Source organism: Scomber japonicus, chromosome 20 (genome assembly GCF_027409825.1).
Source record: "Scomber japonicus isolate fScoJap1 chromosome 20, fScoJap1.pri, whole genome shotgun sequence".
Lineage (NCBI taxonomy): Eukaryota > Metazoa > Chordata > Actinopteri > Scombriformes > Scombridae > Scomber > Scomber japonicus.
In genome coordinates, this window is record NC_070597.1 from 5,835,236 (window position 1) to 5,907,324 (window position 72,089).

Sequence of the window (72,089 nt, forward strand, 5' to 3'; positions counted from 1 at the left end):
TCCCTTCCTTCCTTGACTCGAGGACAACAGGAGGGTTAAATAGAATCTGAATGTAGTCAATACATAAAGCTCAGTCATACACCATAAAAATGAATATCTATGTTTCTATTCTCTCTGCCAGGTCATCATTGCCACTAACATTGCTGAGACATCTCTGACTATCGATGGCATCTACTACGTGGTGGATCCCGGCTTCGTTAAACAGATTGTCTATAATTCCAAATCTGGTATTGATCAGCTGGTGGTGACTCCCATATCACAGGTACGACATTTTAAAACATTGTTACCCTCCCTCCTTCTCTCTTTCTTTCATTCCTCTCTCTTTCCTCCTTTCCTGCTTTCCCCCTTTCTTTCTTCCTTCTGTCCTTCTTTCCTTCCCTCCTTCCTTCTCTCTTTCATTCCTCCCCCCTACCTTCCTCCCTTCCTTCTTTCCTCTGTCCTTCTTTCCTCCCTTCCTCTTTTCCTTTCCCCCTTCTCCCTCCCCCCCTTCCTTCTTTCCTTCCTTCCCTCCCTCCTTCCCTCCTTCTTTCCTCCATCCTTCCTTCCTTCCTTTCCTTCCTCCCTTCCTTCTTTCCATTCCTCCCTTCCTTCCTCCCTCCTTTCCTTCCCTCCTTCCTTCCTCCCTCCTTTTCTTCCTTCCTCCCTCCCACCTTCCTTCCTTCTTCCTCCCTTCCTTCCTTGACTGGAGGACAACAGGAGGGTTAAGAAATCAATCATTTTACAAGGGTCTTCTTATAACATATTTTTCCATTATATTCCTTTAAAAAACCTCCTCACTTTCTTCTCAGGCTCAGGCCAAGCAGAGGGCAGGTCGAGCCGGCAGGACGGGCCCGGGGAAGTGTTACAGACTCTACACAGAGAGAGCTTACAGAGACGAGATGCTCGTATCCAACGTGCCTGAGATCCAGAGAACCAACTTGGCGAGCACCGTGCTGTCTCTGAAGGTAATCTAGTAGTTTGACTCCTCCATAAATCACTCTCCATCTGTTGAACTGCTTTTGGGGCTTTTGATAAAACATGCAGTACAAACATAACTACAACAAAGTGGACTACATGAACCCTCTTTTTGGAAATCTATCACATTTTAATTGAAACACTCAAGAAAACAGTGCTTTTATTTTGCTCTCCTCACCTCCACCAGGCCATGGGCATCAATGACCTCCTGGCATTTGACTTCATGGACGCTCCTCCGATGGAGACTCTGATCACAGCCATGGAGCAGCTCTACACTCTGGGAGCTCTGGATGATGAAGGCTTACTCACACGGCTCGGTAGAAGGGTGAGGACTCGGAGATTAGGAAACTTCATGCTATCATTGCTTTCAGTCTAAAAGTCGTGCTTGAAATGACCCAATGTTTCCCTGTTTATGAAGTAGCTCTGCGTTGTGTTTCAATCTTCCCTTTTTTAATGTCTGTGTTTGATTAACATTGGCCTTTTATTGTTCAGATGGCTGAGTTCCCTCTGGAGCCCATGTTGTGTAAGATGTTGATCATGTCCGTCCATCTGGGCTGCAGTGAAGAGATGCTCACCATCGTGTCCATGCTGTCTGTTCAGAACATCTTCTACAGGCCGAAGGTATGTGGCTGTGTGTGTGTTGACTGCATTATAACGACGCACAGATGTCCATAAGCTCCCGTTTATAAAATCTGAATGACTTCTGTAACATGCATTTAAAATAACTTGATTCATAATCTGGTGATAAACAAGATTGTTGTCTTCTAAAAATCTTTGGTGGAAAACAGAGATCTCCAAGGCAACAACAGGATGAACCGTAACACCTTGGAGAAATAAAATGTTTCAGAACAAAAAAAACAAAAAAACAAAATTCAATCCTTTCCCTTTTTCAGGACAAACAGGCCCAAGCCGACCAGAGAAAGGCAAAGTTCTTCCAGCTCGAGGGAGACCATCTCACTCTGCTGGCCGTCTACAACTCCTGGAAGAACAACAAGTTCTCCAACCCCTGGTGTTTTGAGAACTTCATCCAGGCTCGCTCCTTAAAGAGAGCGCAGGACATCCGCAAACAGATGTTGAGCATCATGGACAGGTAGTCGACATATTGAATTCAACTGTGACTTGATTTTTATTTCCCTCCTGTGTGAAATTGCAAAAATGAAACTGTATACGACTGATAGAATAAACAAAGACCGTACTCGATTTTATTTAATGTAGAAAGCAGAAGGTTAGCAGTGTAAGTGATACATAGGAAATATATAGTAAAACATGAATCCAGGGCAGTTTATGGGGGAGGGGGAATCACACCTTTCGCCTCAATTAAACAACCTTTACACGATGTCGGGGTGCAGATAACTAATTTTCAATGCAACCCTCTTCTTCAGGCACAAGTTGGACGTGGTAACTTGCGGGAAAGCTTCGATGCGGGTCCAGAAAGCTATTTGCAGCGGTTTCTTCAGGAACGCTGCCAGGAAACACCCTCAGGATGGATACCGTACCTTGATCGACCAGCAGGTGGTGTACCTCCACCCCTCCAGCACGCTCTTTAACCGACAACCTGAATGGTGAGTCCTTAATGCAAACTGCAGGGCTGGTGTCAAGAATAAGACTCATGGCGTTCAGGTGCATTTTGGGATTGTTCCTTTAGGCCAGTGGTGTTAAATATATGGACCGTGGGCCAGAACCGGGCCGCCTCAGGGGTCCAATCCGGCCCTCTGGATAACTTTGCTAACGATCAAGTCTTTTACTCTGAAATTTGAGGACTTTTCCTAAAGTAGCCCATAATGAACAAAAATGAAAATACACTTTCATATAGGTGCTACACATTTTCGACTTTTTGTTAAATTCACAGTTAATAGTTTTATAAGATTGTAATGTTATTAATAGTTTTATAAGTAGTTATGAGGATCTCTTTTTATGGTTTCATAAAGTTCCTGTAATTTTCAGTTTCAATAAAATACATTAAAATAATTATTATATGTTATATTTTCATGTCTTAGGTAAACTAAAACATGATATTGTGCAAAACAATCTGAAAAAATATTGATTTAATATTGTTGGAACTGCTAATATTTCACATTAAATAGATTGTAGTCTTATAATAAAGATATTATATGCAGGTTATTATGTGTTTTACTGGTTCAACCCACTTGAGATCAAATGAGGCTTTTTGTGGCCCTTGAGCTAAAATGAGTTTGACATCCCTGCTTTTATCTGTCTTTGGCGTTATTATAACCAAATCATTGACTGTCACGATCCATATCCCACAATCAAGTAGGATCAATGCACTTCAAGTCGTTTCCTCTTCAAATATTGTGTTTTCCTGCAGGCTTGTGTACCACGAGTTGGTCCTCACCACTAAGGAGTACATGCGGGAGGTGACCACCATCGACCCTCGCTGGCTGGTGGAGTTCGCTCCGGCTTTCTACAGAGTGGGCGACCCGACGCGCCTCAGCCGGCAGAAGAGGATGCAGAAGCTGGAACCTCTCTACAACCGTTACGAGGAAGCCAACGCCTGGAGAATCTCTCGAGCGTTCAGGCGACGCTAAAGATCTTCCTGTGCCTCTCGTGCTTATTACCAGGCGGACTGTGTAGTATGATCTGTGTCAGCTAACGACTGAAAAACACAGCTAGGTTTCATATTTTCATCTTCTTTGTCAAAGTCAGACTTTTGACTGAACAAATGGTGATTAAACTTTAATTACTAAGTCTTAACTCAGTTCAGTTATCCTTAATGTTACAATGTCAGCTATATGTCATTGCCAATATAAAGTGCTGGTCAATGTGTCCCATATTAATTAATTATATAATTAATATGAAAATTAAAAATGCGTCACTACAAACAAACAATGGATGCACTCTTAATTCTACATTGTAGTGTTTTCATAGATTAATATGTAGTATTTGAGCTGTGTGTGTGTGTGTGTGTGTGTGTGTGTGTGTTTTAGGTCAAACAGCAGTTTCAATCTACATGTATTTTCTTGTTTTTAGAGTTTGATTATTGAGAAATGGATAAATATAAAGTTACTAGAAGAGCAGGTTAAACCGCTAAACACAGCACAAACACTGAGAGGGAGGGGGGAGGGGTGGGGAGGGGGGTGAAAGAAGGGGGAAACAGATATCTTGGCTCTGTCAAATGGTAACATAATCCAACCACTACTCCCTGCCCTTAAGCTCACTAATTAACATATTGTATCTGGTTTATTTAAACTGTAAAAAAAAAAACAAGTTGAAGAAAACCAGAGCTATGCTAGCTGTTTGTCCCTGTTTCCAGTCTTTGATCAAAGCTAACCGTATCAGCTGGTTGGAGACCCTCTCATCCAACTCCAAGCAAGAGAAAACAACTCATTTTATAGTCCGTTAAACAGCCTCCGCATATGAATTGTGTAATAATAAGTTTTGTGAACCACATCGGTTACATCAGGGGTGTCAAACATGCGGCCCGTGGGCCAGAACCGGCCCGCCGAGGCATGTGATCCGGCCCATTTTGCTTCCTGTGTTCTTTTACTTTCTTCCATCTGTCCTTCCTACCTTCCTTTTATCCTTCCTTTCTTCCTTCCTCCCTTTCTTCCTTACATCTGTCCTTCCTCCCTTTCTTCCTTCCATCTGTCCTTCCTCCCTTTCTTCCTTCTGTCCTTCCTCCCTTCTGTCCTTCTATCTGTCCTTCCTTCCTCCCTTCCTTCCTTCCTTCCTTCCTTCCTTCCTTCCATCTGTCCTTCCTCCCTTTCTTCCTTCTGTCCTTCTATCTGTCCTTCCTTCCTCCCTTCCTCCCTTTCTTCCTTCCATCTGTCCTTCCTCCCTTTCTTCCTTCCATCTGTCCTTCCTCCCTTTCTTCCTTCTGTCCTTCCTTGCATCTGTCCTTCCTTCCTCCCTTCCTTCCTTCCATCTGTCCTTCCTCCCTTACTTCCTTCTGTCCTTCCTCCCTTCATTCCTTTCATCTATCCTTCCTCCCTTTCTTCCTTCCATCTGTCCTTCCTCTCTTTCTTCCTTCTGTCCTTCCTTGCATCTGTCCTTCCTCCCTTCCTTCCTTCCTCCCTTCCTTTCTTCCATCTGTCCTTCCTCCCTTACTTCCTTCTGTCCTTCCTCCCTTCCTTCCATCTGTCCTTCCTCCCTTCCTTTTATCCTTCCTTTCTTCCTTCCTCCCTTTCTTCCTTCCATCTGTCCTTCCTCCCTTTCTTCCTTCTGTCCTTCCTTGCATCTGTCCTTCCTCCCTTCCTTCCTTCCATCTGTCCTTCCTACCTTTCTTCCCTCCTTCCTTCCTTTCTTTCTTTCCATCTTTTTAATGATCCGGCCCACATGAGATGAAATTGGTCTGTATGTGACCCTTGAATGAAAATGAGTTTGACACCCCTGGGTTACATAAAGGAAGTTAAAACATAACTGTAAAATATCAACTAGAAAGAATAGTCTGGACTTCATGTTGGGTATTATTATGGGTATTTATTAAGCAATCTCTTCAACCACAGTCATGTTTATGGATTGAGTAGGCCTCAGATGTGAGAGGAATGCAGCTCTTAAAAACAAAACAAAAAAAACAAAAAATCCCTAATGAGATTAATTTAAAACAAAACAAAAAAAAACACCATAGCCTTATATACAAGTGGATGGGGCGGGCATGTGCAAGAGGTGCATGGGGACTCGGGGGAGTGTGTATGATGATGGGTTGGTATAACAGGAAGATTTCTGAAGGTGGGGAAGGGGTTAGGTAAGTAAGAGAGAGAAGGGGGGCTGGCTTTTTTTTAGTACATGTAGCCTTTGGAGTAGGGCTGGGGGCCCATGTTTTGGGGGGTTTGATCTGTGGTGTAGGGCACTCCCTCATCCAGGTGGGACAGGGGCACCGTGTCCTCCTCGTTGACGTAGCGCTCAAACTCGGCTTTCAGGCTGGGCCGCTGATTGTCGGGGAAGGCCAGGGAGATGAGGGCCTCGGGCTCACACACAAACTTGTAAACGTAGCGCTCCCCTGCCACCTGTCGAGAGAAGAAGAAGAAGAAGAAGAAGAAGAGGGGTGAGTCATATGGGTCAGTGGGGTTGTTTTGTCAAATTTAAAAGGGTTAAAAAGTGAAAATAAACTTATGTATAACTTTCACACATTCTTTTTTTGTGGACCCAGCATCAAATGTCTGCTTTTAATCCATTTTGAGAGAATATTATATTAGAGGATTATGGTAAAAATGTCTAAGTGGTGTAACCATAAAAACTTTGTACCAAATAATTCAACTTATTTAAACACTACATTCTCAATAAAACAGCATATCAACTAGTTTGGCATGATCTTACATTATAACTTTTATATTAAATAAAGCTAATGGAATACTATTGTTCTAAATATTACATTTAATCTGGGTAACCATGGAGACCAGGAAACACTTATATCATTTTAAATGAAGTAATTATTAGTATAAGTCCACTTAAATACACTGTAGGTGATAAAATATTTAATATTTATCATTATTTTGTGGTTACACCATTTGACATTTTCAGGAGCATTCAGTCTTACTTTTTAAATATATTTTTGAACTGCTAATCCTGCCATCCCTTATTTGTCAGACTCTTATAAGAATGGATATTTTCTTAGGGCCTGATGAACTACCAAGTTAATTCAACATAGCCTGGATATTTGTTCGTTAGCTGGCTTTATTGAACCTGAAACATCGGCCGTCCAGATAATCAGTATTATGAAGCTCAGTCATGTCTGGGTTTTCCTATCCAGCTACGAGCGACATCATCATAACCATGAATGGATAGCAAAAATGATATTAAACTAAAATGAAATGTAAAAAGAAAAAGATGTAGAAACACTAGAAATAATATATTAATATTAAAAGCAGACTTGGGCTTTGAATGTTTTGCTATTTAGTTGGATGATGAAGAAACCATCACAATATTGTCACATAAAAATACTTAATAGTAAGTACATTTATAATCATGGGGGCCAATTAACAGCATGTGGATTTTTTTTTTAAATAAAATGCAATTTTTTATTTTCATTTTCAATTATCACACAGTAGTCTCATGTTATTCTGAGCTGCAGTGATGTAAAAATCATCCACACTGTCAGCCGTCATAATAAACTTTGCATAATTAAGATGCAGCTGAACTCATCATTATATTATGTTAAGTTTATTGCTCTTTTTGTAATTGAGGATTTTTTCCAGTGATCTGATGAGCCAGAAGTCTGAAGTCAACTTCCTCCAGACTGTGCAGCATAAGTTGCTATGGTAACGCACCACAGATAAGAAGTCTAACCTAACCCCAAACCCTTCCTCATAGTGCTAGCTCCAGGTGTGCAGACTTGTCAGTTGTTTATTTAGGTCATACAGGTGCACAGATCTTCCTGTCTGTCTCTGCCTGGCCCCTCGTCTTCCTCGTCTTTATCTGTCCACCCAATCAGAGACATCATGTGCTTTCTCCCTGTCTAGATCTCATCCAGTAAACGATCAAATCTGCATCACAAAAATGCAGTGACCCAATTATCATGTGACGTATGAGACTCAGCTGTGATTGGTAGGGATTTAGTAGGATTGAGTAGCCATTAGCCATTAGAGACAAATATGCAACTCCAGCCATTGCAACCTAGTTTAGCTCATTCTGCTCTACTGACTATGTGCCACAGATACATAGTTGTTTTTTTTATTACATATCCTGATGGTGATTATAGGAGTATAAATAATATCAGCTTATATAAATCACTGACATATACAACATCCTGACACCTGGTGATGAAAGGTTTAGGTTGAAGGAGAATAAAATGTGAACCAGTTTCTAAAAAAAAGAACCTTTTAACCCTCATGTCGTCCTCCCGGGTCAAATTAACCCCATCTCTTTTGACTGTTCCTTCCTTCCTCCCTTCCTTCTCTCCTAAATTCCTTCCTCTTTTCGTCCTTACACCTTTCCTTCCTTCCTTCCTTCCTCCTTCCCTCCCTCCTTACTCCTTTCCTTTCCTTCCTTCCTTCCATCCTTCTTCTCTCCTTCCTTCCTCCCTCCCTCCTTTCCTTCCTTCCTTCCTTTCTTTCTTCCTCTTTTCGTCCTTACTCCTTTCCTTCCTTCCTTCCTTCCTTCCTTCCTTCTTCTTTTCCTCCTTCCCTCCCTCCTTACTCCTTTCCTTTCCTTCCTTTCCTTCCTTCCTTCCTTCCGTCCTCTTTTCCTCCTTACTCATTTCCTTCCTTCCTTCTGTCCTTCCTTGACCTGAGGACAACAGGAGGGTTAAGTTGATGGCTTTATTAATACTTTATATTTAATCAAATGATGCTTTATAGGTCAGTTATAAGATCTGTTTGGGTTGCCAGTCTGATGTTTATCCTCCTCGAGCATAGTTTAGTTTGTCTTTTCATCTTGCTCTTTGATTCATCATGGCCACTCCTTCAAAGTTTGCCCATTTATTCATTCTGGGAAATAGCTGCAGTGCATCTGGAATACAGTCTTTATATATTAACAACATACTTAACAACAACACTTCTTATTATGAAAGCTCTAATGTAGCATGCTAGAGGAAGATAAACATCCCATCCCCAAAAAGTTGTTCTTATTAATGGCTTTCAACTGATCTGTAAAGCCATTAGTTATAACCTGTAAATCTTTTATAAAGGGTGGTGCTATAAAGTGATGTTGAAAATATATTGAAGGAAACTTTAGGAAAACATTTTTACGTTTAACCCTCGTCTCGTCCTCCCGCCGGGTCAAATTGACCCCATCCTCTTTCTTTCCTTCCTTCCTTCCCTCCCTCTTTCTTTGCTCCCTCCTCCTTCCATCCTTGCTTCCTTCCCTCCTTACTCCTTTCCTTCCTCCCTCCCTGCTTACTCCTTTCCTTTCCTTCCTTCCTTCCTTCCTCCTTTCCTTCCTCCCTCCCTTATCTCCTAAATTCCTTCCTCTTTTCATCCTTACTCCTTTCTTTCTTTCCTTCCTTCCTTCCTTCCTTCCTTCCTTCCTTCCTTTCTTCCTTCCTCTTTTCCTCCTTACTCCTTTCCTTCCTTCCTCCTATCCTTCCTTGACCTGAGGACAACAGGAGGGTTAAAAAGGATTGTAATGTCTGGATTGTAGTAGGTGATGTTTTGTACCTTCTGCATGATTCCCTTCTCGTAATAATAGCGCAGAGAGCGACTGAGCTTGTCGTAGTTCATGGCTGGACGGTTCTTCTGCATGCCCCACAGCCTGGCGACCTGCGGAGAGAGGGAGAACGAGGAGAGGCAGAGGAAGAGGAGAAGACAGAAGGAGAAAAAAAAGGAAGAGAAAAAAAAGGAAATGTCTGTGGTTACATGTCTGATATAGTTCAGTTTCCTTGAGGTTCATTCAAAGGTGAGTTGGTACTTGCATGCTCTTACAGGGCTTATAAGACTATAGCCTTCCTCATATGACACGTCAACAGATGAGAATCGTTTGTGTCAGCGCTTTTTGTGTGTGTGTGTGTGTGTGTTTTTTTTCTTCCCTCTTCCTAGAGTTCATATTCCAAAAATCATAATCAGACACAGTTGGGGTTATTTTGTAACGCTTTGACCACTAGGGGTCCTCGGTGACAAGTCGAAAGTCCTCTCTCTGCTCTTTAACTCAGCAGCCTTAACATGCCAAGACCAGAGCCAGTCCCCACATGTGGATTCACTTCCTTTTTATGTAACCCATTACCACTTGAATGCAACCAGAGTCCCACAGTGTTCGCAGTGAAATAGGAGTCATGGCTGCTTGTCAGAGGAAGGCCATGAAATACAGTCCCAACCCAAAATTGAACTCCCAGCTGATGAGGGGAACACTAACTCTGATAGAAAATTAGTGTCTCGCAAAACCTCACGCAGGCAAATGGGAAGTGGGAAGTAAATCAAATCATTTGGCAACTTTGAATGAACATTATGTTGACAAACATCATCTCGGATATTGAGGAAACCGTAAAGCTGGGAGGGGAACGATGGAGGGGAGGGGAGGGAGGGAGGGAGGGAAGGGAGACGCTGAGATTCATGACTCAGGAAGAGACAGGTTGTATCCCACAGTGGCCATCTACCCAGCAGTCCCGTTTGATCTCTGAGTGTGCTCTCAGCCCTAATTGCTCTTGTAAAACTCTTACCTCATTCATTTTTAATGTACAGTAAAAAGATAATGGAAAACACAGTGCAGGCCTAACCCGTATTAGGACTCACCTAAATGGACGCTTGTCTGATGCGTCCAATCAAGCTGCAGTCTTAAACATCGCAGAAAACGTCTGGACTACAGAAATGTGAGGAGGTGAGAGAGAGAACGAGGGGCGTGTGTGTGTGTGTGTGTGTTTGTGTGTGTGTGTGTGTGTGTGTGTGTGTGTGTGTGTGTGTTGGGAGGATTCTGCGATAGCACTCGTCCTTCATTTATCAATCCACTGTTGCATGTGTTGAATAATGAATGCAGGGAGACTAATGGAGGATGGATCACAAAATAGACCTATAAGGGGAAAGTGGCCAAATCTCACTTCTAATCACTCTAATCTATGTAGCGCCTGAAACCCCCCCCCCCCCCCCGCTAACATGAATTCATTCCGAGAATAACTTCTGTGCTGTCCTTATCAGATTTATATTAACATGGTGATCTCTATCAACACTTTGCTATCAGTGGAGAAGGCCATACAGTCATATGAGTTATAAATAACGTTGGTATAGCCCTTTAATCTAAACATTTAAAGTGATATTACTGAAAGAGGTCCATTTGTTTTACTGTAAACTCCATTTTTCTTCCTTTTTTGGTGTAATGCAACAAGACACCATCTTAAATAGAGCTGCAGTTAATGATTATTTTCATTATTAATTATTCTGTGTACTTTCTTGATTAACTCATATGTGGTTTGGTTTGTAAAATGTTCAAAAATGGTGAAAAAAATCAACCACTCTTTGCCAAAATCCAAGATGATGTCATCAAATGTCCACAACCCAAAATTATTCAATTCAAAATAGAAAATATTCACATTTGAGGAGTCATAGAAATCAGAGAATTTGGGTATTTTTTCTTTAAAAATGAGCCAAAACTATGAATCGATTATCAGAATAGTTTGTCAATCATTACTGTATTAATCAACTCATTTTTAGCAGCTCTTATTATTAACTCTGACCACAATGCATATGTGGTGTAAGATGACAGTCAGAAAGTCAAAATTTCTCAACTCACAAATGCAAATTAAGTATTTGGTCAAGGAATTATGTTCTAAGTTGTTCATTTCTTATCTTAAAATGTGTTTTTGTGATTTAAAAGTATATTCACAAATCATAAAGAGAGGTACTGTACGGTATTTTATAATGACTTTGGCCTATTACACTAGTTTTGAGGCTCCAGTAAATAATAATTGTGTTTTATCCTGTGCTCAGTTAACCCTTCAGTCTATCTACAGTGAAAAATCTGCTGTTAACAGACATAATACTGCATAAAATAAAATGACTCTTTAAAGTATCATAATTAAACAAGTCATTTCTGTAGTAAGGCATCTCTACATCTGTTATAAGGAGACTTGAATGAGTTGTTCCCTCTACTAAAGAAGAGGAAAAAACAAACACTTATTGATTAGAAGTAAGCTAGTCTCAGATGTAACGTACCTCTTCGGGTTCGATGAGTTTGAATTCCATGCCACGGCCGGTCCAGGCGATGAAGTGGGCATTGCCCGGGTCGTCCAGCAGGGCCACCAGGAACTGCCAGAGCTGCAAAGAGCCACGGCGCTGGTAAGGTGTGCCCTCGCGAAAAACACCACCCCCTTCCTGTTTCACCTCACCTGGAAGAGGAGCAAAGAAACATAAGGTCAGTGTGTTCATCTTTATTTACATACGTGGGGTTTTTTGTGTGTATTACAATAAGGTCAAAGGTCACTGATTCAAACATATATTGTACATTTGCTTCCCCCCCCCCCTACTAACTAAGCTGGTGACATTTGATCCATTTTTCCAACCATGCGTAAAGATTTAATCAATAAATTAAAGGTCTAATGGTTTTTATATTGCACGTACAAACAAGGAAAGTTTGACTAATAACAGCCGGGGCAAGCACATCAGCAAGTCACCTTATCTTGATGTTTCATGTTTGCATACTGACGTAAACCGAATCAAACGCCTATTAACGACAGCTTATCAAATCCACCGCTTAAAAAAGAAACCGTGCTGAGCTGAGACAGAAATAGGAACTTTAGACTACGGGTCTGTTGGAAACCTCATACTTTCCTACTACTCGTACTAACTCTGACGTCATTTGAAGTATGTAGTGTGTTTCAACTGCGTAGTATGTGATTTAGAGTATGTGAGAAGTTCCTGGATGGTTTACTAGATTCTCCAGAAATGCAGAGTATGCATCAAGAGCTGACTACTCACACTCAGATTACCCAAGATGCAACACAACTTCTGATAAAAACCCAAAATACAAACGTCACAGATCAACACCTCAGTGGTTTCAAGTTAGCTACAGCGAGGGCTTTCAAAATAAAAGCACCAATTCTATCGTTATGTTTTACCTAATAATAAAAGGTAACGGGTGTTTTATTTTATGAAAATGACAGGAAGTGCGTTACAAATAAAAAAAATGAAATCAGCTTCAGCCTGATGATTTCAGCTCGGGTAGGAACCAAATGCATTGTGGGTTATCGTGTAGTTTACTACAGTGTAAACGGTCTGCTTACTATCTGGTCGTGTAGTGTGTAGTATGGAAGTATGTAGTATGAGGTTTTGAACACAGCCACAGATGTAAAAAAGAGAGGTAATCTAAAGCATGCATAGATATCAAACTAAAGAAATAAATAAAAAAAGCCTACTGATAATTGGTGAGGCAATATAGGTAAGTGGATTCGTGTTTGACTGTGGTTGTTTACCGGTTATTGGATATGTCGTACACAAGTGTGGGAACACGAGAAGGTCAGCTAAGTTACTGGTTTTGTGTCTTGGAGGATTTGCACACTTCACCGGTTCAACCAGTGCTGACACCCTAAGGCTCTCCACTCAATCTCCTTTAGCGTCAATCACCAACACCCAACAACACCATGGGAAACTGTTTCTGTCTGTTCTCACCGTGACAGAGGAGCCCCCGCATCGTGTGCACGGGAGAAACCGAATCCACTATGTAAGACTTTGAGTACACAAAAGACTCATGTACCTCTTACACAAGGAACTCTGACGTCTCGTATATAAGATGAGATGATAGTCAGGTATCGAGATTGAAGTGCGTGGTTGGCTAGTGTTTCTCTCTCTTTGCTCGCTGCTATTTAACTAACACCTATACGACTGGTGTGTGTGTGTGTGTGTGTGTGTGTGTGTGTGTGTGTGTGTGTGTGTGTGTGTGTGTGTGTGTGTGTGTGTGTGTGTGTGTGTGTGTGTGTGTGTGTGTGTGTGTGTGTGTGTGTGTGTGTGAGAGAATGATTACAGGTACTCACCCTCGAACTTTTCGGGAACCACGCGGGAGTCATTTTCAAACAGATAGCCTGAGAAACAAAGAGGGAGACTGTGTTAGAGTTTTAAGGGGTCTTGATCTCAGAGCACTAAGGTTGTTCATTTTGGGATCTGTGCCAAGCTTTTGAATGCCATCCCCCAAAAAAACAAAAAAACACAAGGATCCACTCACGCATGAATAATGTTAAGCTAATAAGTGTGTACTCGTCTTTTACAAAAGCTAGACTAGAACACTTCACTTCAACAAGGGAGAGGATTTCATAGAGGAGACATCTGAAAGGGACTTGGATCTTTGCTCCCAATTTCAGGGCCTGTTAGCTTATTTATAACATCCTTTTAGCCCCTTTTTAAGAGTCATTCTGGGGCTCCTATGCTGAGTGTAATTAGTGAATGAATATTACAATTAGCCCAAATGGTTTAACAAACAATGGAAGTGAATGGGGAGGATTGTTGTTCATTTCTGCTGGGGGAAAACCGTGTGCTTTTTTCCAGGAGTAATGTTTATTCAGGGATTCTTGAGGCAGGGGTGAGGCGAGAGTCTCTGCCAATGGAAACATAGACACAACGCTGGTTAGCCAATGGAAACACGGACACTCTACGCCGGTTAGCCAATGACCGCAGAGCTCCAGCCAGTAAATGCTCAACGTAGATAAAGCAGTGGAGAAGGAGAAGATTGGGTGCATGCATGTGCAGTACACTGACATTAGTGTGAGTCGTTCTACTGGATTACAGCTTCTAAGATTTTCACAATTCCCAAAACTAATAATGCAAAACTGATTACCTTCATTGCTATGCTGGGGGTTTGGGTAGCCCTCGTTGTGGTGGTACATAGAAGGACATCCAGGCACATCTGCAACAGAAAGACAAATAGTTGATGGTTAAAATATGTGTTTAGTCCATCTGTATACTCATTGTCTGCAGAAATAGCTTCCTAATTTACCCAAGAACACAAACAGAGCCCAAATGATGCCCAAAATATGTCAACCATCAATTTAAATGGCAGAATGGATAATGGCTTAACTTTTAAAGAAGAGTCACTTTGGTGTGAATCTGATCAGTGTGAGTGAGCTCAAACTTATTGCTTACTAAGCCAAAAAATCAGCTCCGAAAAAAAGTGACTGTATTATATGGATATTTTGTATGAACACCCCCTCGGACATTGCAAGGACAAACGCTGCATTTATCATATCACTTCTCTTGTCTCTGGTGGTATTTTTAGGCCATGAGCAAGCACCTTCACCAGCCTTGTGGTACAGTATACAGTGTCTGCACTTTGTCTGGGCACATCATTGACTGACTCAAATAACTGCATTCACTGAAATAGATTTATATATTCCTCCTCATAAACCTTGGAGCAAAAAAAAAAAAAAAAAAAAAATTCTCTGCAAGTCGGGACACTTGTAAAGAGCATTTAACGTCTTGTAATGAACTCTGCAATCAAAGGGGTGTTGCTAAGGGTTTTGTGTTCCGTTTCCTGTGACTGCTCTGTTCACCTTTGTGTGTGTTGTTTGTGTCTTTTCTTCGGCTGTCTGTACAAACACAAAAGGTGTTGTATATGTGTTTGTTTGGTCTGTTATAATAGTGTCTGTCACCCACACGAACGAGACAAGTGAGAGCATAAAAACTAAAAAAGGTGCAGCTCTCTCTCTCTCTCTCTCTCGCCTCTCTCGCCTCTGGCTCTGGCCGTGACTCACTCCCAGGGAATGCAGCTGCAGCACTGTGACTGTGATAAGATGCCATTGGGGAAAATCAAACCCTCCATTCTGGGGCAGGAGCACTCGATCATACTGTAAATAATACGTCTGCCTGCAATGGCAAGCTCCCACCCGGGAGTGATGGGTAGATTGGGTGTGAGTGCACCGGGGTTAATTGTTGTACTGAGTGGCATGACCATTTGTGTCTTTCATGCAAAACAATAGCAGTGATTAAGCGGTGGAATGACAATTTGTATGTGAAACCTGGAGTCTCGTTCTCAAGCCTGCTTTTAAAATGAGATCGTAGACTTGTGGCATTTGCAGCCATTGTTCACATTGTACATATTTAAAGAAAACACTGGTGTTGTTTTCTTTTGCTTGTCATTTATTTCAATGCACCTCTTTTTATAGGCTCCGTTACCATTGTCCCTTGACATGACTGTGATCTTCCTATTCTGGACAGGATTTTTCTTTCAGTTACATAACAAAAAATTAACAGCAAATAAAAAACTCTTACTCAACTTCATAAACTGTATTACAGTAATACCGCTGATTTATAATGTGCTTGTATGTGTTTGTGTGTGTACATGTATATAAAAATACATATAAACACATATATTATGTTTTAATTACATTTTTTTTTTAGTATTATTGTCTATTGTTCTTAGTTGTTTTTAAGCCTGATCAGCACTTTGGTCATCTGCAATTGTTTTAAATGTGCTATATAAATAAAATGAATTTCCTTTAACACAAAATACTCAATTTAAGAAACAATATTTTCATTAACAGACACAATTTAATCTGGTATCTCCTGACTAATCCCATTAAACATTTACATTTACAATATCTGTTTCATACACACATTTCTCTGCACTGGTCATTGAGTAGCTCTGCACAAACACCCCCCCCCCCCCCACCGCCCCATCCTCCAGATTCAGCTGGTTAGACTAAAGCATCCAGACTTCACCCTGCACTACCTGTATTGTATAACTGTCTAGCTGTGCGACAAAAAAGTACGATAATCTTTGATCTTTTATTTGCGCTCGGCCTCTGCAGTTGGTCAAACTCATATCTGAGACACTTCTAAGGAAACTCCACCAATTTCAACTCCCTGCACCTCCCAGCAGTTATCCACAGAAAAACATCCTTTTGTACTTTTTCTCTTTCTCTCTCAAGGCTGTGCTATTGCTTTGCTATCCGGTGCAAGTGTAAAAACATGGTGAGTGAAAAGAAATAGGTTGCTTTTATTATGCATAAGAAAGTATGCTGGTTTCAGCGCTAGGAGGCTTTCTTTATAGTCATCCACAGTGCATGTATGACCTGCGGGGATCTAAACAAAAAAGCTTTTCTACTTTCAATCCTATAGCAGCTTTAACACAAGTGAATGAGGACACAGTGTATGTGAAGTGTTATATTTCTCACTCCTTGTTTTTAAATTCAGAGAGAGGCAAGTAGAAGAGCTGGTTTCTATGTTCTCCACTGTACTGGTGGGGCTTGTTGTTAAAGAGCCTGAGCTGGCCACCCCACCCCACCCCGTACCCCCCATCACCCCCCCACTCCTACCACTCCCTCCCCTCACCCAAAGCACAGCCAGTGAGAGGTTCGGGTTACTGCGGCCACGCTCATTTTTCCATTATGAGTTCATCTGCCTGCAGAAAAAGGAAGCCGCTGGTGCAACCTGAAACCCCGGAGCACTCCACCAGGGACTCTAGTCTTTCCAGTGCCCTCCATTTTCTCAATGAAATTCCTCTGCCTCTCTCTCGCTCTCTCTCTCTCTGCCTCTCCCTCTCTCTCTCTCTCTCTCTCTCTCACTGAGCGGTGTAGGGAGGGAGGGTAAAGAAGGAGGGAGGAGTGTAGCTGCAGCAGAAAAAAAAACAACTTTTTTTTTCTTTTCTTTGCAAAGTGTCAGAGAGTTGAAAGGAGGAGTTTTGGAGGAGGCAGGGAGGGAGTTGGGTAGGAGTCTAGATACAGTGAAGAAGTTTGTTTGCCTTTTGGACATTTTGTTCTTGAGTTAGCTATGCACACTGGGGAGGGTTTGCCTTCAAAGGGACTTTTTCTTGAGGCGGATTAAAATGTCAAATAACCCTTGAGTAATTGTAGTGTAAATTCCCAGGTACATACTGTATTAGTCACACTCTATTCAATGCTATTATTACATTTTTATGAAAGTTAATGTTCAATTGTACATATTTCTCTGTCCTTTTCATTCAATTACAATTCAAAAGATACCATGAAGTCTACTTAGTTGTACAATTAAATCTTCAGTAACCTTGATAATTCATTTAATATCCTCCTATAGTGCTGAAACATAGTGCAGCAGCATATTTCACTCACTTTATATAAAAACTATATTCTAATTCAGAAGTCATGACAAAACTGCCTTTATCTGCATCACCATTTTTGTCAATAGCTGCTCTGTATCACTCACCAGGTTCGTAGGTGTAGTCTGTGGGCTCCTGCTTGACCATCATGTGGGCCGGTGGGAACCTGTGTTGGTGCGGGTGTGAATGTGGATGTGGATGTGGGTGTGGGTGAGGGTGAGGGTGGGAGTGAGGTCCGTGCACGTGCCCTTGTCCCTGTCCGGTCCCGTGCGCGGGCCCTGCCATGTGAGCCGCCCGCTCATACAACGGGTCCAGGTATTCTTGCTTAAAGCTCTGCTGCAAATAGGGCATGCAGGGGTCAGAGTGCTGCCTGTGATAACCCCCAGCACCGCCACCACCACCACTGCCGCCACCTCCGCCCCCAGGCCCTCCACCCCCGCCTCCACCGGCTCCACTGCTGCCATGTCCCGCAGGGGCAGATGGCATGCGTTGAAAGGCTTGTCCTGGTGGGGGAAACTGGGGGCACATGGGGTCTCCTGAAGGGCCCTGATACCTGGAACTGAGAAATATGATAGAGCAGCTTATTTCAGGATCTCATACTCAATGCAATATGCACCTAATAATAATATTCTTATATTTATAATGTTTTTAATGGTTATAAAATATCTGCTTTTCAGGATCACTGTTGAATTATTTCCACATTTGTGAAATATCATGCATGTGTGGTCATATCAAAACTTTTGTGGTGTGTCACCTTGCGTTGATGGGGTAACTGTTGCTAGGCAGTGGCTGGGAGGTGGCAGCAGGGTTCATGTAGCCAGCATCGGGCCGTCCGGCAGTGGCAGGTTTTGGGGAGTAATGCTGCTGCATGGGAGACATGGGTGTCCCTGGGCATGAGCTCTTGGCTCCTCCTGCAGCCCTTTTTTGCTCATAGGCACTGAAAAAAAACCCATGAACACACTCTTGAGGACACGCATCCATGTATAAAAACACATTACAACATAGCTGAGCTGGGGAGGAGCGCTAGTTTTACTACCTTTTTTCCAGTCAATACAACAAACAGAGCTAATGGGAGTTTTTTGTGCAAAGGGTTTAGTGGTCAATATGTGGTTAGTGCTAGCAGTGCTGACTTATGCATGACAGCTGACCACTGCTGGGGTTTTCATCATGTTATTACTACCATTGGACAATGATAGCTGTTGTTACTGAGAGAAGCAAAAATAAAGACAACACTGTCTCTTCTACTCCGCCCTTTTGTAATGTTGGATGTCAGTAAATATGCAGAGACAATAAATCAGTTTATGTATCATTGCTTTAATTGAATTTGAACAATGATCTGAATAAGAAGCCTACAGGAATTAGGAGGAGGAAATGCTCTTCTTTGCTCTTATCTAGAAATTTAAAAATGAGAGACTTTATATGAGGAAACACTGTGATTGGTAAAGTCTTATTCTCAATTTCCATCCATTTGTTTCCATCCCTCTGAAACTTGCTGATGTGTGGAGTAACCAGACACCAAAACTATCTCTATGGGCTAGATACCACTAAGGGTAGGTGAGATAATGTTTTTATTTGAGAAAACTGATTCTTTAATCCATAAAACACATAAAAACAATGAGGTTAAGAGACTGTGAGACAGGTCAGATCACTTTTTAGGAGTAAATTGTGAAGATACCTGGCATAAAGGCACTGCTCTCCACTTGGGTAGCTGAAGGTCTGCTTGTGGCTACAGGACTGGCTGGGGTCGGAGCCCGGGCTTTGCGGTTCCTTCTTGATAGTGACTGGAGGGCTGTGAAATGCCACCGCTACAACAAGACAGTAAACAGAAAACAGAGATAAGAGTTGGCACACATAAACACAACTGAACTTTGTATATTCTCTTCTCTCATTCAGCCCTGCCCCGATACTACTGTTGTTAACCTCAAAGGCAAATGCAAATACTTCTGTCTGCACAGGAATCTCTTTTACGTGCCAGCCAAAATGCTTAAGTGACTGTCAACTGCAAAACACAGGGCAGCAGACAGACACGTATAAACACACACTTGAAGACACATTGAGAAATTCATACACACAAAAAAACACACACGCTCACACACGACTACATTCCAGCAGTCATTTAGAAGCCCAAAGTGTCCTCGCCCACTTTTCTTCACTCTTCCAGACACAACAGCAGCCAAAACTTCCTCTGTCAAAGTCAAGCTTAAAGCTAAACAACTCTACGGGCCAGAGAGATGTCTTAGGACTGATGAAAGCAAATGTCACACCTCTGTTAGAACAGCATATACACTGAATCTGTGTCTCAGCATTCTTTCCTATTGGTATCCAGATGTTAGCCGCGGCTTGTACTTTGTTTTTTTGCTTTTGAGTGAAGCTGATGAAATAAAAAGGTGGTGTGTGTAAGGGTGTGTGTGTGATAACCTGATAATGCCAGCCTTTCCAACCAACCCCAAAATATTTAGCTACTTTATGCCATTTGAGGTTTCCCCACAGGCATCCACTCGATCTCTTAACACACCAAACTGTCTATCAAGCTGGACTGCTGGAGGGGACCTTTGCCTTGACGGCCACAGAAACCACCCAAAGTGGAGCTTCAAACTGTGCCGAGGGCTTGTGTTTATTATGTGAGGGGAGGTTTTCACCCGGAGAACTGTACAGGATGTTTTTCTGGTCCCGACAGGGTAAACAGCAGCAGCTGTGCACTTCCAGCTGGGGAGGCCTGTATTTATGTGTGCGCATGTGTGCATGAGTGCGAGAGCATGCACTCGTGTGTGCGTAATTGTAATCTTGGCGAATCTGCATCTATGTGCGTGCTTGTGAACATGTGTCTGTGTATGCCTGAAAGTGTGTGTGTCTCTGTGTGTCTGCAGTGGGTGTGGAGCTGACGGAGCAGGCCACACTGAAAGCTCAGCCCAGGTAATTACATGCTGTCGTCCATTCACAAAAAAGGAGGAGAAAAGATGTCTGACTGACTCTATAAGGCCAGAAACGACTCCCCCACCGAGGCAGTGGATAGAAAGTGAAAAAATGAAGGAGTGAAATAAAAGCCTTGAGAATCTGCTGCTGCTCTGTCACTCAGGATTTCCTCTGGGTTTGGGGTTGTTGGTCGGACAAAACAAGCAAATTTAAGACATTGCTTCTGGGAAATTGTGGTAATTGTGACAAGCACTTTTCTGATATTTCATAGACTCAATATTATATGTGAGGGAAATAATCATACAGTTTCAATTTCAAATAGAAATCTTAATATGTATTGGCAATAGATCCCCAATCATTGGTGGGTCGTCATTCATGAAAATCTATGTAGTTTTGTGTGATTGTGGCATTGTACCAAAAATGAAAGTGACATCTTCCAATGATTCATACTAGTTTAAACTCGTTGGCCTTCAACTGAGAGTGGGAACATGCATAGTGAAGTGAAAAAAAGGATAATCTAACAATGAAACAGTGCTGCTCATCATAACAACCGTCCTATTTTTGGTCTGTACTCACTCTCCCATGGCACCCAGGCAGGTGAGGAAGTGTTGGCTTTAGCAAAGGATCAACAGGATTAGCGAGCATTTACCCAGATTTCCCAGACAGACACGATGGGATTCCTGCCTCCTCTAAGTCGCCGACAGCTCGTCTGCTAGTACACAGAGGGTGGCACATGACTGCCGCTCTAATAATACTAGTGTATTTGTCTATTGACATTCCCCCCTTTCTCGGCCATGGCCATGAACTGCAAACAATCCTCAGAGAGTGTACACAAGTCCACTCACAATGGAGCCAAGTAGAGCCACTAATGCGATTGGCAGGAATATTGCCCTTGATGTGGCTGTCGGTTTATGAGGATGTTCAATTTCAAACAGACCGGCCTGGGAATGGCGTCAGCTGTAGTATGTGTGTGTGTGTGTGTGTGCGTAAGAGCTTTTTTTTTGTGTGTGTGAACTCTCTGGCATATTAATTAATCCAGTAAATGAGCATCTGACAGCTTTCTGTGTTTGTGTAGCTGCCTGTGATTGTGATTGCTATTTGTTGCCTTGCGCACGTTTCCAATTAGACCGAGCCGATTGATGTTCCGGTTAACACATTCACTAACAGGGAATATACTAATTTATAAACCCTATGGATCAAACCAAGCAGAAAATAGAAAACATAATACATTTTATTTAAGACTCCGAGAACAGTGCCAGGCTTTGATGCCAATTTGACATAGTGGCCAACCTATGTAACTACAACATCGCCCAAAAAAGACTCTTTCTCATAGACTTACATTGTGAAAGAGACGTCTGTAAACCAGTGAATACATTTCTTAGAAACAACCCCTGCAAAATGACCAAGCATAATTGAATCCATTTGGTCCGATCACATTCAGAAAGTGTAGAAGACCCACACGATTTAATTGTTTTAACTGGAAGTTAACACTCTGGGTCCATACAGCATGCGCAGTAGGCTATGTTATCATAGTGGCTTTATTGGCTTCATGGCTTCACTGAGCAAATTTCATGGGAATGAACGGCTGCCCTGCCTCCAACGCTGCATCCAGTTCTCTTTAAACAGCCATGATTTGATCCTGATTGGAACATGTGCAAAGCAGTAATTTCGTCACAGTTTTTGTAACTAATAAAATTTAAACAAAACTAATCATCTAGATCCATCACCTCTGTTAGGCTTGGGCTAAATTGCTAATGTCAGCATGCTAATATGTTCACAATGACAATGCGAACATGCTGAAGTAGTATATAATGTAACTATAATGTACTATAAGGTAACTGATCACAAACCATTGGGTAAATTACAACCTTCACCTGAAATCACCAAACTTTTTACAATTCATCCTAAGGGCAACACTAATGTTTGGACCCAATTTCATGGTAATCTGTCTAACCATTGTTGGGACATTTCACACAAAATCAGACTATGTCATCCCAATGGTGGCGCTAAATGAAAAGTCAGAGGATCACCAAAGATATTAGGATTCATTCTCTGTGGACCATGAACGTCTGTACAAAATTTCATAGCGATCCATCCATCCAATGGTTGCTGAGATATTTTGAGTCTGGACGGAAGTTGTGGACGGAAAAATTGCCATCTTCAGAGCCACGCCATAAGCTTGAGAAGCTAAAAACATAATTCTGGAATAAATCCAACACCCAATTCCAAGAATAGTCCTTAAATTAAAACAAACTCTGGTCTCCACCAACTACTACTGTAAATCTTCCTGTCCAAATGATGTCAAATTTGTACCTAAAGTTTATAAAGGTAGTGGCAGTCTTGTAAACGGATCCAGGGAGAATGATGTTCTTCTCATTCCCCTCTCTTCCTGCTTTTATTTGGGGCAGTGTGACCTCCTCTCACTGCTTTGTTAAATGTTACATCACCCTCTCGCAGAGATCCTCATATTTCAGAGTTTCTTTTCTGCAAGAGGGAAGTTGGGGGGGTGGGGGGGAGGAGGGGTCGGTTCATGAACTTGGGTACATACCGTGAAGTCCTGAAAGGTGTTTAGAACTGCAAAGACAGATACAGTACACAATAGTGGTTGCCTTTTAAAGCGGAGAATTTTTGAGATAACGCAGAAGTGTGTAGAGCAAAGTATATGTATATATGAATATCTGTGCCAGCACGCGCCTGTGGACGGAGTGTATGCGTTATCTCCTTCAGCGCTGGGCGGACTGTGGCACATTCCCAGAACCCCCTAACCTGATAAGGTCAAAGGATTCTCCCTCACTTCCCTATTTGTCTTATCTCCTCCTTCCTTATTTTGTTGTATTCTTGTACCCGTCTCCCATTCACACCCTAGTCTAAGCGCTAACGTATCGAGATGACCCCCAGCTAAAGGCAGGGTGGAGACGGACTTTTACATATGTAAATGTTGGCTCTTAGAGGGGGAGGATGCAGGGTGAAAGGTGATGGTCATGGTTGAGTGCTTTAGGAAGTAGAGGGATCATTACATAGGGGGGGTCCCATTGAGCAGACACTCACCACAAACAAATCGCAAGAGCAGGGATGGCACCCCCACACACACATTCACACACATTCACACACACACACACCACACTCTTCTCTACACAATGGGCCCCTTAGCTCAGCCGTATAGGAACACGTTGGGAAACACTATTGGATTCCTGTGGGATTCCTAAAAAAACACAAATACTGACAGATACCTTGAGCAAACAGATGTAGTTTGCACATGTATAAAGATGGTTTATTAGACTATAGTATTATGATCTTGATAAATCATATTTAAATCCTACATTTTGTAGCCTTTAAGCAACTAAAATAAAAGAGAGGAAGCCAGGAGATAAAACTTAAGTGTATAGTAATGAAAACGTTTTAATATCACTATTGAATGAGTTGTGTCAGGCGGGTTGACAAGACCTCGCTATGAACTCCCCCATCTTACTTTAGACACTGTATCTCCTACCATTAAAGGCCCTGGTGTAGGGAAATCCAATCTGAAGTCAGGAGTGGATCTGGAGAGTCTTACATTGAATGTTTATGTGCGACTTGGCCAAGTCTTAAGCCTCTGGAAGTCTGCAGCACACGACAGCCTCGCTCACAATAACTCATTGGACATCAGCCCCAGTGTCAAACAGGGTGACTGGATCTTGCTAAACCGAGGAACATGTGAGCGTAACATAAATACACACTTAATAGGTCCAATCATACAAATAAGATTCAAGTCTTTCGCTTAACTCCATCTCGGGGATATCTGGAGATCTGGTTCATATCTCCCATGATATGTATTGTACATTTTGCGGTGTGAGCGGCACGTGGCCCCTGGTATACTGTCCAGACACTCTGAAAGCAAGCTGGAAAATGCGTGATAGGCTACACCTGGCTCTCCCCACTCTTGGGCAAATGATCCCTTATGTGTTGATGGATCAATAAAAACACTGATGCCAATTATGCCACAATGGTTTTAAAGCCTAAAAAGGAAGTTATTGATTCACACGGGTTGCAAATGACATGAGTGGCTTTGCTGAATTCATGACTCCATTGTGGTGAGAGGGAGGCGTAATAGAGAAAAGCGAAGAGTGTAATTTAAAAATATTTGACTGTCAACACATGCATTTTAAGTTAGATGTAACCTATACTTTAATGGTCATTTTAAAGTCGTGCACGCAATGTTTTGCTTTCTCGGATCGAGTTTGGGTGCAGTCGTTTTTGAGCTTTTTTATGTGAACTATATATGAAAACGAAAAGCTGAGCACAGAGTGAAGTTAAGAAAAATGTTGAAAGGTTTATGATACAGTAGTAGTAGTTGTATAATGCCTTAATTTTGTACCTTTTTATGCTGATTTAAAAACATTGGCATATATAGTCCACACATAATACCCAAAAATTGTAGACAGTATTCAGGGAATGTAATGAGGATATGCAGCATCTAAATCGTGTTTTTGCAGTCTTGTTGTCCTTTTAAACTGATTTGTTACCTGACACTACACCAAAAATGAGCATGATTACTACTCTGTTAAGCTTCTGTGATCTAGCTAACAAAAACTTGATTATTAGTTTAAAAAAAAATCCTACTATGAGATTGGTGAATCAAAATTTTGACTATAAGAATCAACTAGTGAGAAACCAGTTAATATATCAACTTTTAGCTAAGGCTAAGCTAAGGCTAGCCACCAGCTAGTTTAATCTTTCAGCTGTTGCTATGATGTAAAGTGCAGTAAGTGTGATGAAAGTTTCTATAAATGAGACTGCCAAGACTGAGCGAATAAAGCTGCCCCCTTCATCTAATATTTTAGCTGATTTGTTGCCTGAAACTACACCAAATTGTCAGAGTCGAAGCCTAAAATGAGCATGATTACTACTCTGTGAAGCGTCTGTGATCTAGCTAACAAAAAACATAATTATTAGTTAAAAAAAAAAATCCTACTACAATGTTGGTGAATCAAAATTAGAATTTTTTGACTATAGGAAACGACTAGTAAGAAACTAGTTAGCTAAGGCTAGCGATTGCAATCTCACCAGCTAGTTTAGTCTTTCAGCTGTTGCTATGATGTAAAGTGCAGTAAGCGTGATGGAAGTTTCTATAAATGAGATTGCCAAGACTGAGCGAATAAAGCTGCCTCCTTCATCTAATAATTTAGCTTGTAGGGTTAGAGTTGGGTTAGGGTTAGGGTAAGGGCTAGGGCTAGGGTTAGGGCTAGGGCTAGGGCTAGGGCTAGGGTTAGGGTAAGGGCTAGGGCTAGGGCTAGGGTTAGGGTTAGGGTTAGGGCTAGGGTTAGGGTTATATATAAACATAATTCTTTACCAGTAAACAAAGTACCCATTACATCATTTTTAAAGACATTACAAAACAAATGTTAAAAATGCTGACTCTGGTCCTTACTCTTCATGACCAAATATGTTTTTGCTGTATTTTGGCTTGGTAGGTTATAGTTCAATGGAAAAAAATCTGCGCAAGAGAGTGAGAGAAATAGAGAGTAAGAGAGGGAAGGGAAATGAGGCGATACAATACAATCCAGACCGTTACGACTGCACAGTCTATCCAGTCATTCCACTGGTGCATGGAAACATGTGCTGGACATGTGTGTGCACTTCTCAGGTCACTGCACAATCAGGAAGACAGAGACACAGAGAGAGAGAGAGAGAAAAGAGAAGAGAAGAACAGCCTGGCCAACACAACAAACTCATCCTTGTGTCTGAGAGCCAAAAGGCCCAAGAGTGGCTTCAGTATCTGTCTGCTTAGGGAGCTCAGGAGTGTTGGATCCATTAGTGTCCGCTCTATCTGATTTACATGTTGTCCTCTCTCATCTGATAATGCTTCAGGATCCTTGAATATTTAAAGCATGGTTTTCAGATACCTGCCAAACAAGCCTAACGAGATTGATTGAAAGTTCAGTGGTATCTGGGAGACAGATGATTGGTTCAGACAGCAATAGGCACCCTCCTGACAAATGATTTTTTTTTCTCCGTTGGCCGTTAAAACGTTTAATGTTGTGTTGGCTAACAGGATGTCGATCTGACTGACACCCATCATGAGAAAGGCAGTAGCAACAGTACATTTCTGCAAACATCAAACTTTCACTTCCCCTTTGTCAACTGGAAATAGATTGCAGTGTTTGTCTGAAGGAGTGGGAATGTACTTGTCAGAACATGTGGTCTCTTTTTCTCAGAAAGCTCCCTGAACTGTTGGCCTTGCATCTTCTCAATGAACTGGATATCAATCAGCATTATGGGAGATCAGTCATGGACAAAGAGTCTAGTATCCTAGATTACCCTTGCACTTGTTAACAGTGTAGTGAATAATTGCTTTTTTCTTGTTAGTCAGAGGAGACAGCTTCAGTAAGGGTGTGATTGACGGGAACAAGAAATTCTGGCTTTGAGGGTAGGAAAGAAAAATCCTCCTGGTACAAGTAGGAGTTTACAGTATATTTATAGAGTCCTGACACTGTATAAGGGAAAGAAACACTCCAAATTTAATAAACCTAATATTTTCCACGACCTCCGGGATCACAAATTTATCGGTGAATGTTCTGACATCTCACGTTTTCCCTGTTGTCCACTTCACTTTCAATTGTGCCGCGTTGGCTTTTTATAAATGGCCATTGACCAGTCATAAATCTCACTGCCCCATTGCTGTTTAGTGGACCCGATACAATACATCCCTGTCCCAGGACATGTGCGGGGAGAGGGACATCCCGTCACAGGCGAGGGGTGGATATAATTAATCTGGCACAATATTGACTCCTCACTCTCAATCCCTCAGCCCCCAATATAGCTGTCCCCTCTTAATGTTTAATGTAGCGATCGATCCTCCCCCCACACTGTTACTGAAATGATATAATGAGCTCCCGCTGCTCACCAGGGTATCGTGGACGTGAGGGAGGAGAGGGAGGGGAGGGAGGGGGTCGGGGGGGTGCATGTGCAGTGTTTCATTTGTTTGTTCGTGTATATATTGGATGGCATGACTGAACGTGCGTTTTTTCGAGCAGGCGCTCCTGAGGGCGAAATTTGCCTTATCAGACTAAGATAACACACGGAAAGGCCGGGACACCTTGCTTGGACTTATCAGTGCACATGCCACATCCACAGTTCTTCCTGCTCTTCTCGCAACCCCCCCCCCCCATCTCCGCCCTCTCCCTCCACTCCCTCCCTTTAACCCTTTCTCAATGTCTTGATCGAGATCTCGACCGTAATGCTTCATGGCACGTTTGACCCCCTCTTACCCCTCTCCTTCCCCTCTCTGCCTTCATGCTGATTTATCTGTGCTTTATCTTTATCAAGTCATCTATCAACCCTCTCCATCTCCTCCCTACTCCTCTCCTGGATAAGCGAGGATCGATACGACCGCACGCTTGCTCTACACACCTACTGGACTGTGTCAGCAGGTTACTAAAGGTCCACTCCTGCAGCCACCTCCTCCACTCACATGTGTGACGTTTGTGTATCGATGTGTGTGTGTGTGTGTGTGTGTGTGTGTGTGTGTGTTTGACTGTAAGGCATATAGAAGTGGACACCAGAGTGAGATCCATGTATAAATGCTGGCCAAAAAAGGACAGCAAAAACTGTTTTTAAAGGATAATTCAACTTACAATTTGGGTTTAATTGTCATAGTTTTGTCATATCTGTTAGGTCTGATATTATTATGTGCACTATTTTAATAGCTGAGATCTGGGAAGAGGGTGACAAAGTCAGAGGGGTCAAGAAACACAAGGGGTTAGATGATCATAGGGGTTTAAGTTTGATGTATTCTAGTTACAAATAGCAAGTAACAGAAATGTGTATAGCTGTTGAGAAAGGCCCAAAATCTGCAGACATAAAGAAAGATGACACATGATGAATTGTACAGTTGAGGAAAATGACGCACACTTTCAGAAAGTTCATTGAAGGCATTAATGGAATTAAGAAGGAAGTTGTGTCAAAAACGAAAATAAGTCTAAATTCTGATAATCGTTATTTGATGGTTGCTTCTTGGGAAGGTCTAGAGAGAGGAGAGGGGGTTTCACACACTGTCTGACAATCCAACAAGTACTTTGAGGTACTTTAAGATGAGCTAAACCACTTTATTTGGAAAGTAAGCATACCGAGAATACCACCCAAAGGAAAAGTTGCTCATTTCACAGAAAAATGCATATGATTAGTCATGGGTCTGTTTTACGTCTATTCACAATCTCATTATTACAAATAAGGGGAAGGAAATGCCCAAATTGTTTTAAACTGGGATTATCCTTTTAAACAGGCAAGATGTCCAAACTGGACATCATCACTGCCATGTGTGCACAGTTGATGCACACACACACACACACAAACACACACACACACAAACACACACACACACACACACACTCCCTGTATCTTCCTATTGGTGATTACTTCAAGTTCAACTACTGTTATTTTTACGGCTTTGCCCCTTCTCTTTCTCAGCATCTGTTCCCCTCTTTGGTCTGTGCTCAATTTCGAAAAGAGAAAACATTCCAGCTACAGAAAGCAGAGACGTCCTGCTGGAGTAAACACACACACACACACACACACACACACACACACACACACACGCACACACACAAACCTAGAGGCACACACGCTCATATGTAATAGAAATATACAAGCATGCACATGAATATCACAGGGATGCACTAGCACACAAACACACAAACACACACACACACACACACTCTCTCTCTCTCTTTTCCTCACATGCACTTCCCCTCACTCTCCTGTAATAAAACACACACTGCCGTCCATTCACAAAGCTATGCTGCTGACACTCGGGCTGCGCTGCCTGGCTCAAATCCCCTGGCCCCCTGGATTTGACAGGGCTGTTCTGAATCAACACGTAAAAGTACAGCTTTTACTTCCCCACTGGAAGCTGTTTAACGCCTATTACGCTACATGCTTGGCCTTCACAAACCCCTTTTTATTGGATACGATTAAGTAAGAGGCCTAATTAATGTCTAAAGAATCCTATCCTAAAAACAAATTGAAGCTCTCTAAAAAACTAAATCTGGTGGTTCTCAAAGATGTGATTGCAATTACACCAAATAAAAAAGGAGGTGCAGATTGAAAGCATGATCTTTAAAAGTCTTCAGATGAAAACGCAGACAGAGAAATAGAGAAGCATCTCTCTCTTAGGTGTTGTTCCTGGTGGAATAACATCCCCCAATGTCATGAATGAAGGTTCACTCCCCTTAACTCAATGTGCTGCCTCAGCCGCTCTTTCACAACCAGCCCATTCATAAAACCTGCAGGGCTGAAGTTTGTATGTGTGTAAAATGTGATGTGCGTGTATAGCAGGCCAAGTGTGTTTATACGTGCGCATAAGTAAGTGGATGAGAGGCCCCGTCGAAAGAAATCATCTGTTCACTTAAGAAGAAATCAGCTATTTTACTCATGAGCAGAAATCCACGTGAGGAGCACAGATAAACAAAACACCAGCAACAAACAGTCATTGAGGAAGCTTGGCCTCCCCAGAGCGAGCAAGCCAGAGCGGTATTCGTGCATATCTGGCAGGCACCTGGCTGTTTTTGCGCACTTTGTTGCATAGCAGCTGTATTTTGGAAAAGTGGAGAACACAGGGCTGCATGTTTCTCTTTTGGGGAGAGAGGGAGAGCAAACGGAGGGAGGGGCTCGATTCACCCATCGCCCCATACTCCAAATAGGGCCTGATTGGGCCAGTTCTGATCCAGAAAAACAACCCAAACAAGAGGAAGGCTGTGAATTCATGACAAAGCAGAACACACAGAGCCAGAGAGACACACTGCTGGGAGGATTTGGTTAGAGCTGGGTTACTGGAACTTTTTCTTTCTCGTCTTTGTACTCCCTTTCTTTGCCTATTTCTGTCTTTCTGTGCTTAATTATATCTTCTTGTCCTGCTATGATCTCTATCATATTGGAGAGTAGAGATTAGTCAAAAAATATTGATAATTGATTCATTTCTCAAGACATTTTTGATAAAGCCCAAATATTACCTATTTCCAGCCTCTCAATTGTGAGGATTGGCTTCTTATGTGATGATAAATTAGAAAATCCTGATGTTTTGATGGTTGCTGAGCAATCTTAAGAAATAATCTTGACCTTTAGTAAATTTAATGTCTTTATAATTCAGTGTTTTTTGCAATTTTCTGACATTTTATGGGCCGAATGATTCATCAAAATACTGACGCTAAGCAAAATGTCGTAAACAAATCACAAACAGACCTAATAACAAACCAAAAAAATCGAATCAACAACAAAAAAAAAAAAAAAAAAGAGGACGCGGATTATGAAGGAGCTCAGTGCAGTTTCATCATCATGATTTCTCCTCTACTTCCTCTTTCATCCTCCTCACTTGCTCTAATCTTGCTAAACTCATTGTCCGAGAAGCACTGTAACGGCATTCTATACCCGCAACTTCCTATATAATTACTGCAAGGCACAAAACTAAACAATCGTCCCACACAGCTCTGAAATCGCTGGATTAGTTCACATCTTGGAACACTCAAAGTGTGTGTGCGTGTGTGTGTGTGTGTGTGTGTGTGGAGAGAGAGAGAGAGAGAGAGAGAGAGAGAGAGGTAGAGAGAAAAGGGAAAGGGGAGGGCAGAGGAGGTGGGGATGAGGGGGAGGTGAGGGGTCCAGATTTTTAAATTCAACTTAGTTTGTACAGACACAGGAAGGGAAGGAGGAGTTTGGAGTATCCACTTGAAGAGGCGGGGGGCGTCAGAGAGGGGGGGGGGGGGGTCTGTAGTACTGTAGGGCTTTTTTATGAATGAAGACCGAAGGAGAGAGCAGCGGAGGACTGAGAGGGAGAGAGAGAGAAAGAGAGAGAGAAAGAGAGAGAGAGAGCAAGAGAGAGGGGGGAGGGAGAGGCACACTTCCTCTTACGCACGCAGGAAGAAAATTTATGAATGGGTCACATCTCTCGAGCTGCTCCAAGTGTAAACAACATACTTGGACAAAGAAGAACGAGCTCTCAGCGCAGGCAATGCCTCGGCGAACGTTCAGACTGTGGCCTTTTAGCGTGTCTGATACACACACACACACACACGCACAAAAGAAAGTAAAGTAGTGACATGTTCAAACTATTTAAGTTTAATTAAGTATATGCACTTTAGATTTGATTGACACCTCCATGTGTTTCTTCCCCGCAGGCAGAAAACAGACAAAAGGAATCTGTCTGACAGTCTAGCGTCGGGACGAGAACAAACCCTGAAGGTTCTGTCAGCGCCAAAAAAAAAAACGAACATTAATCCTCCTCTCCTCTTGATGAGCCTGAGATTAAAATCACATCCTTCTTTTAAGACTTTAGTTTCCATGCAGGTCCAATCACATTACTTCAATGGAAAAAATATGGTACGCTGTTATCACCAATGGCTCAATTACCTTTAAATACACACACAGGCAGGTCAGCAAGTACATAAAAGTTGCATGTTTGCATAACCTTCCCTCAATGGCAGCCTGCAGACAGAGCACGCTTGTTAGCTGTGAACTAAAGGAGAATGAACCAGATGAGATAGATTTACCAGATGTGCAGGTATTGCACAATCCCTCCGTTGCCCCCCTCCACCCCCCTCCCTCTTCCTTAATCTAGCATTCCAGCATGTCCAAATGTTTTTGCCTCTCTTCTTTTTTTCTGTTTCACTGGCTCCCTCCTTCTGTCTCTCCCCTCTCTCTCTCTCCCTCTCTCTCTCTCTCTCCTTCAACACCACACCCATGCAGGTAACAACCTGACTCAGTAAACAACAATGTTTAATTTTACCATGGCTCCTTTTTCAATGGAAGTATCAATTATATTCCCGGTGACCTGGGATTAGGGCTTTGCTTTATGTTTTTTTTATATGCGCTTGAGTTTCCAAAACAGGTGAGTCACCTGTTTTTAAAAGCGCACCAGACACTGTGAGTGTGTCTCAGTTAACTATCGGAAGAGACAAGCCTTTTTTATGAAGAGCTGTTTTTAATATACCACATACAGGAACTGGGATTTAAAGTCACTTGTCAGCTTCAGTTTTCCATCAATCAAAGCTCAATAGAGATGCTCTAACTGGACTCTGGCTATTGACTGTGACCAGCAGGGACACTGTCTGTCAACGCCGGAGTGTCTCTGCTGTGTATAAATGAGCTGCCCGTCAAACCGAAGCCCCCGTGACCCTGCAAATCATACCCGGGTCAACCGTTAGCAGTGGCCTGACAGCTGATTGGCTGACAGGCCAGGGGGTTAAGTAGACATGACCTCAGTGTGCCCCTGGGTTCATCTGTGCTTCCTCTGCCTGCATTGTTGGCCAACAGACAGCGACAATATTGCACAGGGCATGTGTCACAGAGGGGCTGACCAGTCGTGACTTGGAGCTGGTTTAATCACATGATGTTTACATACAAAAGGAGCATGAGGTTTGAATTGGAGGAAGTGCCTTTGACTGGGACTGAAAGCTGTCAGTTTTACTTGGGTGATGAGATTATTGTTGAGTTATTTTAAGATCTCTTTAAGTTGCTAAGCATTTCATTGTCATTGCCAAAGATGGAAAGGCCCGCAGTGTTATGAATGGAACTGAAAAAAAAACTGTTTGTAGAGCAACACGTACCCCCACCTAGATCCTGATTTGCCATTGTTAGCACACACAACAAGAAAGGGAAACTCATTCAAATAGCCGCTCAGTTGTGCAGCCCAGGAATTTGCTTTCCCATTTTACACCTTCCGATATGCACAAAAGGCCATCTTTGTACCTGGGCCCTGAATAATTTTTTACTGGTTTCCTGGGCCGTTCCCATTCAGCTTTTCAAAGGCATGCAAATGGATGACGGCAGCACATACTGCCGGCATCCAAATTCACTTCATGATGACTGGCTCATTAGGCCCTCTGTTTCTGCATAGCTTTGTCTGCCAAAGAGATTACTGTAACATCAGCGAGTTACAGTATCCCCACCTAAGCCTCTGGCGGTTTCACAGCCCAAATTTGACCGCTGGTTTCACTTTCTCATAGGCATGCATACTTTAGCTGGAATTACACGATCAAGCCAAATGACCAAATCTGAAAGACGGGGTGAGGCTGTCTGTGCACAGCTCTGTATATTGTAGGAATCTTTGTGTGATTCAATAAACAGCAATAATAATATTAAAAAAAAGATCTGATCACATTCAAAGGACAAAGAAATTGAATGTACTCACAGTTCTCAGAGTGGAAATCAGGAACAAACTGTTCATCACTGTCAGGAACCTGAGCTGAAATGGGAAGAGAAAAAGAAGATCCAAAATTTTTACATTATGTTTAAATTATTATTATTATTATTATTATTATCATATTTTTAGATGACATCTGACCTCTCCCTGTATCTCCTTTCCTCCTCCTCCTCCTCCTCTCTCTCTTTTATTCTTCCCTGAAATCTGAGTCACAGCCACGCTGGGCTTCATTCAAGCGACCTTCATTTTTACAGTTTTTTTGCAGCGTGCCAGTACTTTGTTTATTCATAGATCAATACGCCAGAGTCACCAACACGGAGCTGCTGACTAGTATCATGTCCAGATGTGTTTCATGTAGATTTTATGATCAGCTTAGAGATTTTAGCCAATTTAAAACAGACATATAGACTGACAACAACCATGAAACTGACATCCAGTCTTTGTGTTGGGAGATTATTATGTATTAAACTCAAACTTAGGATTTGATTAAATAAATAAACACATCATACAACAGATTAAACAATGAAGTTTTGAAATACACATTTTGAAAACTCATCCCATTATTAAGAAATGTTACCTAATCCTTCTTCTTCATAAACCCCCCCCCCCCCCCCAAAAAAAAACAAAACAGCACAGAGCCCAAAGTTGACATCTAATCAGTTGAAAGGAAGTCATTTCCCCTCCACATTCATTTATACTACACAGTAATGTCATGACACGCAACTCTTTTCTTTTCTATGTAAAACTAGTCACACATCTCATATGCCAATAGTCACATTTACAGGAATACCAATAGCTCCTGTCTATTTCCATTGTCCAAATCCAGACAGACTAAACAGGCTGTTCCGGCTAAACAAGTGAGGAAATCTGTCAAAGTGCTGTGACAAACCAGCCACTCAGATGCAACTTATCTCTGTCCCAAAGCGCGGGGACTTTGTCTCACAATCTAGAAGTAGTCTGGATTTCATCTGCTGTGCAGCTGAGGAATCGTTCTTATAGTCACAAAAAAAAAAAGCAAGAAGTGGAGATAAAACAAGGGAACTGCATTAAATACAAGGGAAGTGATGAAATGCAGTGCTGAATGAACACAGCTACACTAAGATCTGATCACACTGCTTTTCCTTTTAAGTAGTAGAAACAGTTCATATATCAATATATCAGTTGGTTATAATACTGTGATGCATTAATGTAAGTGGCTCTGAGACTATATTCAGCCAGCTTGCACTGATTTGTAAAAAAATAAAAAAATAAATAAAAGAGCAAGTCATTACAGTGATATAGTGTATGTGCAATATCTTTATATCTGATCTTAAATGACTTGCAGTGGTGTACAATATCAGAACGTATCAGTGGTCTTGATTATACCCTCCCTCATAATGAAACTCATCCAGGATCTCTGTGAATAAGCACAGTCAGTAATGCAGGGCCCAGGTGCAGCAGAGCTAGACAGACACTATTGTATGGCTCCCTCCTTTTTTTTTTTTTTTTTTTTTTTTTGGGGGAATCCAAACCCATTCACAATTGTGCTTTTGGGAGCTTTGGATTTGAAGTCACACAAACAGGTTAGAAAAGCCCAAGTGATTTGACTGCCAACACCCCCCCCCCCACCACCAACACCACCACCACCACTATAAGGGTGAGGAGGTCAAATTCACCCACTGAGCCATAAGCGCTCTGGCATTTTGTTTGCTACTTTTGAATTAATGACCTAACCCTAAAACGTAGAGCAGAAACAGGGCAAGTTTTCTGGGGTTTTTAAAGTGTTTCCATTGCCCAGGAACCTGCACTTACGTCATGGTACAAGCTAACTGGTAAGGAAAAGTTGATGGCTATCATTAAATAACATGAACCCAATCAGGGGCGTAATGGGCTACAAAAATCAAAATGGCACCATGTTGTAGATCCTTGAGCAACTTAATACAGAAACTAAAAAAGGAGACATTTTTTATTTCACTATTAGAACTTCCTCATTAAATTATTTTTATATTTCTCAGACACAATGTCACCATGAGTCTACACCGAGGCCTCCGTTTTTTTTTTTTTTAGTCTTTCTCTCCCAAGAACTTAAATCCAACCCAGCGTTCTACCCAAATGACCCCTCCTCTCCTCATCCACGGAGGTTTCCAGACAATGATGCGCACATCACAGAAGCCAAAACAAGGGCGCAGCAGTGAGAGACGGGGGACAAAAAGAGGAAATAAGAAATTCAAATCTACTTTCTTGTCGTCACACTCCTCCTTCCTGTGCAGAGGAAACCGGATGATGGCATTTTGGAGCATGTTCAGATAAATGACATCGATTTCTTATATAAGGCAGCATCCTGTGGGTTACTATACCATAATAATATTACCCCCCTTTTAAAATTTTCTTGTCTTTTTACCCTCAGGGGGAGTTGGAGGAGGGGTAGGGGGGGGTAAATAAAGCTGCTGATGAGACAGAGCAGGGGCCAATATTTATGCGCACTTTCCTGTGTGTGTGTATGTGTGTGTGTGTGTGTGTGTGTGTGTGTGTATGAGCGCTCGCCTGCGTATCTGATTTGTTTCCAGGAACACCTCGTCTGGGGTTTTGAGATGCAAGTCAGCACAAGAAGGAAAGTGTGTTTATACGAGCACAGACGCATGTTCTCCCCCTGATGCTTCCAGGCACCTTGAATGACTTTTTTTTTTTTTTCTCTCAGTGGGAGATCCTGGGAGGAGCTAAGCAACAGCCTCAGTCATATAAACCTAAAGGCCAATGAGACAAGATGTGACAAGCTCCTGAACTCTTGCCATTCAGTTCTTCACCTTTTTTTTTTTTTTTTGCTTCCGCTCTCCTTTGGCTTTAAAAAAAAAAAAAAAAAAAAAAAAAAAACTTCCCTCAAGCTACCCGGCTTTTACAATCTTGGTGAATCCCTCACAACTACAATCAGTCATGATAAGGTCTTTAATTAATGCAACAGGAAAGGAGAGGTCTTAGCTGGGGAAGCTGAAAACAAGCCAGTACTTAGGGTTAAATAACACTTTGATACAGTTACACTTCCATCTTTCTCTCCTGTTTTTCTTTTTTTTTTATTGCTTTCTTCACTCTCTGACACTCAACAATAAGCTGCCACCCAATTTGTTAATACATCATATAATATAATATAATGTCCTACCATAAAGACTCAGCTCATTCTCATTTACCTGACAGTGAAATTGAAATCAAGCCATACTAGATTTGACTTTGTGTTTCATATAATTGAGATATCCAGCTCTGAGGTTTCTTTCTCTCACCCCCCAATACAAAAAGAAGTTGACTAGATTTATGCTTCTGTTGCTTACAATGAGTGGAAAATACTTTTTCTTTTTAATTAAAGAGTAACAACTACTTCCCAGAAATAGTGCCCTCATTGCTCTAAAGTTTCCACAGAAGTCACTGTCATCACTTTTCATACAAGATTACAGTTCCAATAAAAAGAAAAACTCATCACGGTGACTTCTGAGGATTATTCAGAGTAACCATGACGATATTTATGAACAGATGTGTTACTTTTAATCTTTTAAAAATGTTGTTTTCACAGTTTTGAGCATGACAAATACAATTCAATCCACCTCTGAGGGAAATCTAACAGCTGATATCTCTAATCTCTAGTCTGGGCAAGTAAAACCAAAACTAACTGAACGACTAGGTGAGAAATAGATTTTTTTTTTTTTGGGTGGCCTTTACAGCTAAATCTGTGAATACAAATAGGCTCCAACTTTGAAGCGACACCCATTGTTGCAGTTTTATTAGCGCTGGCTCTCTCTCTCGTCTTTGTCTGCTTTGAGACAGTGGTGTGAAGCGAACTTGCTGTTTTTTTTTAACGCTGCATAAGAAAAGGTGAGAAACTTAAAGTAGATGCAGCATTGTTTGTTATAAACAGTAGCTGACCCGAAGGAGGAGTGGGCTTTACTCAACTCACTGCAACCGCCTCACTTCCCCCTATTGCTGTTCTGTTGTACACTGCGTATGACTCAATGTCAATATTGGGACTTGCTGTACTGTTTTAAGGTGACATTAGCAATTTCTCAGACTTAGAAATCTTGTGAAATTCATTTAAAACACACAACAGAGCACCAACCAAGCACTAGTAGTCACTTCATGAGAAAAGCATCTATATAAAAAATACAATTACATCTCTGCCATAACTTAAAACTTAGAAGATTCCCTCCAGATATCTTATAAGACGTATAAAAAGTGAAGCAATACTTTTTCTCCCTTATTAAAAAAAGTATTTTAAAACCAGCTGGACACAATATATCTCCTTTTTTCAGTGTCTGTGCCCTGAAAGCTTCAACTTCCCACATCACACACGTCTAATCTACACAACTGGCTTCCAAAATAGCTGCAATGTCTCAAAAATCATGCTTGTACATGTACGCTTTAAACTGAGATTTAAAAAAAAAAGAGGTGAGCACAACCTAACTTCACCCCTTCAGCTAAAGGAACATGAAAACAGCCTTTTAGTGTCCGACTCCAACATCCAAGAGAAGTTTTAAAAAATAAAAAAAACACATTTTAAACATGGAGGGGGACTTTAACTTTTTTTTTTTTTTTTTGATTTATGAGGCTGATTTGGTTCACATCAGAATAAAAATGTCAAATAAGTGGTGCTTCCCTTCAAACCTCCACATCAAAGCACATCAAAGCAACTAACACAACAAATTCACACCTCGGGGTGCAGCTCTCTCTCTCTCTCTCTCTCTCTCTCTCTCTCTCTCTCTCTCTCTGTCTCTCTATCTCTCTCTCTTTTTTTTTTAACTTGCAGCTTTAAGCACAGACAGTCACTATCCTGCTGCAACTGTTCTGCTCCAGGTTACCACCAAACAACCATATAATGACTCATGGCTCGTGTTGTTCTCCCTCTTCTTGACATACAGTATAATTACTTGATTAGAGTGCACGTCATCATTGCACTTATTAAGTCTTCTTAGCTGACAATTGCCTCTGACCGGGGCCTCATTTCATGGCTATGAGTGACACAAGCCAAATACTGTGTTTGTTTGCATTGGCTGCTGGTTGGCACGCATGCTACATGCCAACATGGCCAAAATAGGACATGCTCAAAGCTAATAATGTCCCGTCTGTGTTCTCTCCCTGGACTTCTTTTTCTTTTTTTTTTTGGTATGGTTTATGAGCATGTGTGTTGCATCAGAAAAGTTTGGGCTCCCCAGTGAGTCTCTTTACAGCAGCTAAGGAGGTCATCTTTTTTTCACCAGTCACCTTTTTTCACCGTAGCCAAAGTTTTATGACAGCACTTTAAAACAACAACAGCAACAACAACAGCAAGAAAAAAGCACATACACTCGATAGATGATGGAAAGCAAGTACATAGAACACATTATTGTATATATTAGGTTTCTGTGCTCTCCTATCATTCCACATAGACACATCAGGAAGCCTCATGATTGTCACAAATGGGGAAATCATTGCAGAAAAGCATTAAAATAAAAAAATAAAAAAGGCAAGTCTCACCTTCTGTGAGCCATGTCTCCTGGAGTTGGCTTAAATCCTGGAAGAGGTCTAAAAAAGAAAGATAGATAGAAAAGAAGAAATCAACACACTGCAGAATGACAAGCTGACATATACTCACTAATGCATCTGTTATCTTATGGTATGTTAATAATGTAGTAACTTCACATTCAGCCCCTCAGACTGACATTTCATTTCTTTGGGGTTGATAAAACCATGATGTAAACATGCTTTATGCAAAAAAAGACACTAAAGGCCAAAAATTGACAACTTCCACTACTTTACCTTCAGATTCCTGAGGGGGTAATTCTGTGTCCATGTATTTCCTTTTCGCTGCCATCAACAGTCTATTTAGGGGCCCATTTCCTTGCGACTTCTGCAAAAAAAAAAAAAAAGCCCATAGATGTTAAGAGAGAAGAAGTGAGAAACAGACTTCAACAAGGCATTTCCAGCACATAAGTGTCAAAATGAGCTAATGCCATGATTAAAATGTGGTCAGAAAAACAAGGTTGGACACGTTTGTTCAATAAATAAATAAATAAAGATAAGATAATAAGCAATAATAATAATAATAATGATTTGTCATAATTGAAATGAAAGCCTACTGCAGCTGGGTGAACACCAAGCTCCTTAGAAAACAACACATTTCTCAGTTGTGGAGGCAAATCTTGGAAAAACAAACGCGCTGTTTGCGTCTGACGAAAGTGACCATTTGGCACAACACACACACACACACACACTGACACTCTCTTCAGCCAAAAAGAAACCCGCTGACAAACATAGTTCAAATGCAACACTTGCTATATCTTTTATTTTATAAAGTCATAGTTTTAAGCGGGGGGTGAGAAGTAGTTTTCAATCGCACACAAACACACACACACACACACATAAATACACGCATACACACAGTCGCTTCAGCCAAAACTCGTGCAGACGCGAGACGACACAGAGAGAGAGAGAGAGAGCGAGCGAGCGATAAAGCCCAGTAGCGGAGTCATTAAAAAAAAAAAAGACAAGGCACAAAAAAAAAGAAGCAACGAAGTAACAGTAACAGTAAGAGTTCATCCATACGTACATTTGCTAAAGTGTAAGGCACTTGCTGGTCCAAATATCCATCCATCTTATAATCCATCCGTTAACCGTTTGTGGTCATTTAGGCAGAGTTGAGTGAGATCCACGCAGCCTGCAGGGAGAGAGAGGAGGGAGCGCTGCTTGTGAATGGAGCTGCGTGGAGGCTGCATGCATAATGAGCTCCATTCACAAAAAATGCCGAGGGGAAGTGATGGCGAGTGATTACCCAGCGGGCTGCTGCCCTCTTTACAAATCTCTCTTTTTTTTTCTCTCTCTCTCTCTCTCTCTCTCTGTCTCCGTCTCTCTCTGTGTGTGTGTGTGTTTGTGTGTGTGTGAAAAAGACAGACAGCTCATCACGCACCTTTAAGTTTCAGGTAATACACATATATCAAGTTGGAAGATTAAATCAGTTTCATTTAGTTTTAAAGTGCGTAATGAAGTTGCGCTTTTTATGTTTTTTATGTTTAAAACGCACCAGAAGGATAAAAAAAAAAAAAAAAAAAAAAAAAAAGCGCTTATGAAAAAAAAGGGCTTGTTATTTAGTCGCCTATTTTTTGGGTTTTTGCCACGTCTGCCCAGATTACCAGGCTCCTCTTTCAGCTTTAGGAAACAGCAGCTCTGGAACTATGAGGGGAAACAGATGTTGCGTTTTAGTCGAGTCACTGCAACAAAAACTCAATTTCGACCCCCCCAAAATAACACAACTGACACATACAGTTACAGGGAGTTAGGTTAGAGTTTGTACTGAAGTGGGGGAGACTTTAGAGAGCCAGCTGTTCTGTCATTTCTGCAGCAGACATGATTTGAGGATAATAGAGAGACTTGCTTTTCTTGCTCAGGGCTCGAGGAGTTTCATGATTGGTGGATTTCCTCTTTCAAGGGCTCAGATTTCTTGCCTTTGTCCGGATGAATACACTGACTTATGAATGAAGTCTCGGTTCCTCCTGTGAGCCAATCAAAAAGCAGGTAGTCGGGTTCCTAGCAACGGTGGGAGGAGCTTACACCGCTGTAGCCTATCACATGTGTGCAGACGGCAGTGCTTTTATACAGGATTTTCCAGTTGTTTTTCATTCACAAAAAAGAGAGAGGGAAAGTTAGAAAAAAAAAAAAAAAAAAAAAACTTCCATTCATAAAAACCTGCCCTGGCACGAAAGTCCTGACATGTTTTTCTCTTCTTGCCCGGACAAACTCAAAGAACTTGAAGCTTGTTTACCTCATTTCATGTCTCTATGTCTCTACCCCCTCTACTTTATGACAAGCAGTGATCACAGCAGCCAGGAAGGAAAAGTGGCACTATATACCTCTGCAAGAAGCCATGAACATCAAAAAAATCTGCATCAAAAAACTGACGTAGATCAGTTGAGGAGTTGAGGGGCCATGCATTCTTGAATTCTTGTGGTTTTTTGGAGTCTACACCACAGGAAAAACCACAGGGCTTAAAGTTCTCTGTCATGCATTGTACACAAGACTAACACAAAGATGAAATGTTTGTTGCTTTACTGAAACTAAACTGCCTAACTAAAGCCAGAGAAAGACTGTTTGCTTCTTTTTTTTTTCCTTTTTTTTTTTTTTTTAGAGTGGACAGACAGGAGACAGGAAACAAAGTTCTGATGAGATTTGAGGTTTAGTTTCAGTGGTGAAGGAGATTCAGAGGCTGTATACACGATAAGCAGTTAAAGAGCACGTATACCCTCCTCTTCCTCCTCTTCCTCCTCTCTTCTCTCCCCTTCTCTCCTCTCTATCTATATCTTTCAATCGCCATAACAGGTGATTCTGCACATGTTATTTCCTGCTTAAGGATATTTAGATGCACATTTAGATGATATGACATCATCTCTGCTCTGCTCTCTACAGGCTGCGTTTAGTGGTTTCACAGCAGAGCAGGACAGACTCAAAGATAGTACAAAAGTAGATCATTATTGTTATTATATTCTATGTAAGTGAGTCATAAATTCTCTTCTGTAACCTTATAAGCTGAGATAGTGGTTGTGACATTAAGAGAAGATGAATCTGAAGGGATCGTAAGAGGATTTAAAAAAGAAAAAAAACACACACAGGGACTTTAGTTTATTTTCTCTGTAGTTTCTTTTGCTTTATTTTTCTTAAATACTAGAAAGTTTTACCTCTTTAAACCTTTAAAAAACCTTGAAATGTAATAATCTGAGTAGGTTACTGTTAAGACAAGGCAGCTTTATTTAACACACAATGTCAACTCAATGTGCTTTACATAAAACAAACATCTAACAGTAAGAATTGGAAATAAAAAAACATAAAAACATGCAATTTGAGAAATAAAAATAAAACCCAAACACTAAAACATACAATTAAACCCCTCACCACCCCACTAATAATCATAAAAAATAAATATGGAGACAAATAGAAAAAATAGAGTATTAAATATAAGGCTGCAGCATAAAATAATGATTAGCTTTATAATCATTAAAAGGACATAGAGTGCAAATGAAAGATGTTTTTAACCTGGATTTAAAAATGTTGACAGTTAAACTGAGCTTCATGCATCTATGGTTGAACTGCTCACAACCATAGATGTATGAAGGAGTCAATATACTTTGTGTTCATCAAGTCAAGGAAGGGAGGGAGGAAGAAGGAAGGGAGGAAGGAGGGAAGGAAGGAAGGTAGGAAGGTAAGAAAGGAGGGAGCGAGGGAGGAAGGAAGGTAGGAAAGTAGGGAGGAAGGGATGAAAGGAAAGAAGGAAGGAAGGAAGGTAGGAGGGAGGGAGGAAGAATGAAGGAAAGGAGGGAGGGAGGAGGGAGGAAGGAAGGAAGGAAGGAAGGAAGGAAGGGAGGGAGGGAGGGAGGAAGGAAGGAAGGAAGGAAGGAAGGAGGAAGGGATGAAAGGAAAGAAGGAAGGGAGGAAGGAAGGAAAGTAGGACAAAGGAAAGAAGGAAGGGAGGAAGGTGGGTAGGGGGGAGAAAGAGAGAAGGAGGGAGGAAAGAAGGAAAGAGGGAAGGAAGAATAAAGGAAAGGAGAGAGGAAGGAACGAACGAAGAAAGGAAAGGAGGGAGGAAGGAAAGAATGAAGGAAAGGAGAGAGGAAGGAAGGAAGGAAGGAAAGGACAGAGAAAGGAAGGCAGGAAGGAAGGAAGGAAGGAGGAAGGGATGAATGGAAAGAAGGAAGGGAGGAAGGAAGGAAAGTAGGACAAAGGAAAGAAGAAAGGGAGGAAGGTGGGGGGGTGAAAGAGAGAAGGAGGGAGGAAGGAAGGAAAGAGGGAAGGAACGAAGGAAAGAAAGAGAGATGGAGGGAGGGAGGGAGGAAGGACAGAGGGAAGGGAGGAAAGAAGGAACAGTCAAAACAGACGGGGTCAACTTGACCCGTGAGGACGACAGGAAGCTTAAAAAACACTTTCCAGCTGATTTCTGTAACTTCACCAAACCCATGTTGCGTCTGTTGTCAAGTTTTGTCCATTTTCACACAACTTTCTCCGTTTGTCTCTCTTCATGTTGGACTCCGAGCAGCAGCACCACGGACCAGAGAGGCTTGAGAGGAGATATTGTCTAAAGGCGTGTGTGTGTGCGGTTAACCTCATGTGAAGGGATTATCACGTCTCACCTCTCACTATGATAACACTTTTACTTTCAGGTGTGGTTAACTGACATGATGTTCAATACTTTCATTTTTAGTGTGCACCGATCCAACTTGCTTATCAACCCCCCCCCCTCCTCCCACCCCTCCCCTTCCTCCTCCTCCCTCTCCCCTGTACCTTTCGGATGCCGAATAAGGAGGCATTGTGCAGAGCTATTTCTGTCACTTTCTCAAACGGATAAGCTGACATTCAAACTCACTTCATGCCTTCGTGATTGTCCAGCTGTGCAGAGGGAGAGTCACAGTGGGTTTGAACTTCTCTCTCTCTAGATTTCATTTGTACTTCTTTCTATGCAACAGTATGATTATCTTCCAGGATAGTCTACCTCAGGGGTGTTAAACATGCGTCCCGTGGGCCAGAACCGGCCCGCCGAGAGGTCCGCTCTGGCCCAGTTTTCCTCTTCCTCTTTTCCTCCCTTCCATCCTTCCTTCCTTCCTTCCATCTGTCCTTCTTCCCTCCCTCCCTTCCGTCCTTCCTTCCATCTGTCCTTCTATCTGTCCTTCCTTCCTTGCTTCCTTCCTTCTGTCTGTCCTTCCATCCTTCCTTCCATCTGTCCTTCTTCCCTTCCTTCCTTCCTTTCCTTCCTTCCTTCCCTTCTTCCCTTCCTTCCTTCCCTTCTTCCTTTCCTTCCTTCCTTTCTTCCATCTTTCATTCCTTCCTTCCTTCCTTCCTTCCTTCCTTCCTTTCCTTCCTTCCCTTCTTCCCTTCCTTCCATCTTTCATTCCTTCCTTCCGATCTTCCCCTCCTTCCTTCGGTCCTTCCTTCCTTCCTTCCTTCCTTCCTTCCTTCCTTCCCTCCTTCCTTCCTTCCTTCCTTCTCTTTCTTTTCCTTCGGTCCTTCCTTCCTTTTAATGATCCGGCCCACATGAGATCAAATTGGGCTGTATGTGGCCCTTGAATGAAAATGAGTTTGACACCCCCGGTCTACCTCATCCCCTCATCCCCTCTCTGGCTTTTTTTTACTCCACCTTTGAGTGAAGCTGTTTGGAACGACTCATAAACACATTTCATTTCCATCGTCATCCTTTCAGCCACTTCTGATTGATCATAACTCGAGCTTAAGAGAGTTATATATGAGGAATGTGCAGAGAGCCAAATATTTGTATATGTTGAGTCAGCAGTGTTTGAATAAAAGTGGAAAAACCTAATCTAATTTTAGGATATTAAAGTGTTGAAATGCTTTGCAAAGTAGAGTTCACACACCAGGCCTCAAACCCTGATCTCTAAGACCCCGGGACAACTGCACTGACCACTCAGCCAAATCTCATCTCCACTGAATACACAGACCTGCAGCCATGTATGCATCCATGACACAGACAGAGTGGAAAGAGTGATGCAGAGAGGAGAGAGACAGACACAGTGATGTAACCTTGTTTGAGTTTCTTTTTTCTACTTCCCTAAAAAAAAAAAAAAAAAAATCATACAAAATAGATAAAAGTGACTATTTAGGCGTATTCAGATTCAACTCCACTGTTAATGGATATCATCTTCTTTCTAAGTTGCTCACCAGGCACATAGTTGTAAAAGATTTCAGGCTTCCATGTTTTTGGGTCTATAGAGTATTAACTTCCTGTAAACTCCCCACAGACATAATAATTATAATAAGACACTTTGAAAGATTTATTCATTATTTTTACAGCTGTTTCTTGTGTGTGTGTGTGTTTGTATGTAATAATAATAATTAGTTTAATTGGTGTCACATGACCTGCAATTCTGACTGTGGCCTATGACTATGCCAAAAACTCCACAGTTGGGTTATAGTAACAAGTAGACGCTTTATTTTGAAAGGGGTCACAAGTCCAAATGATGGGGAATCAATGGGATAATAATAAAAATCATTATCTAAATATTAATTATAAATGTTTGTGCTGATGGTATTTCATTCTCATATTTTTCCTACCTTTTCAAGCATGACTCAACATTATTGTGTTATTACTACCACACAGTATTGGAAATTTCCTTTTTGCTCTTGCAGAAAGAAAAGTTGCATGTGTTAAAACCACAAGTGACAAATGTGAGCATGTGAGCTTTTTTGACACGAAATTCCCCATTTTCCATTTGACTATGATATTTTGTGCTTGTGAATCATCTCTCTCTCTCTTTCACTCTCTTTCTCTCTCTCTAGATGACATAAAAGAAAAAAACCTCTCATGTGGAAACCCCCCGTTTTCATTGTGTCACTGTCTCTTTTCATCTGCGAGTCAAAACTTTTACATCTGAAAAATGAAAACTGTCACATGTGATTTCCGAACAGAGCGCGACGTAGCAAAAAAAAAAAAAAAAAAAGTTATCTTTTGAAACGCTGCACGTGTTCGAAAAAAGCCACATGTGTTTTTAATTCACATGTGGTTGACATATTTAAATTGAAAACAAATGAAAGGAACAGAAACAGCCTGTGTTAAATACCTATATAGTGCTACACCTACTATACTGCTGATACAGTCATGTTATTATAGTCTACATATGATTTACTACTTCTCTGGCTCCTTTAAGATGAATTGAAATTATAAAGAACATAGGCAGTGGCCATAGATCAACTCAGTCTATTTCATTTACATTATACACACGCTCACACACACACACACTCACACACACACACACACAGTGCTGAAATGCATTGTGAAATCTATTGTAATAGTCATCCACCTCTGCGTGTAATATAGCTTTGTCAGCAGAGAGATAAGTACTGACAGAGACAGAGGGGAGACATTTTAAGTTCAGTGCGGTGCTGTGGAGTAGACTCAAAGTGCTTATTGATCAAAGCTGCCTGATGGATGGATGGGTGAAATGTTATTATAGCTTCAGCTGTTCTAGTTATGGAGAAGACAGAGTGAGAAACGTAGAAATGGAAGGAATATTTAGAAAGAGCTAAATACTTTCATGAATGTAATAAAGAGGGGGAAAAAACAGACACAAAGCAGAGGAGATTAAAAATAAAGATTTGATGAAATGAAAGAAGGAAACAGATAAAATAGAAGAGAGAATAATGAAGTAAGACAGGGGCGAGAGGGGAGGAGAAAAAAAAAAAAAAAAAGGATGTGGAGGCAAGAAGGAGCCAGAAGCCGAAAGCCGAGGCGTCTGTGGGGGGATGGTGGTGTTTGTGAGAAAGGATCATCTACAACACCTCTCTCTCTCTCTCCGCCTTTCCTCTCATCCTCTCTCTGGAGCTTCGTCTTGCTCTCTCGTCCATCACTCCTGATAAGGCTGATGGTGACTGATAAACAAATAAAGATATTTGATAAAACAAGAAGCAAAGGGATTTTACTGGAAGCATGATACACGATCAAAACATCCCATCACTCCCACTTTATGGCTGTGTTTTTTTTTAAAGTCTAGGATGACACAATCACATTTTCCAGGAATTTGGAGGATTTATTTATCTTGATGTGAGCTTTGTAGACTATGAGATCAGATAAAATAAAATATACTGTACACTGGTGCATACAGAAACATGATATAGGTATATATAATAAACTATTGTGCCCATAGTTAGGGTTAGGGTTGGGTTACGGTTAGGGTAAGGGTTAGGGTCGGGGTTGGGTTAGGGTTATGGTTGGGTTAGGGTTAGGGTTAGGGTTGGGGTTGGGTTAGGGTTAGGGTTGGGGTTGGGGTTAGGTTTGGGTTAGGGTTAGGGTTGGGTTAGAGTTGGGGTTGGGTTAGGGTTGGGGTTGGGTTAGGGGTTGGGTTAGGGTTGGGGTCGGGTTAGGGTTTTTTCTAAAATAATAGAGCACAATGACCAGTGGCCAGTAAAGTGGCAGAGCATAAAAAGCACATGTGTAAAGGAGGCAATGTCCATGTCAGCCAACATCTTAAAAAATCTTTTTTTTTTTTGATCAATTTTTTATTGATTTTTCAACAATAATAATAACAATGAAATAAAGAATAATAAGAAAAAACATATAAAGAATGGACATATATAAAATGTGGCATATATCAGTCAGACATTGAGAAGAAATAAGTGCGTATTACTGTTTAACTTAGTAAATATGGATTACTATGAACAGAAACAAACATATAATTGTACAAATACATCAAGCTGCTACTAACATTGACCTCAGAATCCACTGCCCATTCCTCCTTTGAAAGGAGGTCGGGCCATATGAATAAAGTAGAGTACCACAACCCCAACCCACCCACCCCCAGGACCCAAAAAATCTTGTTAAAATCTTGTTGAGTGCACAGGAAATGACAAAAACATGCAAAAACATCAACCATACTTTCTTAACTTGTCATAATATGATGAATAAAACCATGTTTATCAGAATCAATGTTTTCAGTCCCTTAAAAACAAACCCTGTTCTCCATCATGTGTGAATTTAATATGTCTTTATTCTTCTATCTAAACTTAAATCAGGCTTTAAAGAGTTTGTGTTTGGTTTCCCTGCTACTGCAATGATGGTTATCACCTTTCAGTTTCTTTCATAAACCTGCCCCATCTTCACCAAGCAGCACTCCATCGTGTGCAGTGCAGCAGCCGCACCCCTAGTGGGAATGTAATGGTTTCCCATAACAAGCAATACGCTGCTTTGCCAAGCAAGGCCAGAACCAAAACTAAACCATCTGGGTTCAATCCATGTGTGCCAACGTATAAATTCCAACCCACAAAAAGAAAACTTGTAGTTGTTTCTGTTGTTTTCACCAACTGTAGTAGATGGATTTGCTAAGTGCGTTATACTGTATATCCACATCACGTTGAAATTTACTCACTAAAAAAAATCTTTAGATAAAAACTAATGTGCTGTTCTGGGATTGAAACATCTCATTAATATTTAAACCATCTAACATTAAACATTTCATCTTCTGCGTAGTTCATACTGTGTAACTTTCCTCATACCTCATAAAACCAAATCTGTCATCTTATTATTGAGCCGTGGATAACATTAGTTTTCATTGTGGACGCTGGGCATCAGAACCATTAAAACAAACACCACATACTCTCAGACTGGAGGCTGTCACGGTTTGTTTGGAGTGTTGAACGGGCTTCCGAGGAAGAGCAGCTTCTCTCACGTGCCATGCCAACTGGAAAATGATTCCTAATGCAAACACTTATCGTGTGAAACACAGGGCAGACTGTGCGTATGTGTTTAAATGTGTGTGTGTGTGTGTGTGTGTGTTTCACATGGCCTTGTAACTTGCTTGTGCGTCTGTACCCAGAGACAAACTTTTTCCAGTTTCTCTTCCAGGGTAACCAAAAATAATACAAACTCCACGTAAGTTCCTTGACTTATCTTACATCCTCTCTATGCCATGCTGCCAAATCTGGACCCCTAGGACAGCCTTGTGTCCTGCCTGCGGTAAAAACCAAGGTGCCTGATTTATATCCAGTAGACTATTTCCTCAGCAAACAATACAAACCTGAAAATAACTACAGACAAAATAGAGCCGGCCATGTTTGTTGTATGTTTTTTAAAACTCAAAGAACACTTCCTTTAAAAAGGTCAAATGCTGGTGTATTTGAACTTGCAACCTTCCTGGAGAGATCTCATTGTTTAGGGCGTTATATATCATGTTGCTTTTTTGGAAAACTGCCTTGATTACGAAAGAGCACCTAAACAGTGAACATACTCTATTTCATCCCGGGCTAAAAGGTTGATTTGTGAGTCACTTCTGTTGACATGGACGTTGATTTACACCTCTTGGAGTTGTGCTCCTGAGGCTGATGCAGGGGATTGTCACTGCCTGCTGCGTTTTTTTACACCACAAAGACACGTAGAGTAATTTCCCACCCGTGCACCACCCCTGTGGAATTCCTGGCAGTGATGTTCAGTCAGCACCCCAGACAGGCTTCACTTGCCTCAGTTGAGCCCTGCCCGCCCTCAGCAACAGATGAGCTCCAGTGGAGGTGTGTGTGTGTGTGTGAGAGAGAGAGAAGAAAGAGAATGAGACAGAAAGAGATCTTTATTAGTGGGTTTATGAGAGATGTGTGTGTGTGTGTGTGTGTGTGTGTGTGTGTGTGTGTGTGTGTGTGTGTGTGTGTGTGTGTTTCATGTTTAATGCATGTGTCTACGTATGCACTCTCCCATACATCTATGCACTCCCATACATCTGCCCTTCCATTGCTTGTGTGTGCTGTAAAATCCCCCCCCCCCCCCAAGGCCTGTTCTTCATTCCCTCAGGACACTACATCGTTGCTGGGATGCCTGCTTGTGTATAGCCATAGTCAGGAAATGTCACTGTTGGCATCTGACGAGTACTAGTGCGCCAACCAAAGCGTGCCTCCTAGCCACCTGCGGCCCAACCTCCTCTGCCACAGACACTGGCTCACTTGTTTGTTCACTGACCATTCCTTGCTATTCCCCCTCCAAAGTCAGCATGTCTGGCCTACCCTGTGCCTGTGAAAGATCAATCAGGTGAGCACAATAGCATTTATAGGGGTGTTTTTGACTGGCAGCCCTGAAGAGAAGTGACTGCCATGCAGCTGCACCGGCCCAGCTGAGCTGCCAGATAAAACACAAAGCTGACTAAATTCAGCTTCATTCTCCCCCACACAGATACACACACACACACACACACTAAATTCTCCCCCGCACAGATACACACACATACACACAAACACACACACACTGCAAAAAACTGTTTGAAAATGTTTTGAATGAGTGTGGGTTGCTGTCTGTGTTGATATCTGCAAATGTAAACTTTTTTAAGCCAGGTGTTTGCTTCAAATGTTTTATGGCTGATTTTCATCTTTTTATATATTTTTTCTTTAACAGTCTTTACCATCTGACATCACTGGCATGAGACACAAGTAGAGGAAGCTCCTGTATAATTAGCCCATGTCTTTTTCTTCCTTTTTTTTTTGTTTGTTTGCACTTTTCCATCTGCAACTTTCTGACAAAATATAAAGTTTTCAAAAGAGTTCATACTTTTGAATTATATAACACATTTGTATTGTAGAGCGAGAGTATTTCTAAAGCTGGCTATTAGGATAACCATGGTAAACTGGAAGCATATATTTTAATGTTTTGCATTGAATCATGATGCTTGTCTTGCCCATTCTATATTTAGTTTTGAATGCACCCAATCTAGCTTGTTCTCTTGGTTCATTTTCATTGAAGTCTTAAACCTTTTTTAAGTCACTATGAACAAGTTAAGGCACTTGAGTTGACTGCCACTGCCAGTTGACCTCCACTTAACACCACACAATTGACATCTCCAATCTCTTACTATAGATATCCAACTCCAGGTCCGTCCACATTACTCATCACCCTGAGGATTCAACTCTAAGAATGAGTTATGTATTTGAATGCAGAGAGGGCTTTCGATTGGGTTGGTTTGGTGATAAATTTGTATCTTGGATTTGCCTTCTTCATGCATCCAGTGGCCAGTGTTCATACTAATGATACCGGATATGATTATTTTGCATTGACGCAATAGATCGGGCAAGGGTGCCTTTCATCCTCCCTACTGTTTGCATTAATGATTGAACCTTTGTTGATTGCACTGAAGTCATCCGATTTGTTTAAGGTTGTGATCCAGGGAGATAAGCAACTTAAACTATAATTATTCATGGATGACATATTAATGTATGTATCAAATTTAACCAAAACCGTCCCTTTTATCCAATTGATTTCGGAAAGTTTTGGCTCATTCTTGGGTTACAAAACCAACCCATTTAAAAGCACTTGCTTTTCCAATTCACAACCTTGTATTACAAGTTCAGTAACTTGATATTCCTTTTAAAATTAAGGCCAGTGGGTCAAATACCTTGGATCAATATAACATGAACCATGTCCTCTCTTTTTTCCCTCAACTGAAACAAGTTAAAGCCAAGATGGATCAGCCTACCATTTTCAATGATTAGACGGATTCCCTAACCCTAACCCTTGTAAAAATGAATGTCTTATCCAAATCCCTTTTTTTTGTTTCAATGTATTCCATTGCTCTTACTCAACAAATGTTATAGGGGTCTTGTGCTACCAACTTTTCAATTCAATTATTGGCCAGCACACATTCATAAGATATCTTTTTGGATTAGGTCTTCAGACTAGAGGTACAGGCTTACAATTCATCCTCTCTTAAAGCTTTACTTGCATCCTCTCTACCTCTTAACCCCTCCGGCTTTACAGATAATCCAGTAGTAACATCCGGTATCAATTCAGGTACCACTTCAAATTCCTGTCGGCTTCCTCTAGGACACTTATAATAAAGAACCATCTGTAGGAGCCAGGTATTTGATTTGTATTCAACTTAATGCCCCTCCCAAACGGCACAGGTTATTTAAGTCCATGCCATTAATCACACACAAGCAAACAGTTTTTGACAGTGCTCGGATATATGTTTAGCTGTATTTGTTTTAACTAACAAGTGATGGACGATACAGAAAATGGACATTGGTAAAAGACTAAATAAATAAATAAACAGACCATATCTGAGTACATGTCTAGACAGTTAAATCCATTAGCAGTCAGTAGTGGCTAAAGTATAGGATTTGGTCACTACACCATCATTCCTCCTCATCATGTTCATATGCTATTTTTCTGCATTGGCACAACAAGTTCTATATAAACATGGTCTCTTTTTACAGTTATAAAGAATTTTCCACTGAATTAAACTGCCAAACTACCTTTCTATGCAGCAACCATGGGAACCCTAACCCTAAACAGAGGTCTCCAAGATATACGGTCAGCTCTTATCGCTTGATGAGTAATTCATGACCTAAACAAGGGTGATGTGGGAGCAGGATCTGGGCATAAAATTCACAAAGGAAGGATGGAAAGGAACTATCAAAAGGACCCATATAAACTCTCTCTGTATACAGGGTTCATTTTTCTAAAAGCCCAATTGTTTGAAACATTTTCCAGAAGTAAAAACACAGGACAGGCGTGACAGATGTCATACTTCTCCATGCAACTGAAGTCACAAGTTCTATTGATGCTCAAAGTTTAATCATTTTTGGCACAACTATTTTTAGATTATGCCTAAAATATTTAGGACTAAAATGAAAAACTGCCCTTTTATTGTGATATTTGGTGGACCTCAGAACTGGAGTCTATTAACAGATCAGGTATGAACTGATGAGTAGTGCTGAAAAAGGAAGAGGAATGGCAACCCTTTATAACATACTTCACCTCACTGATGGTCTTACCACCAGACTAAACTTCTTTTTTTCCCTTCCTCCTTTATTTTTTCTGATTTTCTCTGACTCATTATTTTAGTTTTATCGTTTCTCAAAGACAGAGCCCATTAAGATGTTCAAGAGACACATACATACAGCTGTTAGCAAATTTCCAGCTCTGGTGGAGGTGGAGGAAGGGGTGATGGGGGGGCTGTGGGGGGCTGTGGGGGAAATGGAATAAACAACTGAGGGAGAGTATTTCCTGTAATATGCTGAATCAACTCTTCATAAGAGAATATCAAAAACAGGGAAATGTGACTAGACCTTGAAAATGTCTCTTAAACCTGCAGTCGTTAATGAAGAAAAGCATTAAAAAATATAGTTTTGGCTATTTGATTTAAGAAATGTGTATTTTTAAGGGATTAGTTGAACTGTTTTCAAAGACATTGTTCTGTCATTTCTTTTTATTGCCAACAAATTTCATAGAAAGACCAACATTGCATCAGTCAGTGTATGACTTCTCTATTTGGCCTTGCCTATTCAGTCTTACAAAAGAAAAAGGAAATGACAAAATGACTGGTTTTGTGTCTTAAAATATATGAGAGAGGTGTAAGTCTTCAAATGTTGATCAAAGATGAGTAAATAGTGTGTTTGTTGGGGACTATTTTCAGCTGTGGATTGATATACATTTGATGCTCCAGTGAGTATTTATGGCATTTTGACAGACATGTGGGACTGCTTCAAAATAAACTACAGTGCTTGTGGCTCATTTATGGTATTTTTAATCATTTCTGGACAATATTGGAGCTCTATGGCACAGAGGTATGGGGCTTTGGATACACAAACAGTACCTAATAGCATGAATTAATTGTTTGTTTTAGTCTTTTATTGGGATTTGTTAATAATAATATAGTGCTTTAAAAAAGTATTTCATTATATCTTTCTTAAAAACATTTGCTATAACATCAAACTATTCTATCAATGGAATTAACATAGCTAAAGACACGTGCAAATGTGCATGTATTCACACATTCATCCTATAAAACCATCCCTATATAACTAGCCAAAGACACATCGCAGAGACCAAAGAGTGTTTTGGGAGACACTGTTTTGTTCTAAAAGCAGGAGGGTTTCAAGGAGACACAGAGGAGCTTTGTTGATGTCTCTCTCACTGTCTCTTTCTTGCACACTTGTTTGCTGCCCACATAGCGCTGGTTTTGTGTAAACCCTCCTATTGTCGCTGCCAGGCCCCTCTTCACCCACATTTCCATTTATATCCCATTTTCCACTTCATTTCCATGGTAATTTGGGTAGACAAAAAATCCCATGTTATGTCATTTATAGTGATGCAGCTGGTTTATCTATGCATACGAGGGGAAAACCAGTGGAGTTGGCCCCAGGGCATGGCCTCTGCTCCATCAAAACTGCCTCAAATCAAAGGCAGGATATGTAGATGGTAAGATTGTTTGGCATACTGATGATAAATACATCTATTATAAAGTCAGCATAATGGTATGTTCAGTATTGAGTTGAAAATCAAACAAAACCAGATAAATAGCCAGTTATTTTAGCTTTTCTGATCTCTGCTCCTCATTTTCTGCTGGGGTTTCATGGTTTTGCAATCCTATATTGTACTGTTTTCACAAGGGAGCCTGCCTAATTTTGTTGGATTCCTGCTTGTAATGACTCTCAATCCTTGTAAACTCTGTGGTGTAAACAATGCCTCCAGATCTTTCCACCAAAACAACACACAAGCCTGTTTGGAGGTCTAAACAAGTGGGCGGTTGTGTTTAGCTTTGGTTTATCCGGTACTGGGAGACCTGATAACGCAAGGTCACTCAGCTTGACCACACATGTCCCACCATGGGAGATGTTAAATTTGATGGGATATGGAAGTCATAAAAAAAAAGACTCACCTCAGCTGAATGTTATGAATCATTTATTGGATCCCTTACTATGTGCTGCTGTCCTATTGTCTATGAAGTAGTTTTTAGTACAAAATATCACAAACACATTTTAGAGTGTGATATTCTAGAATGGAACAGTTAGCCTCACTGTCACATTCTAGAATGGAACATATGACGTTCTAGGATGCAACACAATATAAGAATCATATTCAAAGAGGAAGCAAGCACTATAACAATCACATTCCAACTAACTTCACAAAAACAATCTATTTTGGAACACATGACGTTCTAGAATGGAACACATACTGTCACAGCCACAGTCTAGAATGGAACAGCTACCCTCTGATATGTTCCACTCTAGAATAGGATTAAGAGGCAAGCTGTCCCTTTCTAGAATGTGATTGCTGTATTATGTGAATGGAACACATACTATCGCAATCACATTCTAGAATGGAACACATACCATGGCAATCACATTTTAGAATGGAACACATACTATCGCAATCACATTCTAGAATGGAACACATACCATGGCAATCACATTCTAGAATGGAACACATACTATCGCAATCACATTCTAGAATGGAACACATACCATGGCAATCACATTCTAGAATGGAACACACACTATCACAATCACATTCTAGAATGGAACACATACTATGGCAATCACATTCTAGAATGGAACACATACTATCGCAATCACATTTTAGAATGGAACACATACTATCGCAATCACAAATGTTGGCTCTAGAGAAGGCATTTCTCGTCAATTTTGCAACCACCATAGATTCTCCTGTATACTTGGTATGGAAGAGGGCAGAGGTCACTCATTGCTATCCTACACACTGGTCCTTTAAATAGATTTATAGGGGATAACAGATGCTCTTGTCGTGAAAAGTAGAAATCATTGGCGACAGAGCTTATGTATCATCTTATGAATCTATCAACACTACACAGAAGCCCATCTTCAACCAAACACACAGGCACACACATATAATTATAAATCCAAAGACAAAAGGTGACCTTTTGCTCCTGTAAGAGCCAGCTAATACCCAACATGTAGAAAAAATGCCTGGCACTCCTAACAGTCTTTGAAGTGAGCAGACAGGGAGAGAATTATGTGAGACTGGCACCCGTGCCATCCTGTGCCATCTGGGCCATCTGGGCCTTCACGAGGCCAGGAATGTGCATGAACGCCCTTGATGGAGGTGCATGTATGTGGGACTAATAGTTCAGGAGTAGTGTGGTTTAACAGCTATTACTATAAGCTGTGTCCTTGGGGGTGGAAATGCCAAAGGGTTCTGCGATGCGGCCCTAATGAATGCTTTCCTTTGACAGATGCTGGATGCCTCTCAGTGATATTAGCACTACATTTATGGGAATTGCAAGGTTACTTTGGAGGCTGTACATTGATATGAGCTTTGTGTTCCTTTGGATGAAAGTCAAAGTCATACAGCAAACTTGTCAAGAGAGTTTAAATGACCACTTCTTTCCATACCATTATACCATTGATTACATCTGTCACTTGTGCACCCACATTAACTTGTAACACTTTTGATCACTTTGAAGGACCAAAAGCAATAAAAAGGTCTCTGTACAATTACCACTTACATACGTTTCTTACACTAGATCTTGGGCTTTCCCCATCATGACTGTTTTTAGCTGTGAATTGTGTCTAACTGCCTCAAGCAAAATTGCAAATAATACAAACAATTTTTACAGACAAGAACTGTGTGTAAAGGGCTGAAAAACTCAGAAGGAGCCCTCAGGGCACTTGCCTATTTCAGAGTGGGACAGTTGCCATCATGGTAACAAGAGAGTTGGAAAGAGGGTAGGCGTATGGACAGAACCTAATGCTGTGATTATACTGTTTTCACTTAATCAAAACAATAAACAGGTTCTGTGTAGTGTAGTCACTGAGTTTCCTAACACGACACAGTTCAGGATAAGTTAAACAGTGTGTCTCTATATATAGCTGTCCTGCTTACAAAACGTGATTTCTAAAAGACTACGTGATAAGATATGTGCACATTTGATCAGAAAACCTAGGTATGGAAGGCCTTGGTAGCCGAGTGGTTAGTGCGTATGCCACGTAACAGCAGCGTCACTGGTTTGATTCTGGCAATGGACCTATGTTGCAGGTCACCCCCCCCCCCCCCCCCCTCCTCTCTCTCCTTGTTTCCTGGCCTCTACCACCTACTAAGGCAAAAAAAGCCTAAAATATAACTAAAAAAAGAAAACCTGGGTGTTTATGAGCACATATAAAGTGATGGGATCAAGCTATCTTTTATTTATAGGATAGGTTTATCACTCACTGGATTTTATTGTAATGGCTTTGCCCATATTTCTTAATGTTATACTTACTACTGCTTGATTGCTGAGGTCTAGAAACATGGCGACATCACAAAGTACAAAGAGGTGGTCAAACTTATTTGGAAGAGATCAAAAATCAAAAGTTTGACCTGCTCTGCTTACCATAGCTGCTTTCCTACACAATAAGGGATTATTACTGACAGGATATTAGCAGTTTCATGTAACATGCCACCTTGTTTTCTTTTTCCCCAGTACATGTTATGAGGGTATAACACCATTCGGCATGACATAATATAAACAATATTCCATTGAGAAAACTTGGGCTAATAATGTGGGCAAAATACTGAGCGACCACTCCCTACTCATGTCATGCTATATTTTGCTCTGCTCAGGTAGAGCTACACTGATGTCAGCCCTCTCTCAGCCTAACATCAGGGGATGAAGTCAGTGGTGTTTGAAGGAGTGAGATCATTTTTCCATTGACTGCAGAATGGGGTAGTGTAAGGGACACCTCTTGTGGCAATCAGGGAGATGTTGCTTGTCTGCCTGCTCGCCTGTCTGTCTATCGACCTGCATGTCTACCTGCTTTTATACTCTGGGCGTGTTGGATTGTCTGTCTCTCTGTCTCCCTACCTGTCTGTCTGAAAGTATGTTCAAACCATGTCATTCCAAAAAGATGATACACATAACTGAGGTTGTCATGGTTTTTAGGTGTTTTGTTTTTTTTCTAGCCCTAATACACCATTACAGATAGCTATGGTAGAGCGAGTAGAGCTGGTCATGCACAAACTAGAAGGTTTGTAGTTCAATTCCCGGCTCCTCCATTCCACATGTCGAGGTTTCTGAACTGAACCCCAGATTGAATGTTGGGTCTCTTTAACGTTAAAACCTGAAGAGTTCGGTTTAGAACCTGCTCTATGTGTAAAGTGCCTTGAGATAACTTTGTTATGATTTGGCGCTATACAAATAAAGATTGATTGATTGATTGATTGCTCCTCATGGCTAGGTCAATGGTGAGTGTGTGTGTGTGTGTGTGTGGGTGAATGGCTGAGCATAGAAACACTGAAGCACACTTTGCACTGTATAACTCCTGATGAGCAGGTTGGCACCTTGCACAGAAGCCCCTTGCTCACTCTCAGTGTATAAATGTGTGTGTAAATGGGTGAATGTTGGCGTGTATTGTAAGTACTTTGAGTGGTCCTCAAACTTGTTAGGGAACGTAATCCAAACTGACATTATCATAAGCATTTTCAAGTGTAAAATAATTCAAATAAATAGTTTAATGTTTTCTGCCTACTGTTGTCTTTAATGTGAGGTTGCCAGAAATAAGGCACGACAAGACAATGTCATGCTAGCTGTTTACCTCTGTTTGTAGTATTTATTTTAAACTAAGGTGAGGTAATTGCTTCCTGTCTCCAGCTCTGTACTTAACACTCAGATGAGAGTGGTATTGAACTCTTGGCAATAAAAACAAATGAGCACATATGCAAAAAATGTTAAACTATTTCTTTAAGAGCTCCATCTACCATTGTATCATGTGAAATCCATGTGTGTTTCCTAACAGAGTTTAATAAAGTTTCAACATTTAAATATACATAACTATATACAGTATTATTGTCATGGTTCACTTAATGACATCCATTGAAAAGATTGTTAACTCTACTTCCTGACCATGCACACATACAGTATAGTGGAAGGAATTATTATGTCTTTCTCGTGCTTGGTGTTTATTTCGCTCTTTCGCTCTTTCACTCTTTCACACATGAGCACTCAAACATAAATGGATAGAAAACTACATGTACTGGCAATACCTTAGCAGGAGTACACAGGTTGCATGTGCATAGGCTCATTTACACCTGTGAGAACACGCAACATGAAGCAAAAACACACTGGTGCTCAAAAATAAACAGGACTACACACGCATACACACATTTCCCTACTCCTGCCAGTGTTACATCATTTCATCCATGGGTATAGTTAGTCATCCTCATGTGACTTCACCTCATCTCTGGATCTCTGAGGACAATATCACACACACACACACACACACACACGCACACGCACACACACACACACACACACACACACACACACACGCACACACACAAATCAATCTCTTGCTCGCAAACACCAACTTTCGGATCAACGCACCCCTCCACACACACAAACACACACACACCTCACCCCCACCCCCCGTTTACCCATCTCAGCATGACATCAGCCCGTCCTGGGTTACTCGGCCTCCCGAGTGTCCTGATGGCAGAGATAAGGCAGGAAAGTCACTGATTAGCTGGGAATCTCATTACACAGGGAGCAACGGATCCCTCCCATCTTCCTCCTCTCTCTTCCACCGCTCCTCTCCTCCATCTCTTCTGCCATGCGTGAGTGACTATGAGGCAGAATGATGAGTAGATGAAGCCAAAACTTCACAAAGAAAAAAAAAAACACACCTAAAAAAAACACACCTAAAAACACAGAGTTTTATGCACACAAAAATACAAATCTGTATAATTTCTGTCTAAATTTAAACTGAGCCTTCTTCAAGTGTTTGCAGTACCTTCAACCAGGCTAACAGCATGGTTCTCCATGTGTCAGCTGGTCCACCACTGTTTAACTACTGAATGGATTGCTAAGGACAATGTATATTAATTAATGCTTCTGTAAAGGTGCCAGTGATAGCCAGCTGGGTCATCTTCAACAGCAGTCCTTTGGTGATTTCTCTATCGCTAGCAGGTTAAAGTTTTCCCTTATCCAAAGAAATATCTCAACACCTTCAAGATGAATTGACAAAAGCTTTAGTTCAGACATTCCTTAGTTTATAGATGATGTATCTTGATGACTTTGGTGATCACTTGACTGTTATTCCTCCAGCAGCACCATGAGGTTGCTATTTTAATACATTTTAAATGTCTCAATTAATTTATTTACTAATGTAATGATGAATACTTGGAAATATGCTGTAGGTTTGACTCATTAACCACAGCACAGTACTTTCTTCAACAGGCTTTGAGTTAGCGTTTCAGTTCAACAGCAATGCTTTGATTAATCAGAAATCAACCAATGTGGGATTTTCACTACTAAGGTAATATTGCAGTTACACTTTATTTTATAGGTTCTTTAAATTTATACCAATTTCCTGGATTTGTTCTGAGCATCAACAGTTATATTTTATGACATTTTACAGACAGGGTGATACAATTTGCTAAAAATTATAAGAAATAACAGAAACAAGTGGTTTAGTTGGTAAGAACCTACTGATTGTATTTGGGTTCATACAAGTTAATTTTTAAGTTTTTAATGTTTAGTTCTGTGTCAAAAGATGTAAATAGCATATTTGTTTTTCTCAGTAATTTCCAAGAAAGTAGTGGCAATCAATTCTTACATTTCTTTGAAAGGGTTATGTAATTTGGTGGTATATAGGAAATGTTCTCGTTTAAGGTTAATGTGCATAACAGCAGCCGACCTACGTATGAACCCAAATGAATTGGCACTTACCAACTTATGCAACTCAACACTTTTTTTCTCTCCTTTTTTTTCTTATAATTCACACTTGAAAATTCCTTCAAATTACTCCGAAAATGTCCAGGAAATCAGTATAAAATTAAAAAGGAGCTGTAAAATAAAAACATTATCATATTTGAAACATTTGGGCAGTAAATCACACCAAGGGTCCATGAGATGTAACCTAGATGTTGACTTAGGCACCCTTTTCTTCTGATGTTACAGCATTTCCCAATAATGTTGCGAGGGCGTTGTTGCTTTACTGGTGCATTGGGCCCATTGTCTCGGGTACAACGAGAGCAAACGTATGCTTGAGGGAGCCCCTTTTAAGACTCAATCAGTCCTTTGGTGGGGTCCACTGACCCAGAAAATGGGTTTCCACAGCTAGAGGAAATGATACTCAGTAATCACCTTACTGGCAACACCACGAAAGGAATGCACAGGGATCTCACACGTAGTTGCAGAATAGAATAGAATAGAATAGAGTATATTCACGAACTGAAACTTTAACCTTGGCCTGGGGGGGAGGGTGTGATATCTCATTAGCTTGTTAAGCAGAATTAATTGACAACGGTTCCTTTTTAAAAACAGTTTCTGTCTCGGCATGTTTCTTTGCTGTATTGTTTACAGCTATGGTTGCTACATCCTCAACTCGCATGTTTCCCACACATGCCTCACATATACTTATACAAGCAAATTCTCTAGAGATGAGAGCAGGTGTATCATATGTCCCTCGTGTTACTTTCTCGTGGGAGATATGATCGTCATTCCTCAGTCTTACTATAGCACCGGTTTGAAAGTAAGACCTGTGCGAGATTGAAGAACATATATAAATATTGTCTGATCTTGTTTAGCCTCAAATGGTACCAGTCAAATATTTGTACACACCTATTCATTGCCTCAAATAAGAAAGCAAATCCAAATTTTATGACTGGTATACTGTACCTCAACCATGTCTGGGCTGTGTCCATGTTTGTGAAATAAACAGCCTGTCATCTAGTTAAGCCATGTATCTACAAATTTGGTGCTTTTGATAATTTCAGATAACATAAGGATCAAGAGGTCTTCTATGGGATTTAAAATATACTTATATAAACAATTCAATAGTATTGGTTTATTTGAAAATCACATTGTCACAAGGCTGAAAATAGCCCATGAGGAGCTGTTATTTTGGAGCTACATGGTTTTCATAGGGCAGTGATGCTATGGTACAAATGCAATCCAGCATAAAGAAAGGATGCAGTAATGAATTTGTCAGCCACACAAACAGAAGCCTGTTCCCCATTACAAAAGGCTTTAGTTATTATCAGAGCCATGTGGCCATTAAGATGGCTTTACAATAACTATTAAGTGACCTTCCTCTCCAACTGAACAGCCTACTGCATGTGAAAGAAATACCCAAACCTTTGCTTTATCAGTGAAGCTAATAATGCCGTATTATGACACAGAGTACATGTGATACGGGCGGGTCTAGTTCAGTGAAAACATTTTCCCTGTGCTATTCTGTTACACATACCATTGCATAATCACAAGTGATTGTAAATAGGTCATTCAGTTCACTTGTTATTTAAGATCTTTGGAGGACATGTTTTGACAGTGATGCCGATTGATTTGGCTTGGTGTCCAGTTTCACATGGGAATTGATTGTATGATAAAGATAGAATGATTGATTGACTTGATTCAATAAGCATTGTATGCAACACACAACAAGCAGAGACCTTATTACACTTTTACACATTCATTAAAAAGGTGTTTTTGTCACCTTAATGTAACTTAATTTAAAGGAAATACATTTTGAAATGATTTTAAATACAATGGAAATATTATTGAATGTACTTTTGAATTAATCTCCTTTTTGATTTGATCCATTAATTTGCTATGAAATCTGTTTAAAGTGAGATTATACAACCTTTGAGCAAAGAAATAACCGATTCCACTTCTTAAAAATGAAATATTGAAATTAAAATCTATTAAAAAAAACACTTTCCCTTGCTTCAATACACCAATACACAATATCTGGTCTAACCCTCAGCTTGTGGTTAGCTTATCTCAGCAAACTTAAGCTCGATTTTGTCACTGTTATTTAATATTGTTGCGTAACTGAGATTTATTGACTTGATGACTCTTCTTTTCTTGTGACACTATTTTGTAACGATCACTTGTTGTGGCCACAGTGGTTTCAAGTTACATGGTCTCACTGTGAAGGAAAAATTTGTCATCACGGAAAAATATGCTTAGTAGCGTTCTTGACGAGTCACAAGACTGATATCACTCTATGTTTTCCCTTAGTTAGCTTAGCTTAGTTTAAAGAGTGGAAACAGTGGGATGTCTATAGTTTTAAAGAAATCTGCCTACAACCACCTCTCGTTATCTAACATGTTGTATCTTGTTGGTTTGATCAGTACAATACCCAAACTGTAAAAACATTTGTACTTTTATAGGTACTTGTGGTTCCATTTTAAGCGGACAGAGAAGACAGTGGTATCAATTTGGTCTAATTCTCACCAAGGAAGCGAGTAACCACAGTCAATTTCCCCAAAAAAGTCAAACTCCTTCATGAAATAATAACTTTAAGTATTTCTATGATCTTGATTTCCTTCTTTCATCTTGTTAAATAACATTCCCATTCCATTGTAAAGAAGACTCTTTCATAAAACGCATTCTATGAACATGCGCTGACTTGTTTTCATTTTGTTTATCTGTGTTAACGTATGGCTGCATCTGTACAGGTCTCAACAGAGGACAATTAGAAAGGAAGAGAGAGAAATGGAAAATATGGGGAATAAAACCAACACTTTAGTTACTTTGTGTAAGTGTATCCACTCACTGACTATATACATCTACCTGAACAAATGTGTCTGGTACTGCAGAATGTAAGTGAGAGCAGATGGCAGAGGTGATGAACTGAGAGAAGACGATAAGGTTTATGGTGACGTCCCCAGGCAACACGGTGTGGGTGAGATAAAATTTCTGGTACTGTGTTTGGTCTGAGTAAATATTTTGGAGGATGCATGGTGGCAACCGGGTGACTGGTGTGTCATATTCAGTGTCGTTGTTAATGAATGAGGAGTGTATGGATGAAATATGTACTCAATGGACCTCTGATGTTTTATCGTGTTTATTGTTTGCTGACTGTTTCCAGTAAAGGATCTCTTGAAAGGAGAAGGGGGCGTTTATGACCTGAAAATGTGTTTAAGTAAAACTCTGGCAACAATGTAGTCACAGGCGCCACCTTAAGGCCACTTTTGGTAGAGCAGGACATTTTTACTTTAAGTATTGATGTAATATTTGTCACATATTTAGTACAAAAGTCCATCAGTGAACAGAGCACACTTGATTTTTAACAAATCACACTTAGAAACTCTTTGATGATATAACCTTATGTTGCTCCACATAGAAGACATACACACACAGCATGAAACAACTATAATTTAGCAGAAAACACAGAGAAATTAAAAGTGGAAAAACCCTTGTTTGATTTAATACATGACTAGTAAAGCACTGGACACACTCTCACAGTGTAATTTGTCACATATTTAGTACAAAGGTCCATCAGTGAACAGAGTACAGATTACACTGATTTTCGACACATCAGACTTAGAAACTCTTTGATGAAATAACCTTATGCTGCTCCACATAGAAGACATACACACATAATTTAACAGAAAACACAGCGAAATTAAAAGTGGAAACCCCCTTGTTTGATTTAATACATGACTATTAAAGCACTGGACACACTCTCACAGGTGGGGAGCAAAAGTGTCAACCAATGCTGCTTTGGGGCCGTTTAACAGTATGAGTCATGGATATAAAGGTGTCTAGTTGTGTGTTACTGTTTGCTGGTGTGTGACTGTGTTTGCACTTCTGTGACTGGCCTGCAATAAAAAGAAGAAATAGTGCATTATTATATCGTTCATGCTGAAGGAACTGAAACTTAGAACATCCCAAGCAGTTCAACTAAAGGAAAACTTCACATTTTAACGTTTTCTTATTGAATCTGCCGTGTTAGTTAATAGTTTGGATGTATAAAAACTAATTCTAGGTAACTGTACAGTGTCATGCCTCTACCTCTTTGTGTGTGGCTCACGTTGTGCTGACAGTCTTTCCCTCAGAGGACATTTTGACACAGCAGGAAAAGCAGGTGTAAATAATAAAATTAATGATGGCTGAATTCCATTTTAGCTGCTTCAGTTTCAGGGTCCTACTACTACTATTGCACATGCTGGCTCACTATCATGCTGTCATGGATTACTGGGACATTTGAATAGCGCAGAGCCATCGTTAATGTTATTAGTAACACCTGTGCTTTTACTACTAAGACTAAGTCTGCTGTGAAAAAGACTTATTTAATGTGGAATAATGCTGTAGTCCAATATATGATTATATAGGATTTAAATAGAAACATACTATAATACATTTATACCAAAAGTAGAACTTTTTGAACAATTAAACCATATCTAGTTTGTACTAAAGAGCACCAGCCATGTAAATATTATAATATAACAAATGAACACTAGATGGCGCCAATGAACTATTTTCTTAAACAGCTTAAAACATTTGAATAGAACACAAGGATGATATAACACCAGGACTATTAGACTATGAAACTTTATTTTATGATTTAAAAAGATTAACTTTAATATTACAGCAAAGCTTAAAATACTATTCAGCCCTCGGTCAAAAAATGATTGTGACTGAATTTAAACATCTTCTAATCTCTTTTTTTGTACCTTCACATGATAAGAATGATCAGTTTTTAATGCTTTATGATCATATCAAATCAAACTTTGTCAAATCAGCCACAATTAAAACACCACATTGAATTTTGTATGGGCAGCTTTCATTCTTCATTGACTAACCTCTGGTACACTAGAATTAATGAGAAATGAAACTCCCAAAAGTCCTTACAAGTCCCTAAAATTCCTCTTCCTCCAACATAATCCTAAAATTGTTGCAGCATTATGTAATCTGGTTCTTTTCTTTATGGTGCTTTTATTCATTTATATCATACATACAGTGATACCCTACTATGATATCATATCAAGATGATGCCCCTAAGATTTAGCTCAGAGCCCAAAGATCAAACGGGAGTTGAGTTTGCGTAGCGTCTACATCGATTTACTTCCTCTTTTCAGATGTTGTAGATAATATTTTTCCTATTTTGTATGAGAGTATGAGAGTCTGATGCAAATATTGCTCAAACAGATCCAACACAGCTCCATCAAACTACTCCAAGTTCCAGATTAAAACAACTGAAATACACAAATATTGCCTTCAGCCCCTTTACAGTGTCTGAATCAGTTACATTCACCAGTGAAGGAGGTATCATGGTAGCAGTGGAGAGCCTATAATTTTTGCTCCATAGATCTGCTTCACTCACCGCATCATGGAGCAGTATTTCAAACTTGCCCACTTGTTTGACCTCTGAGGGAAATCCAGACAATCTGGTAATGATGTCACTTTTCCGAGCCTATCAAGACCAATTAGTGTACAACGCAAGGACATATACACACGGGCTCAGACAGACGCACGCAAACACATACACACGCGCACACACACACACACACTGTAATTAAGAAATAGACTTACATAAACAGAGTAATACAATATCTTAAAACCCATTTAGAGGGAGCAGTGAAATAAACCTTTGGCTTATTGCATTTGTCAGGTCCCTCAAACTGATTGGTCTGTCTCTTTCCTTCACGTTTTTTTTTTTCCTTCAGACTGATGAAATATTGTGCAGGGGATGAGTGAAATCTTGCCTGCTCTGACACAAAGGGGTTGTTACAGAGAAGTCTGGAAATAAGTGTAGAGGCAGAGGGAGAAGAGAAGCAGGTAATAACGGTGGGCTTTTTGGAACAGACCTTAGCCAGAGAAGGTTTCTCCAAGGTCCTCTTTTTCCCTTCTCGGAGCCTGTGGGTGTAGAATAACACAGCACTGACCCGGTGTCTCGTCCACATGACAGATTGACAGAAACACTATTTCTCTCTTTCTGTCTTTTACTCGCAGTTGAATAAAAATCTCTCAAGCGTGCTTTTTCTTTAATGAGAAAGCAAGAAGTATGAAAGAGATAAGGAAAGATCTGGTGGGTTTTAGGTCCAAGGAGTCAAACAGAGAGCAGTAATGAATGCCAATCCTCCTGTTTATCATTACTATTTCATGTTGGAGAGAACATTTTATTCATATCAAATAAGCCCAATATTTGTGGTTTGGGTTTTGGAGCTCAGAATTCCTGAATATACATGTAAAACAGACCCAATGCTTTGTCTGTAACATATAGTATTGATTGCTGAGCAGGTTATCTTGTACGTAAACACATACATGTATAGAAATAAGTATAATTAGTCCACCTTAAAAGATACTGGGCAAACTACAGCAAAGTCAACATTTCTCTACTAGAGTCCTAACCCAGAAAGAACCAAGTTAATCACATCACACCTGCTCTCAGCTCTCTGCACTGACTTCCTGTTGGGTTCAAATTTTATTAGAAAATATTACTTTTTTGGCTCTAAAACCGAACATGACCTTCATCCTCAATACCTCTCTGCTTTCTTATCAAATATAAACACACCAGACCTGAAATCATCTGGCTCAGGGCTTTTAGTTGTTTCAAGGAACAAATCAAAACCTGCTGAAATGGCTTTGTTTTTATCGCTGCTGGAATACTTGTCCAGATCGCATGAGATGTGCTCCCAAAGTTAATGTACTGTATGTTAGCTGTTTTCTGTTTGTTTTATATTTAAATTGAATGTGATTCTTTTGTTTTTTAGTTTCTACGTTGCATCTATAGACAGGAAATAATGTGCTATAGTGTATAAATAGATTTTTGGGCCCTGGCTTTGCAGTATCTGTAATGTAATGCTAAATTCTATCCATCATATATATATTTATGGAGTACATTATCCTCTCAGTCACTGAAGACAAAACATTAGTTTACCGGTATTTACATTCTTGTCCTTGAGTTGTTGAGAGGATGTGGGCTGATCCACCCTCGTAAGTGTACACATAACTTGGCATCATTGCAAAAATGCACAAACAATGCAACACTGTCTAAAGAAATGGCCTTTGGTTCATGCACTTGCATCAGACACTGTGTTTGCATCCGGCCAGACAAGGAATGTAGATTTACAAGCCTGTGCAGCCATGCAGATGTGGAACCAAAGAGCAAGTGTTATGGTGTATCCCCTGGTGTGTGAGTCCACCGTCTCTTTTCCTCTTCCCCCCCATCCACACCCCTTCTGGCCTTCCACCTACCCCACCACACCCCCTCCTTCCCCTCTACACCGTCCACCTCTCCTCTCCTCTGCCCCCTTCCCCCCATCAGTGGCAGGAGCTGCAGCATCCCTGCTGGGCCTTGCCTGTTTATCTCTTCCGAAGCGGCCATGATTAATGAGGCCCTGAACACATCCTTTCTTTCCCCTGGACCTGGGGAGCCCCACAGCTGAGTAAACAGGCCCAGCCGCTGTTCCACCCCGCAGCAACGAGCGTGGGCCTGAGGTGGGTCGATAGGGAACCCCCTAGTACAGGTAGCAACTCACGAGATCTGTCAGGACTTTGCTGTGCTGCCATTAAATCTAAATATACCAAGAATGGGTAAGAAATTTATCAGTGAGAAAAAGTACAAGATGAAACATATTTTTGTCCTCATGTAAAAACATCCCAAACTGTCTTGATACTCATACTCACTAACATGTGTGGCACACACATTGGCTCCTTATGGCTTAGCAGTTCATGAGTTTGTTGAAAGAAGCGCATGGTGTAGCTGCAGATTTATTACTCTCTTACATGTTCTTTAAAATGTCTGCAACGAGCGTGTACTGTGGTTCCTGAAATGTGCAGAAAGGATGTTACATCATTAAAAAATAGATGAATACAGTATGAGTCGACTGAATTTATAACATATATTGAATGTGTTGTACTATATATGAAAGGATGACAAATCGTTATTTCAGTGAGAGTTTAAAGGCAACATACATACATACATACACTGACATGCTTTGCTCCAAGCTAAATTTAGTACAATCATAAACATAGATCCGATTCAGACAAAAGGATCTTGTAATTATAAGTAATAAGAACTAACCATAAATAACGTGCACTGTCTCTTAAAAATATTCTATAAATCTCATAAAATTCTTGTGGAGTTTTATACAAACCATATGAATTTTTGGGGGATGAATATTGTCTGCTTATTTGCAGATATATCCAACATGAGTAATACCAGATTCGCGCAAAGATTTTCTTTTGGCAGCAGGTTTTAAGATTGATCTGTTGATCCCCATGCTCTGACAGGATGGCTAATCAAAACAGATACCTAGACGACAAAGGCATTACTTGTGGGCAGAAAACAACATAATTGCCAACAGCATATGGAATTTAAAACTGCTCTATTCGGCAGTAGTTGCTCCCAGAACCACCAAGAACACAAGAACACAGAATACTTTCCGAGTCGAGGAATACCATGTGTCAAAAATAATCTGTGATCATGACAAATTTCTCCTGACTTGTATACTGTTTCTATTATCAAGATCTGCCTTCACTTGTGTCCGGTGGTGCTCCCAGTTTGTTTAGGACAGACCTCGGTGCCAAAAGTTTGTTTCTCATGTCAGGCAGCGGTGTCAAATGTTATGTTCCAGAGCCAGCAGGAGGGCTTTCTCCACTAACAACCCTGAACTGGATTTAACAACTCTAACGCCCACCATCGTCCAACTTCTTCACAGGTGATATGACACGGGGCACACTATATGGCGGTCACTTCACTTTTGGGGCCATTTGTTGATAGGCATTTCCTCTTTTGCTTGTGTTTGTCTTTGAAGGTGTTAAACATAACGCCTCCCCTCCTTACACCCCCACAACAGTGCTGCAGTTGGATAGTGGTGCAAGAAAAATCTTACTACACCTTTTGACAGCATTTATTTCTGTCTATTGTTGCAGTGCTCCATTTCCTTTTGTTTTTAAATACATTTACTTAATCGTGGATATCTTCTATAGGAGGAGAGAATGTGACCAAACAACTGGAGCAGATGTGCAACTGTCTTGTATTAAAGGATAATTCAAGTTTATTAGACCTCAGGTTTCATTTCCATACGTTCTCCAACATCATTTCTGTCAGTTATGATAAAATTGTACTCATTAAACTAGTTGCTAGGATTTGGGAACAAGGCCACATCACTACATCAAAGTATTGCAGAGCAAGAAACACGAGCAGTTCAGCCAGATTATTGTATGTAAACCAACTTATTTGGAGGTGAATCCCAAAAGTGGGCACACTTGAAACACTGACAATAACCCTTCTTTGCACAGGAAAACTATATGCGTGTGCAACTACAGTGAGTTCAGTTTACAGTAGAAATATTTTTACAGTTTGCCTACATTTCCTTCTCTAAATAAGTTTGGCTTATTGGATGTTTTCAGGTGTACTTCATTGCAAATTGTAAATAAATTATTGTACAAATTCAAGACATTGTAATATGTGTAGTGCAATAAGCAAGGAAAGTCCTGTAAATGGATCCTGTGCATGCTCTCTGGAGACTGAAGATGTGATCTCGGTTATTCGTCTTTGAAGCCATTTCTAAATAAACTAACATGACCAAACTTTTCACAGTGAAGGAATTTATCACCCTGTACAGCATTATAGCTCATTAATATGTTTTAATAGTTTTTAAGACAACATCGGAAGCCTAGAGCACAGAGGAATAATACATATCAAGCGAGAAAAGTTAAAACCAAAACCCTAAAACAACCCCCCCCGTGCTCCTTTTGAGACTCAACCCCCGAAGTTCATGGACTCGTATTGTTATGGTAACAGACGTAACCACTGCGCAAGCTTCAGTTTGATAGCAGCATTAACTGCTCTGATAGACTTAAATGTTTTGCTAATGTGTGTCCTTATATCATTTCAATGTGTGCCTATGTCATATTTTGGGAAGTCTGTCGCTTTGTTTTTTGTTTGTTTTTTTGTTCCTTTTTCAATTGTTCATTATTTGGTATGTTCATTATTTGGTATGAATAAAGTTTTAAAAAAATGTGCACAGGTGGCTAGCCTGGCTAACACCAGACCGCGTCTCAATCTCATGTGAGATTATTGTGATAGCAAACCTGTGTTTATATGTCTTCATGACTGTAAACACTTTGAAAGCAGTGAACAAACACCAGATACACAGCAGCTACGTTGTAGGTTACGTTAGCACGCTGCTAACGTTAGCCGCGAAGCTAACGTGTAGAGCGTCAAACAGCTGTAATAACAACTCTGCTACTTTACAGCTAACATCACAACAACAGCATATCCTGACTAACTAGACAGTGAGCTGACTGTCAGCAGGTAACGTTACAGTTTATGTGAAGCAGCGCTGATGTTACTCATCTGTCCAGCAGATCAGCGTCCGCCTTCACTCTCCGGTCCTCCGCCGGGTCTCTGTCTGTCCCAACCGGGTCTCCGTCGGTCCCTCCGTCTGTCCCTCCGCCGGGACTCCATTGGTCCTTCCACCGTTATAAATCCACACCGATGTGTCGGCGGGTCCTTGTCTGGTCAAAGTCCTTCTTTTATATTAAATGTTCTTCTAACTTTGTCCTCTCTGGATGTTTCTTGGTCACCTCTCCGTCTCCACTATGTTTTTACCAGACGTTTCTCGTTCCGACTGCGTCACTACGTAACCTCCCCCTCCCCCCTCCCTCTGACCGTGAACACGCATGAACGCTCCCTGTCTCTGATTGGCTGGAGCGTTGTTGTGTTGGTTAGCTAGCGGATAGTGAGGAGATATTTGGTGATTTTGACAAAAAATATATTGGATTATTATGGCTTTCTACACCTTTAATTGCTATGTTGTGTTTGTAGTGATTTTGCTTCATCCCCAGATCCAAGCAATGAACTTGATTAGCACAATGTTTGTTATTATTGACAGGAATCATGGCCAAAATAACAAACCTAAGATCATAATTTTTCTTTGAATCTTGAGCTTTATTGGATGAAAAACACAGGGACATTAAACCATTTCTCTGATTGACATATGCTACAGTTTATCCACCAAGAAAATGTCTTAATGCGCTGTCTGATAGCTTTATAACATCTCAAAGTGATGAGAGGTAAATGTGTCCCCATCAATTCTCATGCTTCTATGTGAGGATGTGTGTATACTGGATGCACATATGTGAATATGTGTTTATGTGCGTGTCTGTGCATCCATGTGAGTGTTAAGGAATCCCCTGATAGTTGATGGCATAGTGCAAGCTCAAAGAACCCCTGAGTGGTTTTTTATGGTTGCATGTAATAGATACAGTGGTCTCCAGCATCAGGACTTTCTTTCTGGGACCGAATGACTGACTGGCTGGCTGGGGGGCGCCTGGCCTGTCTGTCCCCATGTCTACCCATCTGTCTCTGGGTCTGGGCTTGGAGAGGTGTGGGGTGAAGGATGGGGAGCCAGGCAGATGTACAGCCATTACGTGGTGACATGGGTGAGAGTATTTGGTTTGAGAGCCTGTGGGAAGGCAGAACCACAGGTTTTAAAGTTGGTAGACATTATGGACACTAATATTTAAAAAACGGCCTTACATGGCTAGACTAAAGGCACTTTAGACTTTGTGACAACAATCATGGTATAAGTTTAATGCATGACATATTGTGCGAGCCATGTCTAATAAAATCTTGGTCACAGTTAGTGTCAGACTGTGCAATATCGATTTCAGGCATGTCAGATTGTACTCTGAATACATGGTGAATTGTAGCACTATGATGTAAATTTTAAAAAATATATGAGAGA

At 40.8% G+C, this 72,089-nt stretch overlaps 1 protein-coding gene across 1 annotated transcript; it reads right to left on the bottom strand.

Annotated features, from left to right (window-relative positions):
* Window positions 1-5,371: 5,371 nt before the first annotated feature.
* Window positions 5,372-40,109, bottom strand: etv4 (ETS variant transcription factor 4). The gene is made up of 12 exons (XM_053341721.1): window positions 39,957-40,109; window positions 39,167-39,257; window positions 38,885-38,932; window positions 33,401-33,454; window positions 19,007-19,136; window positions 18,086-18,268; window positions 17,439-17,890; window positions 14,098-14,166; window positions 13,301-13,348; window positions 11,487-11,659; window positions 9,006-9,107; window positions 5,372-5,918 (listed from the first exon to the last, which is right to left on the bottom strand). The coding sequence occupies exons 1-12, from the start codon at window positions 40,011-40,013 to the stop codon at window positions 5,691-5,693; spliced, it is 1,635 nt and encodes a 544-aa protein (XP_053197696.1). The 5' UTR covers window positions 40,014-40,109; the 3' UTR covers window positions 5,372-5,690.
* Between the last annotated feature and the right edge of the window lie 31,980 nt (window positions 40,110-72,089).

What these genes read in the sequence shown, in the direction of transcription:
- etv4 (XM_053341721.1), bottom strand. Translation starts at nt 40,013, where the DNA reads ATGGATTATAAGATGGATGGATATTTGGACCAGCAAGTGCCTTACACT. An exon ending in GGAGACATGGCTCACAGAAG is followed by an intron (nt 33,455 to 38,884) that starts GTGAGACTTGCC and finishes TTCCCATTTCAG; the next exon opens with CTCAGGTTCCTGACAGTGAT. An exon ending in TGATTTCCACTCTGAGAACT is followed by an intron (nt 19,137 to 33,400) that starts GTGAGTACATTC and finishes GTCTTGTTGTAG; the next exon opens with CGGTGGCATTTCACAGCCCT.